The sequence below is a fragment of the Chiloscyllium punctatum genome, chromosome 33 (assembly GCF_047496795.1).
Source record: "Chiloscyllium punctatum isolate Juve2018m chromosome 33, sChiPun1.3, whole genome shotgun sequence".
NCBI lineage: Eukaryota > Metazoa > Chordata > Chondrichthyes > Orectolobiformes > Hemiscylliidae > Chiloscyllium > Chiloscyllium punctatum.
The window spans coordinates 52,469,687-52,541,775 of NC_092771.1; positions in this window are offsets into that span (position 1 = coordinate 52,469,687).

Genomic DNA, 72,089 nt, shown 5'->3' on the forward strand with positions numbered 1-72,089 from the left:
TCTACGCCACAGTGTGTCACACAATAATAGTGAAGACCTTTTGAAATCATCCTCTGAGGTACATGTTACACGCCAGACGAAAAACTGAAGACTGTGTGAAACTGCTATGGTCAGCGCTAACAGAGTGGCCCTACGGGAGCGTATTGGGCTCATAACCATGAAATGAATGGATTCAAAACTTCCTCTACTCGTTGACAATTCCATGTTTCAGTGTGTGTACTGCCTCCTCAGTGTTTCTCTATAATAGATCTTCATTCTACGCATTGCGTGTTGTTTCACTTTCCACTTCCATTCATTCAATGTATCTGAAATGAATATTTCATACTGATACAAACGGGAAATTTACACAAATGAGGAAACACACTTGTCAAGTTCTGGAAGCGCTTTTCCTGTTCTCTGTCGGTGTGCTCTGATCTGATTCGCAAAAACTCTTGCCAGAGCTCAGAATAAACTGGTGAATGTGAGACACGTCAGTTGTAGAGTGCTCTGTGCGCATGACGCCCTGCAGTTATTCCACACGCCTTTTCACACAGCAGTTTTCTTCCTGTGAAATTAAAATCTGTGAATTACGATTGGATCAATTGGTTGGAGACAGAATTGCGATACAGGCACAGCTCCGCATTATTAGGACATACATCATCAACTATGAATAACCACAGGGATATCCAGCGTCAGAGAGTCGCTATGGACTTGATGGGTTGAACAGCTTCTGTCGGCGCGCGAGTGACGCTACGCATTAATGATGTCCGTCTTCCTGTCTCTGGGACAGAGTGGCTGATTGTGAAACGACGTCTCATTGTTAACCCTATCTTCTACGGTAAACTGTCTGCAGCCCCGCAGCTCAGGGACGTGGGGATGGCTCTCAGTGAGTGAGACTTTCACTCGGATTGTTTTTATTTGGGAAAGTTGGGGCTCAGATGATAACTGCTGCCCAATTGCAGCAAAGAAGCCGATGTTACTGTTACAAAAACCTTTCTGCAGGATTGCTGTATGAAGATGGATTTTGAACAGCAAACAGGCTGCACAAAAATGCCCTCACAGGACTTTTCCTGAGGGTAGAGAGTCCGGAGTACATTTGTTTCTTACCCACCAGCTCAACATCTTTATCGTTGGCTCAGATAAATGATATTTGCAGGAAGGTCCCAATCAAACTTGCTGATTCCCAGCACTTGATGGAACTGGCCGTGCCAATGAGAGCGAGCTTTAGAGTGTAACCACACTTGCCTCTCCTCACAATGCTTGTCGGTGGAGGGAAATAGCTGAATACTCTGCCGATGGAGACAACTTAGTCTAAGCAGAAGGGATAAACAGAACTGTTCTGTGAATAAGGAGACAAAATGACAAGGCGATATTCTTAAAACATTTTGATGCTTAGAAATCTGAGAACAAATTGAGATGTGGTTGGACCTGACCGAATCTCGGCTGGTTTGGTGTTGGCAATGTAAGAGTGTCTAGGGCATGTGTTAATTCAGGCATGGGAGAATGTCTTAGTTCAAGTCGCCATCGAGCCTTGGTTGTTTGATTTCAATTTTGCTCGGTCGTCCTATCAACTGTTTGATAAAAAGATGCAAATCATTAAGTTCACCCTTTGAAATACCTTTGAGTTTTGGGGTCAGAAGCATTATTGTTGTGGGCATGGCACAGTACTACATGTGATGAAAGTCCACCAAGTGTTAGAGGATGTTCACCACAGAATTCCCTCTGAGTAAATCCAACATTTCTGGGTGTGAAACTTTAGGAAGTGGGGACGTGAAATGATTGAAAACAGCGCTGAACAGGTTGATGAGAATGGTGCTGTGTACGAGGAATGTCAACAATAAAGGTCATTTGGAAAGTTAGGACAGGTCTCCTTGGAGAGCAGAAGGCCAAAAGCTGGCCTTGTTAAACCTTTCCAAGACATGAGTGGGTTAGACAGAAGGAATAAGGAAGGGGGAATGCTCCCTACGCCTGAAAGGGTCGAGAACGATTCAGCAGAGTTTTAAAGACATTAGTAAAAGAAGAAAAATGTACATGAGGAGAAATGTTTTCACATAGGGAGTGGTTAGGGTCTGACATTGACAAAGACGCAGTTTCAATCGAGTTGTTGACAAACTAATTCAATGTTCATGTTGAAAGTAAAAGTGTGCAGAATTACAGGGACAAGGCAAGAGAATGATACAAAAAGAGATGTACATTTATCTCTGTCGAGAGCCAGCACAGCTAAGGTGTTTTGTTGCACATTTGTGATTCTGACTGGAATCACAACAGGATGTCGCGAGTTAGACAACGGTGATATTGGCAAAGCCGGGACACATGACACAACAGAATGTTATCCAGCACGTACATGTCACATGGAGGAAGTCGCTGTATGAAAAACCTGCAGGGCCTGCTGCGGATCCGACACAGGAACTTTCAGTATTCGAATCGAATCAGCGCTTTGTTGGTAGTCAAGGAGCCGGAGGCTCCTGCTTCAGGACTTAATTACTAAAGAAGCTAAGGCTCGAGTCCCCCACTGCAAGTTTTTGTGGCTGCAGTGTGTTCAAATAAAAAGCAGTCCTGGGAGTTTGCTTTATGGAAACGGGGATCAGTGTCCATCTTGTCATGATCATGTTCGCCTCCGACACGGTAAATCGCGGGCTCAAGCTGCTTTACGTTCCTGGAAAGTTGAGTTTTTAACAAATTTGGTACGATTCCTGGAGAGTTAGCTGTGGTGTGGGAGAGTGCAGATTTTCTCAAAATATCTGTGCGGTCATGGCAGTGCTCGCCACCCGCACGGAAAGCCGCAAGCAGCTCTACTGCAGCTTTATGTTCCAGGCAAGTTGTGCTTTTACTGGAACCAAATGGAGACTCTTCTTTCATCGCTGTTGGGAGACAAAGTCCTGCGGTGACGCGACTCGTCGTTAATTGGTTTTCTGGCCAATGGGAAAATCGTTCCAATGAATTTCGATGTCATATGTTATTGAATTTCTCCCATTTCCTTCATTTCCGTCGTGGAGACATCGGAAGGGAAAGGTAATCTAATCGAGACTGTGATTGGTGAAATTCACTTTTTATGGCCCATTCCTATAACTCATGCCCTCGGACTGTCTCACATTTAGCATTCATGCATCTCTGTGTCTGAAAATGCATTCGGCATGCCAGTTTTGTTTGTGTTCCTTGTTAAATCTTAGTATTTTGCGATTTGCTCAGTACATTACGAGTTAACAGGGTTTCTGAGGTAACTTGCAGCAGCAAAAATCCTCAACTGAGGGTCTGGGAAAATTTCCCGCAGTATGGTCAGTCGGAGCAAAAGTCAGGAAGTCGTTCGTTTCTGCAGTGTTTCACAATACTACCTTTCCCGTGGGCAGTCGAACAGACTAAACGATTGTGCCACAGACTGCGGCGGCAAGCTTCGCTAAAAAGGAATCCTTTAAAACCGGTGTAAGCAACACGACGGTATTGGGGTACACTGTGTGGAATCAGATACTTTGGTGTATCTCGTCCATGCTCACCACGTAGCCGAAGTTAAACAAGTCCCGTTCCCCAGCATTTGGCCCTAATCCCTCTAAACCCATCCAATCCAGAAACTCATGCGATTCCTTTGCAATTTTCTGAGTGTAATAGCCTCCTCCACTTACTCTGGTTGCTCATTCCAAACACGCACAACCTTCTGTGTGGGAAATGTGCCTCAGGCCCTTTGTCAATTTCAGCCCACTCACCTTAAACCTATGCTCTCGAGATTTCAACACACCCCAACTTGGGTAAAACACGTAAATACTCAGTTTACAACCCTTCCATAAGATCATGCCCCAGCCGTTACGCTGCAGGAAAAGTCGTCCCAGCTTATTCCACCTCGCCCGACGGTCCAAACATTGACGACATCCTTGTCTATATCTTGTCATCAATTTCACGTGTTTTTTTTGTTTTCAAGATGTAAATTACGCTGGACAACAACGAGCTATTGGAAACAGAAAGGTGAAACGTAGAATGGCTTCAACTTTCAGTGCTGGATACCACTGAGCGGCAGTAGGGGCGGGTGAGGCATGTTTCTGTAGTGTAGTGGTCATCACGTTTGCCTCACATGCGAAATGTCCCCAGATCGAAACTAGGCAGAAACTGCTTTGTTCTTCAACTGCAGCCTTTTACATGGACAAGAACGGAGCTTTCTTGTTTGCATTCGCATCTGCAAACCTGCCTTTGAATTTGCTTGAACAAATCTGCTCTCGTAGTGAAATGAAATGCAATTGCATTTAATTATTGTGCAAAGCATTGTAAAGTTTTTCTCCAACCTGGTTCTGATCATATGCCATTCTGTTTGAGAGTGTAGTTACCGCGTTCTGAACCTTCCACGAAAAGCGGTACCGTATTTGCATTCCTTGCGCAGGCGGCTCGGTTCAAAGGCAGGGAAGAGGCTGATGCGCTGGTGTCACAGCGCACCACGAATTCTTGAACTTGTCTGTCTGTCAAATGTATCACAACGTCGTCTCAGAAAGGCCTCGTTTGGAAGCTGTTTGTCGTTATTCAACGCGCGAGAGTTGGCACCAGAGGTCCTGAATCATGTTTTGGAGCAGTTCGCACGTTAGTGGCTCATTCAATCAGCAACAGCAATGAAAGAATTTACACTCTCAGAGGAACCTTTGGACATCCACCAGAGCTGCAACTGCCTCCCTTCCCCAATCGTCCTCCCCGTTTACATTTTCCTGCTCATCAGCGATTTGAAGAAAACCAAATGGATTCCATGTCATTCTGTAGACTCTCTGAGGATTCCTCCGTTTCAGTTCCAATATGGCTTAGATCTCGGTGTGCACCGTAATACTAGCGACACCACGAAAGCACCCTTCTTACCTCAGTGTGATAACAGAACAATTGTTTAAAAAAATGACCCTCTAAAGAGTAACCCCACCCGATCATATTTCTTCACATTTATTGCTGACTAATACACATATCCCTGAACACAATGTGCAATTTAGCATGGCCAGCTCACCTAACCTGCACATCTTTGGATTGTGGGAGGACACCACAGCCATGTCACATAGACTGGGGAGAATGTGCAAAGTCCCCACAGTCACCCGAGGAGGGAATCAAACCAATGTCCCTGGCGCTGTGAGGCAGCATTGCTAAGCACTGAGGTACCATGTAATCTTATGCAATAAGTAAAATCAGTGAAAGATGCGAAAAAAAGCAAGTTTCAAATGAACACTCTCCGATATTGTCAAAGCATGTCAATCTTACATTCATTACGAATAGTTGTATTGAAAACAAAAAAATAACATAATCATGAATGAACAATAATTTAAAATTAAATTTATTCAAAGATCATAACAATATTTAGATTAATTGCAATTTTTAATAACAAATATATGTAATTAGCTGACTAATGAATAATTGAAAGTGGCATATATTTACTTAACGCCGAAGAAAGCGACTTGTTTTTCCCCTTGTTACACAGCAGAATGTGTGTGTGTGTGTGTGTTAGAAATGTTTGAATCAAGCTCTTTCGAACCAAATAACTGATGACTTACGATCACTTCGCCTTGTCCCCTTTAAGACTACAACATTCTCAAATATTTTCCAGGAATTTACAACCAGAAGAACTAGTTAATTTCTTTTCATCGGAACCCAAAGAGAATAAGTTACGGAAACTGTGAATTAGTGAGTCAACGCAATCATTCAACTGAAGACAACATTCAATCTTTCCAAAAATATTCAAAATTTTTAAAAAATGAAAATTTATTGCCATTGTGGAATGAAAGAATAAAGAGATGCTCATTCTTTTTCATTTGTTTTTGTTGCATGAAACATCCGCAAGTCGTATTCTGATTACAAACACAATAAACGTGAGCATTGAAGTCAAAAATAATTAATTGAATTCAACTATGTTTCAACAGGTAATATAAAAATTGATATTTACAATGATTGAGAGATTGTGCACTGAAATATGCTTACAGTGGTTCATGTACTGTGCCGTAAATCGACATTTGCCCAACGTACTAGATTGAATAATAATAATTTTTTTATTAAATAAATCAGCAACACTTGAATTATCAAAGTCTGACAATGCATTAAAGGATAATGCAAAATCTCTTTTTGCAAGTGATTGAGCAATGTCTGGAAATGAACTGGAATTAATTCAGTGAAAAGTAATTACATTTTCCTGAATTTTAAGGTTGAGATTACCGTGATCATTCGAATGAGCAAACATCAGATATTTGCAATGACGTTGAATGGGAAGTCATTGGTTCCTTTCTGGGGGAGGTGACCTGAAAAATAAAGACATTTTCAGACTGTACTATTAGTACTCAGAAATAATGGATTAAATCTAAATGTGAATCTCACTATACATGTTCAAAAGACTTTTTTTTATAAATAATTGTGCCATTATTCTAATGGCAATGACTTGATAATGAATGCTGTCTTTTGAAGAATTAAAATGATTGAATATTTTTAAAGCACTTTTCTGTGATGTTGATTGGATATTTATTAAGATCAGTAAACTGAGGCATATAAAATAGTACCTTGCTTCATGGATTGAAGACAAGTGAGCCACTCAGTGATTATTGAGCAAAATTCTTCCTTTTTTAAGTCATTAATGTACGTAATACCAGAATTGTGAATTTCCATCCACCAGATTCCTTGTAGAGATATGTTACATCAACGTATATGATTAATATTATGATCAATGTTGAAAGATTTGTGTCAGAACTCGGAAGAGAATTAGGAAGTCATGAAAGTGAGCTTGAAACTGACCAAACAATGTAGTCTATGACATGTGGCATATAAGGGATTTTAATAATATTGTCATTTTTGTACAATGATGAATATTGTTGGAATAAAAATGACAAAAAAACAACATGGTCAAAGCAGTTCTTTTCCTACAATGAAATGAAAACAATAATCATTTTGTAACATGCATTATTTGAAATAGCAGTTTTTTAATGTGACATATACGGTGAAGACTAACCGTTTTGTAAAAATGTAGGACCTTTACAAATTTAAAATGCAGTATTTGTTCAATTTGTAAAAAAGATAATTATAATTTGAATTGTCTCTTGTTCACACACAACAGAAAAGGAGCTCAAAGATTGTTAGATTGACAAAAATTTGCTTCCCAACGTTAATGTAGTACAGTCAATATCCGTGATAAAGTCGAATTATTTGTTCATTCAATATAAATCAACATTAACGACTGAACTGAAACATAACACATCAATTGCATTAACTGCATAGAATAGTAAATAAATGCTTACTGTTGTCATTTGTCCCAGGAATAATAAGATACTTACTCAGGTTATTCCACTGAATAGTAATGAGCTGATGATGAATATCTTTGTGTCGCTTTATGTGGACTATTTTGTGTGAACATTGATTTCAATAAATTTAGATATTTACATGAATTCAGAACAGACTGATAACTGGGTGTAAAATACCTTATTTAAGATTAGACAATTTTTTGTATTCACTAAGTTTGCTGAACAAAACACAGTTAAGTCATCATGCAATAAATGAGATTCGAGAGAAATATGCAAATTAAATTTTCAAATGAATGCACTCGGATATTTTCAGAACATTTCAATCTCATATGCAATATCAATAGATGAGTGGAAATCTAAAAACAAATTTCAGACAACTCATAAACAGATCAATAACTAAAAATTGATATATAGTAGGAAGTGACATTTGTTTATTTAACTGAAGAATAACTTGATCTTTTCCTCATATTTATACCTTTAAAGCATCAAGTTCTACGTGCAGTCTGAACTCAACTCTTCAGAACAAAAGAAAATAAAGGAATATCTATACTTTGCAGATTTCATCTTTGTGAGTGCAACATTATCAGATATTTTGTAAAGAATATTGATTGTGTGGAATTAGATACATTCTGTTATTAGCGGACTGAAGAAAATATATACCAGATATTGTGATAATTGGAATGAATAACAAATGAAAACATATCTCATGTTGAATTGAAAGGCAATTCATTCGATTCTTAAATATTTTCTTATCAAAATTCAGAGCTGCTCTGACACAGCTCTGTGCAACGTGGGAATTGAAATTGTACCCTCTGGTCTGGTAACAGAGACAAGACCAGAGTTGCACAAGATTCCTTCATAACATTCCCAACCAGGCTGGGAAGGGCTGAAAACTAATCAGATATTTATTGTGATAATTGGATTAGAATGAAATGGTTGGATACGGTGTGTAATCTACTGAAAATTCAGTAGTAATTTACAATAATAATGGGAGTTAACAAATGTCTTAATTAAACATGATTTTTATGATCACTTGTGGAACGACAACTTGACAGAATTGTGTGATTACAGTGCATTATAAATAAAAATGAATATAATTATTCTTTATGTTCATAAGTTTCGCATTTTCTGAAATGCAAATTAGAATGTTTTTGATCTCCACATAAATTGGAACAAAATGATGAATTGGTCAATCAATGCGCCTATTCAGCTGAAGACAACTTTCATTCTTTCTGAAATGTACGATTTCTAAGAAGTCACCATTTCCTGTGATTGTTTAATGAAATAAGATAGATGCCAACCCTTTTTTGTATGCTTCAAAAATTCATGGGGGTTTAAATGGTTTTGCACATAAAATATATTCAAATATTATTGTGATTAAAAACACAATAAAAGTTAACATTGAAGTGACTTCCAATCAAATCAATTCAAAAGTGTTTCCAAGTTTAAAATGAAAAGCAATATTCAAAATGATTGAGTGATTGTACATTGCAATGTCCTTGCTTTAGTTATTATATGAAAACATAGTTCCACATGTACACCACTTACCGAATTGACCAATTATTAGGTATTGGCAACAAATCGATTTGAAAAATTTATTAATGAATTTAAGAATAATGGGGTATCTCCTCTTCCTATTCCACTGAGTAATGTACAGAAATGAATAGATATATTGCAGTGCAAAGTAACTTGTGTTCTCAGAATTTAAATGGAGGAGAAGACTGTGATCTTTCAAATGAGCAAAAGTCAGATATTTACAAATGATATTGCAATGGCAATTATTGGTCTTTTGTGGGTGTATTGGCCTTATCAAACAGCTTTTAATATTGTAGCATTCACACTAAGAAATGTCGAAGATATTAAAGGCACATTGTGCTTGTTATAAAGCCTAAAATAAAGTATTGCGTAATTATTGTAATTGATAGTTGTTTCTAAAATCCTGATAGATAAATTGACTTCATATTTTGAATGCACTTTGCTCTGATGTCGATTGTATATTCATTAAGATTAATAAATTGAAAATTAAAATATAAAACGTGGCTTTAATAATTAAAAAATCTCAGCAGCAATTGAACATAGTTCAGCTTTTTTTTGGTCAGTTCATGTCTATTTTATTAATGTAACTTTAATCATGATAAATGTTTAGATAAATGTCAGAACTAGGAAGAAAATAATTAGGCCGGGAAAATGAGTATTATTATGAACAAAACATCGAATTAATGACATTTGGTACAGGAAGTCATTTTGTAGCAAATGACTAATAATTGTGTGAGTATTGTTCATTGCCAACTAATGTTGGAAGAAAATAAAACTATTTCAAAATGAAATTGAAATAAATATCATTTTGGAGGTCACATGATTTGAAAAACGGAAATTGCCACTTAATCTGACATTTGAGCTGAAGAATCGTCCTTCCCCCTCCCCCACGTGTAGTCATTTCAATAATTTAAAATTTAGTATAAGTTGAACTAAATAACAAGTGGATGCACCTACATTGTTTTCTTGCACACAAAAAAAGTTTAAAAAAACATGAAAATGATAACGCTCTGCAAGTAATAATTTCACAGATAATAAGTGTTTGTATTGAATTTAAATGTCACCATAGCTGTCGGAGTGATTTCCCCTGACAGGGAATGAAGACTGAGGAGACAGGGAGAACTCAGGGAAGTGGAAGATGTTTACTCATGCTGCAATCAGTTAATGCAGTGATCATCACCCGAGGCCAATCTTGGAACGGAGGTCCATGACACACTGTAACGTGTACAGTACAAAGCAGTATTTTTACACACTTTCTGTATTACAAAATCCACATGCAATGTGGTTACAGTCCTTCCCTCCTTATACAGACACCCGATCCTGAAGAACACCTAATCTCAGATGGACATCGCTATGGATAGCCCCAGCTTTCGATTGTTTCATTGTGTTTTACAGGTGCTATAATCTCCAGGCCTTGGGATTTCTCTGTGCGTTTGATTTCCTCAGATTACAAAATTAATTACCGCAGTCCTTTGGGTCTCTCCCTCTGCCTTATTTACGATTCTCAAGAATATATAATTAGAAACTTTTTAAATGTTCTGAGCAACTTTAAAATAGTTACTATTTCTGACAATCAAACCCTGTCTGTTTCCCTGTTAGCAGCTTTGGAAGTTAGCTGGGCTCGATCCTGCAGTTGGTGTTTATTCATTCACTGGGACAATTATTCTTTCATTAATGAGAGTCAGGGTTGGTCATTTTTCTGTATGCTGGTATTCTCTTATCACTATCTGGAATATGACTGTCTGGAATGGCATACTTACGGACTTGGAGTACGATTGTACAAAATCAAAGTCCAAAGATGTGCAGGTCAGGTGAATTGGCCATGCTAAATTGCCCGTAGTGTTAGGTAAGGGGTAGATGTAGGGGTATGGGTGGGTTACGCTTCGGCGGGGCGGTGTGGACTTGTTGGGCCGAAGGGCCTGTTTCCACACTGTAAGTAATCTAATCTAATCTAATCTAATCTAATCTAATCTAATCTAATCTAATCTAAAAAATGTTCTTTTTTTACATAAGACTGAAACAGTCTGTTAGTCTTATTTATCTCCCCTCCACCATTTTGTGTTTGAAATGCAAGGCAGGCTGGTCTGGGCATCCCTACAGCAACAAATTAATAAGGATTTCAGCACTTAAATAAAAATCTGCATTCGCTCCGATTAGGAAACAGTACCATGCAATATGCTTATGTCACTGAGACTTAATTCCACACTTAAAGCCGACGATACTGATTTGATCAATGATTAAATATTAGATATAAGTAACAGTTATGTTAAACCTAGTCACTGTAAACTTAAATGATTAGAAATGTCGGATTACTATCCGTAACATGTAGAATTGAGCATTAATTATTGGAGTCTAAAACAATCAGATGAATCTTCATTTGTAAGACCGAATATTAATCCAATGTTTTCTGTGAACATTCAAATGGGAAGATATTAGATATTTCCTGTTAGTGTTGGATGAGGAATCATTGCTTGGTTTGTGGTTGTGTTGACTTGGAATAAAAGATCCATTTTTCTTTGTAAAATTGGCACTACGAAATAATGATTTAAATTGAAATGTGAATCTCACGATATTTGTTACAAAACCTAAACTGAATTACTCTGTGATTGTTGGACTAACAATGAATTGGTAATCTATTTTAGAACACTGACACATTAAGTGATTCAATATTTCTGAACTGGTTTGCTGTGATTTTGATTACATAATAATTAGTATCAGTGAACTGAGAATTAGAATGCTGCAATGATGTTTTGGAAAATACATTCGATATGCAGTCACTATTGATCATTCAACATTCTCAGATACTCCTGCAATCTGTATTTGCTGTCTCAGCTTTTCTTCTGTAGAAATAAAATATATAATCCATTCAACTTTTCATGTCATCAATATTCAGACATTTCTGTCAGCATTACAAAGAAAATAAATCGACAAGGAACATGGGTATCATAGCAAAAATCAGTCAACAGGATTTTTTGAGGAATTTCTTGAACATTGTCTCTGAGTGAATACATGAAAAAGTTTAATGGGGATTTGTTACAATGTACTGAGCCACAATTACATTTTTACCATGATGACTGGGGGGGAACCTATCAGAAAACTCGCCTACATTTAAAAACATGTTACTATCAGCATCCTTAGTCGTAAATAATGAAGTCTGATTAATGGTGTGGGAAAGATGTGTGTAAATTATAAGAAGGTATCTCTTGCATATATTTGGAATGGTGTGAAAGTGTAATGTTTGCTGTGGTCTTTCATCTTGAGAACAATACAATACTGGCAAAACGTTTTGCACTGAATAGAAATTAGGTGGCCTTGAATACCATCGTGTGGCTTTATGTGCAGCGATTAATTTATTTCAAGAGCTTTGAGATGTTTTCCATGATTTGCAAAATGATAAATAATTTTGTGACAAACATCCACATGTTGTCATGAGCTGGATTTAAAGAATCCAATGTGTTGGTGTGAAAACCCTTCATTATTGACATTTCCGAGAGAGGTGTATAATGCTCAGGCACTGGTTGGAAGTCAAGGTGCAAGAATATCTGATTCATCCTGGAGCTGATTGATTCTCGTTGCTGTTTGAGTGAGTTTGATTGATTTGTATCTGTCCCGATTTCTCTGCCTGTAGGTGAATTGAGAACATCCAATTTCTGTCCAAGGGTCACTTCACATCACTGGAGAGTTAAAATATAATTCATATATTGTGATAACAATGACTTTTCAATTAAAGTTTGTGTTTTAACAAAAAAAACGATTTGATGTTTTCCAGGAATTTACACTGACATTGATTAGATATTTATTAAGATAGTTAAACTGAGAATTATAATCTAGTTGCAGGGTTGTTGAATTTTTAAATCACAGACGTAAGAGTTTTGTTTTTGGAATGATTTGGAGGCGCCAGTGTTGGACTGGGCTGTACAAAGTTATAAATCAAACACCAGCAGGTTATTAACCAATATGTTTATTTTGAAGAACTAGCTTTCAGAGCGCTGCACGTTCATCAGGTGGTTGAAGGAGCAGCGCTCCGAAAGCCAGTGCTTGCAAATAAACATGTTGGACTATACCCTGGTGTTGTGTGATTTTTAACTTTGTTTTTTGGAAGGAATGTTTTCTTTATTCAAATATACAGGCTGTTCAAGAATTCTATCTCGCCTTTTGTGATTTCTTTTCGAGATCACTGATGTATAATTCATACAATTTTCACTGTAATCAGTATTTCAAATTTCCATCAGACCTAAGATGAAAATGAGGACCAATTAATGAGTACTTCCATGAATGGAAAGCACAATAAATTCACTTTAGAGGGGCAAGATTCAAATTTGATCTGAATAAGCAAATAAACATTTTGGATGGAAAATATCTGAAAATGTTTACATTTAAATTTGAATGAAGCCAAATTACTTCTTTTTGAAATACATGGTCTGAAAACCTGTTTGAAAACATGAACAAATCAGGACTATCAATATGACTTGCTGTCATTGTCCTCGGCCAATTGTCATAAAGAATAAATACCACTTTCAGCAACAAGTATCATGTGTAATTACTGAATTGAAAAGTAAGAGGATAGCTCTTGCAATTATTGGCAAGAATGATAACTAGATGTTGACTGTGGTTATTGCACTCAGTAACAAAAAGATCAAGACCAATGGCTGTTAGAATCATTGGCCACTCGTAATGAAGAATAAACACTGCTTTGAGCAACAAGTATCATGGATAATTACTGAACAGAAATTTCAGAGGATACCCATTGTATTTATTGGCGGGAATGATGACCAGATGCTTACTGTGGTGATTAATCTCAGGAACAATAAGACAATTACTCAGATTATTTCCTGAACAGTAATTAGATGGTCATGAAGACCATTGTGTGGCTTTATGTATCGTGCTTTGTGTGAGCATTGATTTCAATAACATTGTGATAGTATACAAGTGTGCAGCTGCATTGAGTTGACCGTGCTAAATTGCCCATAATGTTCCTGGATTTTCAGGTTAGGTGCATTATATTTTGTTAGAGTGGGGCTGGAAAAGCACAGCAGTTCAGGTAGAATCCGAGGAGCAGTAAAATTGACGTTTCGGGCAAATGTCCTTCATTAGGAATACAGTCTATATTCCTGTATTCCTCGCCTGCGCGCTTTTATAAGAAAAAAAAACCTTCCCAGGTAAGCTAGCGCGACACCAGCTTCCGGGTCCGCTAGGCGCTTAAAAAAAAACTTTACATTTTAGCCGTTAAAAAAACAATAACTGGACTATACCGCGACTTTAAAAAAACACCAGACAGCCAGGAAGACATTTGTGTCGCTGTAAGTGCCCTATAGTGAGGGCATTGATTTCATTGACATTGAGATATTTTGCTTATGCAGGAAGGGATTAATAATCGCGTTAAAGTTCTTAATTAAAGTCATATCTTCTTTTTAAAAATTACGAGAATTCCTTTGTAAAACATTGATTTAGAGATGCCGGAGTTGGACTGGGGTGAGCAAAGTTAAAAATGACATGACACTAGGTTATAGTCCAACAGGTTTATTGGGAAGCACTAACTTTCAAGGTGCTGCCTCTTCATCAGGCGACCTTCATCTCTTCAACTGCTCGGCCAAGAGAATAAGGATTGGTGTATGCGAGGTGTGGAAATGCACAATAATGACGTGTTAATTTTTTAATTGAAATTCTTCTGCAGAATTAAGTTCACAGAATAAACAATATTTGAACATTCTTGAGCTGACTGGAAGTAAAATCCTGTTGCCCACCATATGGATAACACTTGGATGTACAATGATTAAATAAAATGATTTTCATTATTTAGATACTTTAAAATGTTAAAAATTGCAATGTCCTCAAATCGAAAATTTAGATATAATGTAATGTGAAACATTCTTTTATTAATGACCTAAAGATAATTAATTGCAGATTGGGAGATTATTGGAATGAACAACAGACAGAAGCAGATCCAAAACTGGATTGAAAATCAATTCAAACTCTGCCTAGATATTTTCTAATCACCATTCTAAACTGCTCTGGCGTATCTCTGTTGGAGATGAGAACTGAACCCACACCTCCCAGTCTCATCGGAGTGACACGACTAGAGATCCACAAGTGTCTTTCATTATGTTCCTAACAAGGAAGAGTGAGATTAAAATCAATTGTGATTACGCAAATGAAAACTAATCAGTACTCATTTCGAATATTGGGCTGGGAATTAATTAGACTGTTTCTGTGTGTAATGGACTGAGAATGAAATGGCAATTCATAATAATGATGGTACTAAGCAAATATGCTCTTACTTAGAAATTAAAATCATGGCATTTGAAAGAAAGATAAATACACATATCAGGCACTTATTGTAAATTCATGAAAAATACATCTGCGGAATATGTTAATGCAGTTTTTCTTATAATGAAAAGATAACTAGAATGACTAGCAGCAGGATGTAATCGCAAAAAAAAATCATTCAATCTGACTATTCAGCTGTAGGCAGCTCCCCTTCCTTACACACATGTATACCTTCCAACAATTCAAAATTTACTCTGATAAACAAAAGAACGTGCACATGTAAATTCCTTTTTCTTGTTGACAAAAAAGTCACGAATTTGATTTTTTTTGCTTTAAAATGTTTAACTATTACTATGATCAGAAATACAATAAATCTTCACGTTGAAGAAAAATATAATCAAATCAAATCAAATCAAAATACACATCGATATTCACAATAATTGGGAGAGTGATCACAACAATATCTTTCCATCAGTTAATATACTGAGTCATAATTTTACTGTTATATCCCTTACTGGATTGACCAATTATTAGATATTAACAAAAAGTAATTATTAATATGCCGTCATTGAACTGAATATTAATGAGAAATCTAATTAATGTTTGAACGAGCAATGTGTCGACATAAACAGTAATTATTAGTGAAATGTCTTAGATATCTCTTAATCGATGAGACTGTGATTACTTTGATTTTTGAAAAGAGTAGCATTCAGATATTTATAATGAGCTTTGCCTGAAAAATCAATGCTTTTTGGTGTAGACCTGAAAGATTTTGTTATTGTAGCATCGGCAGTAAGAAATAATGGATTAAATTATTATGTGCATCTCACCTTACTGAATATTTTCAAGTTTTCTAACAGGTTTCTCGTCCAATCTTCAGTTTAACAAGGGTAATTTTGCGTCAGAATATCAGTTACTGCAAACATTTTCAACACATCTCCATCAAAGTTACTAATCTGATAATTCTGAACAAATATAAAAAAAATTACTTCTGTAATTTTAATTGACTATATTTTTAGATTATAGTCAAGTTCGTACTCTACTTATTTCCTTCCTATTTCTGACACCAGTGGCTAAATATTGATTAGATGAAATGTCATATGAGTTAGACATTAGTTTTCTCTCAAAGACCTGTGCAGCACAGGAATGGGCCATTTGGCCCATAACGTTGTGCTGGACATAATGCGAAAGAAACTCATCTCTTCTGCCTACCCTTGGTCCATATCCTTCCAAATTATGGAAATGAACATTAAAGAGCCTTAATGTATCTGCTTCCACCACCAAACCTGGAAGTTCATTCCAGACACCTTCCATTCCCTGTGTACAAAACAAATTGCCCCTTACATGTCCCTTGAACTTTCCCCCCTTACCTTAAACGCATGTCACATAGTTTTTGACGCTTCACATCTGGGAAAAACCTTCTGACCGTCAACACTAACAACGTATCTAATGATTGTACAGTCTTCCATCAAGTCTTGCCCAGTATCCACCACTGCACAAAAAAGCAATCTGAGTTTTTCTCGTCTCTCCAAATCCAGGCAGCATCCTGGTAAACGCCCTCTGTACCCTTTCCAAAGCATCCATACCCTTCCTAGAACATGGCGAACAAAAGTGAATACAATACTTTAAGTATGCCTTAACCAAAGTCTTATAAAGTTACAACATGACTTCCTGACTCCTGCAACCAGTTCCCTGATCAATAAAGGCAAGCATACAATTTGCCTTCCTAACCACCTAATTACTTGCATGGTCACATTCAGGGAGCCATGGTCTTGAACGCCAAGATCCCTTTGAATAATAAAGCTATTATGATCCTGCCATTAACTATCAACTTTTCCTTAATATTTGAGCTTCCAAAGTGAAATACCTCACACTTGTAGGGATTCAACTTCACCTTTAATTGCTCTGCCCATATCTGCAATTAATCTTTTTTCCTGCTGATTTATTTGACAACCTTCTACATTGTCCCCAACGTATATCATCTGCACGTTATATCATCTGCAAACTTATTAACTCACCCAATTAGATTTTAATCCATGTAATTTCTATATAATTGTATCGCAAACAGAAGGGTTCCAGTACAGGTCCCTGTGGAAACAAGACAGAAAATGAGGGAAATGCAGAATTCTTGAAGAAATGAGGTTTTTTTCAATGACAGAACAATTCTGATGAATAATCTAGAAAGTGTGATTTTTAAAAAAAATTAACCCAATATTTTAATTCTGAGTTTACTGATCTTAATGAATATCCAGTACAAACTGCTTTGAAAATATTGAATCATTTTAAGTATTGCGTTCTCACATTAAATATTATTTAATTGTCATTTCAATTATTACACCATCATGAGATTTACATTTTAGTTCAATTCATTATTTATTAGAGCTTGTATCATAATGAAATATTAACATTCTTTTCAGGTCGACACCTGCAATCAACCAAAGTTCTCTCACCCAACAATCATTCTAACTCTCTTTCATTCGAAGTCTCGTATTTTTGGAAGGATCATTAATCAGTCTTATCAATTAAGAGATGGCTAACTACTTTTCACATCAATATTTCAGTTTTTTCCAACATATTGCAAAATTACATTGCAATAAGGGTTTTCGCATTGTACTTAAATTTGTTATCAGCCATTTTAAAACTAATTATTAACAAAATCTAACCGGTAATCATTGTTGAAATCCAATATCTCCAGATGTAGATGTGGAACTATGTCTCAGTGCATCAACTGATACAAATAATATTGCACTCTACAATCTCTTAATCTTAACTAAAATAATTTTAAGTGTGGTATCTTAGCTGGATTGAATTGGTTGTGAGAAAAAGTGCAGTCTGAAGAAAGGTCACTGGGCCCAAGTCTTTACACTGATTTCGCTCCACAGAGGCTGCCAGACCTGCTGAGTTATTTTCCAGCAATTTCTAAATTTGTTTGTGATTTCCAACATCCACAGTTTTGTTCACATTCTTGTATTGATTGTATTTCACTTCAATTCTAAAATTTCTACATTTCTGATTATTATAATAAGAGCTAAGTATTTTTCATGTTCGCATTATTTAAATTTCACGTGTTCCTTGTGTAAATAAACCAGAATTTACAAATGTTTGTTCTATGCTTTTACAATAGACCTTGAATTCTTAGAAGTCACAATCTTTTGAAAATGAGGGAAGTTGTCTTTCGCTGAGTAGTCACATTGAATGACTAATGCTTTATTTCAAATTTATGTGCATTAAAAACAGATTAATTTTAATTTATGCAGATGAATAACTGCTTCAAACAAATTGACTTACTCGATTATCATGACATTTATGTTTATTTAAGACCATTGTTGCTTCGTTCCATCATTATTAGAAATTAGTAATTCTTTTTATTGGTCCATTACACACTGGAGCTGTCTAATACAATCCGAGTCCAATTATAACAATAAATATCTGATCAATTTTCTCTTTGAATAAACACAGTAAGTATGTGATTATAGTACTGCCCTTACTGCATGGGAATATTATGGAGGGATCTAGTAATGTTGGTACTAGTAGACCAGGAGCCATGGGTTCAATTCCCACCTTCAAAAGAGATGTGTCAAAACACCTCAGAGTTGAGTAGAAAATATCTAAGTGTCTGTTGAATTGCTTTTCAACCAACATTGTCCCAACTTGTAACTTGTTCATTATAATGATCACAACATCTTGAATTTATTAGCTTCACATCACTGATTAAAGTATGAATGTTATTACGCTGCTTCTAAATACCTCTCAACTTTTAATAACTTTGCAGGGTTAAAGATTCTACAGGATATATAATTTTTAAGGTGTGGGGGAAAGATTTAAAAGGGGTCTGAGGGGCAACTTTTCCACACATTGTGTTTCACATATTGGGATGAGCTGTGAGAGGAGGGGCAGTGGCTGGTACAGTTACAACATATAAACGAGTTTTGGACAGTTTATTGGATAGAAAACGTCAAAAGGGATTTGGGACAAACACAGGGAAATTGGACTAGTTTAGTTAAGGAAACCTGGCTGGAATGCCAAGTGAGCTGAATTCCCTGTTTCCGTGCTGTGTCATTCTAGCATTCTACAATTCAAACTTCACTGAGATTGTTAAAGGAAAGAACAAACGGGTGTTAATTCTATTTTGTGTCCGTAAAAAAGTGACATGAATTTTAAATACAATGAATGTGAGCATTGAACTGAAATATAATTAAATCAATTCAAATGTGTTTCCATGGTTAAAATAAAAATTGATATTCACAATCATTCTGAGTTTGGACATTGCAATATCTTCACATTACTTCATGTACTGAGCCATTATTACACATTTATACCCCCGACTGAACTGAACAATAATTAGATATTAGCAACACGTAGATTTTCAAAAATCTATCCGTACACTTAGAAGAAGGAGAAATTTCATTTTGCTACATGACTGTGCAATGCGCAGAAATGAACAGGAATTATTGCAGTGAAAAGTAGTTATCGTTATCTGAATTCATAAGACTGAGATTACTGTGATTATTCAAATGAGCAAAAGTCAGTTTGCAAAGCGTGTTGGATGCAAAATGATTGGTTCCATTGTGGGATAGTTGACCTGAAAACAATAGCATTGTTGCAATGGATTAAATTAAAATATGGATTAAAATAATATATGGATCTGACGATACAAGTTAGAAAGACAAATTACTCTGCAATTATTATAAGGATAATGAATTCCTAATAAATGTTGTATTCTGAACAAATAAATTGACTCAATATTTTAAAAACACTTTGCTCTGATGTTGATTAGACGTACATTAAGATCGGTAAACTGAAGACTGAAATATAATACCTAGACTGATGGATTAAGGACAATAAATGAGCCATCCAATAGTTATTGAAATTTTTTTTCTGTCAAAATGCAGACAATAGAGAAGTAATGCATTTCATTCAATTAGTTTACATGTAGAAAAATGTGTTTTTAGATTATGTAATTTTATTCTGATCGATGTTCAAAAATCTGTGTCTGAATTATGAAGAAAATAAAAAGATAGTGAAAGTGAATATGAGAGTGATCACAAGATACAGTTAATGACATTTGGTAGAAAAAGGAATTTGCATAATCTTATGACTATTTAATGTTAATAAATCATGAACTCCTCAGGTACTGAAGCAGTCCAAGTCCAAGTACAACAAGATCTGGAGAATATCCAGGCTTGGGCTTACAGGAGGCAAGTAACATACATGCCACAAAAATGCAGGCTATGACCATCACGTGTAAGAAATAACCTAACCACCATCCCTTGAAATTCGATAGTATTGCCATGACTGAACACCCACTATCTACATTATCCTGTGGATAATCATTGATCAGGAACTGAATTGGTCTCACCACATAAACACAGTGGCTACAGGAGTAATTAAACTCCTGGCCCCAGAAATCCTGTCCAAACCCTACCAGGCACAAGTCAGGAGTCTAATGGAATACTCCCCACTTGCCTGGATGAGTGCAGCCCTAACAACACTCAAGAACCTTGATACCATCCGGAATAAAGCAGCCCGCTTGATTGGCACTGCTGCTACTGAACATCAGTGGTGGTGAGGGTGGATGCTCGTGGATGTCCTAGCTGCAATCTCTATCTCTTCTTATTAACAAAGATAAAAGAATCTTACATTGCTCAAATTTCTCATCAAAACCGAGTACAGTATTCACCCCAGCCCTCTGTTATACCAACCAGCATCATTTCCACCACCAATAGCAGCTCCTCTTAAAATATTTTGTCAGTAACTTGTAATCAACTGGTTACTACAATTACAACTGAAAATGTGTTGCGAGAAAAGCGCAGCAGGTCAGGCAGCATCAAAGGAACAGGAGAATCGACGTTTTGGGCATGAGCCCTTCTTCAGAAAGGTCCTGAAGAAGCAGTGAACCAAAGTTTTAAATGATTTTCTGAACATAATTTTGATCAGGTTAAAACTGAAGTAGGTGTCTTACACAACTTGCTGCAAGGACACAGACAGTAGAGTCTGAGGTGATCATTAATATGTGGAGGTGAATGTGGGTGACAAGCTGGGACTGTATTGGATTAGTCATGGTGAGAGGGAACAAATCCTGGATGCAGGGTTTCAGCTGATGATGGACTCACGCTCAGGTGAACCATCGGAAACTGAGCAAGTGACCACCATCTAATAGGACAGAGAAACTTATCCATCAGCCTGAAACTGACTGACCACATGGCTGTCAGTGACTCCAACACAAGTGAATGTAAACATTGCTCAGAGCCTATTCCTGTAATATTCAACACAACCAGGAAATGGAAAGTGAATAATTAGCTGAAAACAAAGTACCTGCACTGTTAGAGTTGAAACATTTCAATGTTCAGTTATTGAACATTATTGACTCTCAGAATATTCTAACCTGCAGAATCACAGTAAAAGGGGAAAGTAAACAACATTCTTGGCAAAGACATAATGAACCAACTGCTTGTATAAAAACAGCTCACCACAAAGAGGCTGAATCCTCCACAAACTGACAAACACAGATACCATCAGATTTATAGATAGCGATAGGAATTCTTTAGAAAAACACTTCCCTGCTTATGGTGTGTAGGAGAAATCATTCTCAGTGAGAACTGCCACTTATTTCCTTTGAAAAGAGTCTCTGTTTCCCCTCAGAAAAGCAGGTGTGTCGCGCACTTACAGACTGACTTACAGACAAAGGAAACCTGATCTGAGAATCGAAGGTTAATTAAGCTATTAGTAACAGTCCATTGCACACAACAAGAGCTTTGACCACAATAGATTCTAGTGAAACCAACAATGCAATGAAAAAGATAAATTAGTTTTTATAATCATGCAGCCTCTCTCAATCAAATAATTCTAGTCAATTTCCAAACATTTTTAAACTGTTAATAACAATGTATGCATATTTATTTACTTTCCTAATTTTCCTCCAAAAATATATATCTGAGTATTCTCTTCAAAATATATTTTAAATGGTCAATTCATTATCACAATTCATTTCGAATTATTCTTACAGCAAAATAACTTGCAAACTAAACTAGTTTTCACGTCAATAATGACACTGGAAAATTTGTTATGTAGTTCAACCATATTTCCAAATATTATTTTGGTTCATTATTGCAGTGAAGCTAAAATTAAAGTCTTTTTATTTTCTCTGATATCCTTTCATTACTTTATTCCCTAATAACAATGTCCATGATGTAATGGTTGACAAGCATTAAAATAAAATTGAATTTTCAATGCAAGAACTGGAACAAATAATCACATATTATTCAGTTCATTCACTGTCATTGATTTTCAGGATTATTTTCACGTATGATCACGTTAACTTCACTTACATAACCACAGTACAATTCTCACTTCTATAGATATGTCAAGTGAATGTCAAATTATTCTTTTGTCAAGTAAAACCAAATTAACATTTTGCTCTGTTTTATTCCAGGAATGATGGAATATGTTACATTATTATGGCAAACAGGAACAAGTGAACGTGGTGGATCTCAGACGTGAGGCCTTAAAGCCATAGGGCCAGGTGGTAGTTACAGTGGGGGAGGTACCCAGTGCCCCGCTCTCCTCAGAAGGCAGTGAGGATGGTGACACTGACTGGAAGGGGTTAGATGGTGAAGCGCCCACGTATGGACAGAGGGATGGCAATGGGTGGGTTGACCCACGGCCCTGTCAGGACCAGAAGGCCGTGTCTGGGTATCAAATCTCAACTTGGACAGACAGTAGGGAGCAACAAATGGAACTGACAGAAACTAAACTTGAACCGTTCACCCGCTGAACAACAGATGTTGGTGAATTAACACCCAGCCTTATAGAGAATAATGGGCCTTATTGGTAGAAAATGGATGAATTAGTTGAGGGTCAGTCTCACCGATAACGAAGTCAGGTCAAGATCTTTCAGGCCAAGGTGCCCTTAAGTGTACAGCAGAACCTGTCCCTGCAATTAGAGGGTGAAGGTGCGAGGTGGTTCCCCCCAGTGCACAGCCGATCAGTGGCTCCAGGCATTTACAGATGTTACAGGGACACAGTGGGAAGGGGACAGGTGGAATGAGCTGAAATAACCTTGGTGACTCAAGGACCCAAGGGTAATATAGAGGATCATATAGAAAGGAAGACTGAGGTGTGTAAGGACCACGGGGGATTACCAAACCCAAACCTGTGATGATGAAATCGTTTTGATGTATTTAAAAGATGACATGGGACCCTATTTAACTGTAATTATAAACTTGGGACTCCCAGCGGGACATAATTCTAACTACATTCTGAATTGGGCCATGAGAACTGAGGCAAAAGCAGAAACACAGGGGAATAGCTGCACTACAGGGAGGGTAACCAGACCGGCAATGTTACAAGTGAAGCAGGAAAGGGCACATAGCCAAGGAACGTAGGCAGATAGAGGGAGATAGATGTTCACAATGTGTGTGGCCTGTGTTCACGTAGGCACATGCATAGCCCATGCATATTCATTGATGCTGTGTTTGCTGTGTTATAAATATTAACAAAGGAGCATCTATATTCGTTACCGATATGGATTTGCTCCCACCCTCTCAATTACTAAAATAAGAGTAGTTGGAGAGGGAATCAAGGAAACTGGATGAAATAAACCTGTTGCGATGCAGATCACCGATATGGCAAAATATATTCAGATATGGGAGTGTGAAACTGAGGAAGGGACCATTCTGGGAGTTGACAGTTTAGAACAGTTAGGAGCAACTATTGATGTAGAGACACGAACTGTAACATGGGAACAACCTGGCCAGGTCCGGAACAGGAAGCAAACGAGAGGTGACATCTCCAGAGTAGTTACCTTGCAGGGAGACTGGAACAGTCAGGGAATCTGGGAAGTTATAGCTAGGACCCACTCAGCGGTGTGAGTATCTCAAACAGGAATTTGGGTTATTATCTATAGATCCTGTAAAGATCGAGGGGCCTCTCGCTTCCCACACAAACAGAATCCCATCAAAGCTGGGGCTGAGGCGGCAGTAATTGTGACAGTAACAGATTGACAGAAGCAGGGAATACTCAGACTGACAGTATCCCAGGCTCTTTCACAGAAGCCAGACGGCTCATCCCACCTCACTATTGATTATAACTCTCTAAGTAAATCCGCTACTAAAGAGTATCCTGAAGTAGCGAACCACACCACTGTATTTAATTGATTGATATCGCAACAGGATATAGTCTCATCCCTTGATATTGTGAATGGGGTCTGGTCCATGCCTATGGATCTAGAATGGCAGAATAAGTTGGTGTTTAAACAGTACATCTGGATCCAGTTACCTCAGGGATCCCATAATATTCCAGTATATCACACGGATGTATGGCTGATGGAGTTAGTCACATTGATCTTACCAACACCTCATCACCTCAGTCGGTGAGAAAGAAAATTTCCAGATATTAAACAGAGGTCAGGCAGGCTGGTCTTAAAATTAAAATTAACCCACAGAGAGTGAGAAGGTAGGGACGGACGTACCAGGGACATCATATCAGGGAGATTAAATCAGGAAGTGAGAGGGGACAATCCCAGTGGAACGAAAGATAATGATTTTAAAACTATCCACCCGCACACAGTGAAGGGGGTAAGGCAAACTTTATGTTTGTTTAATTATTGGAGGACTTTTGTGGAGAATTATCCAGAATTGGCAGAACCATCATAAACCCTGACAGAAGCACTGACATTAGCCAGGGGTCAGGGAGTCAGCATATACACAGACAGTCAGCATGCCTTTGGTAGTGTTCATGATCATGTGTTGGTCTGTGCTTGGTGAGGGTACATCACCCTGTCTGGGGGCCACATAGAGCATGAAGAACATGTCTGAGAGTTAGTGAAAGCAGCTAACTTTCCCAGTGACATAGCAAGAATGAAGATTAGAGCTTACAGGAAAGTAGAAACCCCACAACAACGGGGTAGTGAGTATGTGTGTAAAGCAGGTAAAATACTGACTGAAACAGTGCAGACATTTGGGGAAGTGGCAGTGGCAGTAGCTGCAGAAGAGAGAAAGGAAAGTTTGAAGACATTCCCAGAAATAGTCCCACAACAGGAGAAACAGGACCGGGAAAAGGGTGGGGGCAGTAATAGGACAAGACAGAGTCTGGATGATCCAGCAGTGCCAGTACACTGTATAAGACAAACATTATTAAAAACATATCATGGGCTGGCCCATATTGGGCAGGATACAGTACAATATCAGATGATCCACTACAGGGGTGGCCTCGAACAGGGAGAGACACAACAAGGTTTTGTCGAAGGGTTGTAGTCTGCACACAGTGTGAGCCAGGGAAAAAATCTGGATAAAATAGAGGCAGCGGCAGCGACACAGGTGTTCATGGGAACAAATACTGATCGATTTTACTAACACCCCCATCCCAATCCCAGGGAAGGAAATCCTGCTGGTCTTAATAAACAGGCTTACTCAGTGGGTGGAAGCATTCCCCTGCAGATTCTCACCAAGTGAACGTAGTTAAACAGCTATTTTGTTTGTGCCGTTTAATACTGAACAGAAACCCCATCCCCCATACCACCCCCAGAGGTCAGGTAGAGTAGAAGGAATGAAGCAGACTCTGAAAACTAGTCTGGCTAATGCCCTGACAGAGACAGGTAGGGTTGGGTTATGATTTGGCGATGCCGGTGTTGGACCGGGGTGGACAAAGTTAAAAATCACACAACACCAGGTTATAGTCCAACAGGTTTAATTGGAAGCACACTAGCTTTCGGAGCGACACTCCTTCATCAGGTGATAGTGGAGGGCTCGATCGTAACACAGAATTTATAGCAAAAATTTACAGAGTGATGTACCTGAAATTATACATTGAAAAATTGATTGTCTGTTAAGCCTTTCATCTGTTCGAATACAGTGATTGTTTCACTTCTTTCATGTGTAAATCACAAAACCCTTTAGTGATTTACACATGAAATGGTGGGTTAATGTACTCCCCACCATCCTAATTAAACATTGTTTCAGTATAAATATATTTATAAATGTATAAATATGTTTGCAAATATTTTTATAAATCTATAAATACCTAATGCATTTTTGAATTCTGATTTCAAAGTGTTGTGCTTTTGACCTATGTTCAGGTTTTGATGTATTTGTAAAACAATGGTCCCAATTCAGGAAGGATTTTAAGCTTAGAAAGAACACAAACCCTGTTTTTTTAATTCATTCTTGACATCCTTTGTTGCCCACTCTAGCATTTATTGCCGATCCTTAAAGGCCTGGACAAGGTGACAGTGAGGTGCCTTCTTGAACTACTGTCATCCTTGGGGTATAGACAAACCTATATTGCTGAGAAGCAATTCCAGTATTTTCATGCAGTGATATCCAAGTCAGGAAATTGTGAAACTTGGAAGGGAACTCAGAGGATGATTCACATGTCGCGCAGTGCATAAGGAAGCCATTTGACCATTGTGTCTGCATCACCTGTCACCCAGTGCAATATCCTACCTCCTCTCTCTTAATCCGTACATTGTTCAGTGTAAAGAAACAGTCTAATTCCCTGAGTGAATTACTTGATTCACGTACCCAGATTATAGGGTCTGCTTTGTGTGGGATGGAGTTGAGTTTCTTTATTTTTTTGGAGCTGCACTCATTTAGGAAATATTCCATCACATTCCAGACTCATGTCTTGCGAATAGTGCAAAGGCACTGAGGAAAACTGTTATGTTGTAATTGAACATGTATATTTGAAATCATAAACTTCCTTTGGCTGTGTGCTTCCATTCACATTACCTGACAGAGGAACAACACTATGAAAACTTGTGATTTAAAATAAATTTGTTTGATTATTATCTGCTATCTTCTGTCTTTTAACATTGTCCATCCTTGACCAACACTGGAATCTCCACAATCAGGCTTTGTGGAGTCACTGCAGATTTCCGAGCCTCTGACCCCTTGTAATGACAGAGTTCTTGTTCAGGTTACGGATAATGAAAACATCAAGGTGTTGACAGTGCATGATGCAATGATGACAATGCCCTTGAATGTCAATGCGAGATGATTAGAGTCTCTCTTGTTGTAGATGAACATTGCCTGGCAATTAAGCACAATCAGTAGTAAGTTGAATCTTTTGATATTCTTGCTACACATTGATATAGACATTTCGGTGACTGAGGAGAAGTAAATTATTCTTGGCATTGTACAATTATCATAAAATGTCCCAATCCGCAACCTTCTGACGTTGACAAATTCATTGATGAAGCAGCTGAAGATGTTTGGCTCTAAGGCACCTTCCTGAGGGATGTTGCAAGGCTCAGATAATTGGACTCCAGTAACCACTTTGATCAAGCTTCGTGTTAAGGATGGCTCCAACTATTGACACTGATTGCAATTTTGCTCCTTGATGCAATACTCCATCCAGTGCTGCCTTGATATCACAGGCAGTTACTTCCCAGCTCTCTCCCAGTGTGAGAAAACTGCTGTGCAGTGAGTTGAGATCAGTTTGAACCCAGTCCGAAAATGTGCATCTTTTCCAGCAGTCAGAGGAAGGCGAAGTCGCTCTTGGCTGTGACAAATCAGTGAATATCCAGTTCAGATAAGAAGACAAGTCTCTCCCATATTTCTCTCGTTTCCAGGATTTCCCACCTTTGTCAGTGCATTTTGGTTCTGAAACACTGAATCATTGTCCACGTAACAAGCCTCTGCCCAATGGGAACAATGATTTTCCCCTGTTTGTTCAAAATTCAGCTTCCTAAATACCGGCTGACTGTCAGATTCTGATCTGCTGTTTGGTTTGCAGTTGGGAAACACAAACCAAATCATTGATCCCCTATGTTCAGAAGGAGGTCACTCCGCCCGGAAGGTGTCCACCAAGCCATTGAACAACATCCCAAACAGATCCACAGCCCCCTACCTTCTTCCCATAACCCTGCATTTCCCCCTGGCTAATCCACCTAACCTGTCCCTCTTTGGACTGCGGGAGGAAACCCACACAGACACGGGGAGAATGTGCAAACTCCACACAGACAATGGTGGGTGGAATCGAGCCGGGTTTCCTGGTGCTGTGAGGTAGCATTGCAAACTGCTGAAGCACCGTGCCACCCCTAAATCCTGCTAATATTTCATGTAGTTTGTGAATAAGAAATCAGAAAGACCATCAAAGGAGTGTGGGAGAACACACAAAAGCCCAAAGTCATGTTGTGAAATGAAGCTGAATGAAACTGGAAATGTGTTGGGCTGGTTGGAGCAGGAAGTGCTCATGAAAGCTCTTGTGTTGTCATAAAAACTCCGCCCACCCGTTCACTCCCATTTGCTGGAGGAGCAACCACACCCCTCATGCACTCCCAATGGCTGGAAGACCAGCTCCATTCTCATTCACTGCAATTGGATGGAGTATCTTCCATACACTTCGGTCCTCCCACGGCACCACACACTCACTCCCAAAGCCTGGAGGACTAGGCCCCAACAACTAAGTCCTCTAGGCCCACTCCTCATTCACTCTCATTGTCTAGAGGACCACATCCCATTAACATGGTCCCCTAACCACATCCACATTCACTCCCAGTGGCTAGAATTCCTAATTCGTGGAAATGATTTGGAGGTCATGGTGATGGGCGTGGACAAAATCACACAACAACAGGTTGCAGTTCAATAGGTTTATTGGGAAGCGCAACGTTCTGGAGCGCTGGTCCTTTGTCAGATAGATACCGAAAGCTAGTGCTTCCAAATTAACCTGTTGGAAGTTAACCTGGTATTGTGCGATTTTTAACATTAACTTAAGATTGTCAGGTACTTCAGTGAGCCATGGGATTTGGCGTGTTTGAACCACAAAGTGCAAAACTGACTTATGTGCTATTGTCATGGAGATAATCCTGATAGAGAGCCTCCAGTCAAAGCCATAAACCACAGAATATTTTTTCCAGTCACACTGACGTTTGAAATAATGATCCACAACGGAATGCACAACTTTCTTTCCACATGAAAAGCCAATGATATTCAGATCGGCACAGGCATTCAGATCATATGTGAGATTTTAAGACAGCGGGAGATGAGCAAGTGTGTCTGCTGGCTCTAATGGCTGGAAATATGCAGAACATGCGGCCTGTGTTGTAGTGCAATGATTGATAAAAACAATTATATCAGATCTGAGGGACATAAACTTGCAAAGTGTAGGGGACAATATGGGGAATGAGATTATGGGATTCTGCTGCAGAGAGCAAGCTTGGATTTGATGGGTATTTTTCTGTGGTCTAATGTATTTTATTTGGATCTACTTACCAAGATCTGGTCACTAGCCTTCAGGGGTTAAATTACCATTTACATAAATCTGCTCAGTGTTCCTACTCAGACCAACGCAGGCTGTCCTTCCACAGCAGGAGATAATGTTATCTGCTTTATGCTGGGTTGTTTGTGTGTGTGTGTGTGGGGGGGGGGGGGGGGGGGGGGTGAGGGCAGAGGGGTGGTGGCTGGGAGGGGGAGCAGTTAGGGTACACAGAACTGAAGACCTACTCCAGGGTGGTCTACCCAGGATTGTTAATATCTCACAAAATCTAGAGGCACACCAATATATCAAATGCATTCTGACAGACTGAAGAAATAAACTATGTTCCTTCCACATACATCAGGGCAATGATATCCCATGCGTGTAACAGTCTGGCAGCATTTATCTGAAATGGTAAAACACCAGTGCAGCCACACCAGGGAGAGACTGTGGAAATATGGGGAATGCCAGAAGGGAATTCTTTAGCTAAAACAATGACTGTAGGTGTTGGAAACCAGATTCTGGATTAGTAGTGAAGACGTTAGTTAGATTAGATTACTTCGTGTGGAAACAGGCCCTTTGGCCCAACAAGTCCACACCGACGCGCAACCCACCCAGACCCGTTCCTCCTACAATTACCCCTTCACCGAACACTGCGGGCAATTTAGCATAGCAAATTCACCTAACCTGCACATTTTTGGATTTTGGGAGGAAACCGGAGCACCCGCAGGAAACCCACGCAGACACTAGGAGAATATGCAAACAATCACACAGACAGTTGCCCGAGGCGAGAATTGAACCTGGAGTCTCTGGCGCTGTGAGGCAGCAGTGCTAACCACTGTGCCACCATGACGCCCAAGTGCTGGAAGAGCACAGCAGTTCAAGCAGCGTCCGAAGAGCAGTAACATCGACGTTTCGGGCAAAAGCCCTTCATCAGGAATAAAGGCAGAGAGCCTGAAGCGTGGAGAGATAAGCTAGAGGAGGGTGGGGGTGGGGAGAAAGTAGCATAGAGTGCAATGGGTGAGAGGGGGAGGGCATGAAGGTCATAGGTCGGGAGCGGGGGGATGGTGGAGTGGATAGGTAGAAAAGAAGATAGGCAGGTAGGATAAGTCAGGACAAGTCATGGGGACAGGGCTGAGCTGGAAGTTTGGAACTGTGGTGAGGTGGGGGTAGGGGAAATAAGGAAATTGTTGAAGTCCACATTGATGCCCTGGAGTTGAAGTATCCTGAGGCAGAAGATGAGGTGTTCTTCCTCCAGGCGTCTGGTGGTGAGGGAGCGGCGGTGAAGGAGGCCCAGGACCTCCATGTCCTCGGCAGAGTGAGAGGGAGAGTTGAAATATTGGACCACAGGGCGGTGTGGTTGATTGGTGCGGGTGTCCTGGAGATGTTCCCTAAAGCGTTCTGCTAGGATGCGTCCAGTCTCCCCAATGTCGAGGAGACCTCATTTGGAGCAACGGATACAAGAAATTATATTAGTGGATGTACAGGTAAAACTTTGATGGATGTGGAAGGCTCCTTTTGGGCCATGGATGGAGGTGAGGGAGGAGATATGGGCGTAGGTTTTGCAATTCCTGCGGTGGCAGGGGAAGGTGCCAGGATGGAAGGGTGAGTTGTAGGGGGGTGTAGACCTGACCAGGTAGTGACCGAGGGAACGGTCTTTGCGGAAGGTGGAAAGGGGTTGGGAGGGAAATATATCCCTGGTGGTGGGGTCTGTTTGGAGGTGGTGGAAATGTCGGCGGATGATTTGGTTTATGCGAAGGTTGGTAGGGTGGAAGGTGAGCACCAAGGGGCGTTCTAACCTTGTTATGGTTGGAGGGATGGGGTCTGAGGGCGGAGGTGCGGGATGTGGACGAGATGCGTTGGAGAGCATCGTAAACCATGTGGGAAGAGAAGTTGTGGTCTCTAAAGAAGGAGGCCATCTGGTGTGTTCTGTGGTGGAACTGGTTCTCCTGGGAGCACATACGCAGAGGCGGAGGAATTGGGAATACGGGATGGCAATTTTGCAAGAGATAGGGTGGGAAGAGGCTTAATCTAGGTAGCTGTGGGAGTCGGTGGGTTTGTAAAAAAATGTCAGTGTCAAGTCGGTCGTCATTAATGGAGATGGAGAGGTTCAGGAATTGCAGGGAGGTGTCTGAGATGGTCCAGAAAATTTAAGTTCAGGGTGGAATGTATTGGTGAAGTTGATCAATTGTTCAACCTCCTCGCAGGAGCACGAGGTGGCGACAATGCAGTCATCAATGTAGCGGAGGAAGAGGTGGGGAGTGGTTCTATTGAAAATTCGGAAGATCGACTGTTCTACGTAGCCAACAAAGTGACAGGCATAGCTGGGGCCCATACGGGTGCCCATGGCTACCCCTTTGGTCTGGAGGAAGTGGAAGGATTTGAAAGAGAAATTGTTAAGGGTGAGGGCCAGTTCCGCGAAACGAATGAGAGTGTCGGTGGAAGGGTACTGTTGAGGACGTCAGGAGAGGAAAACACGGAGGGCTTGGAGGCCCTGGTGATGGCAGATCGAGGTGTAGAGGGATTGGATAACCATGGTGAAGATGAGGCGATGGGGGCCGGGGAAACAAAAGTCTTAGAGGAGGTGGAGGGCGTGGGTGGTCTCTCGAGTGTATGCAGGGAGTTCCTGGACTGGGGGGTTGGACAGTGTCGAGGTATGTAGAGATGAGTTCAGTGGGGCAGGAGCATGCTGAGACAATGGGTCGGCCAGGGTGGTCAAGCTTGTGGATCTTGGGAAGGAGGTAGAACCGGGCAGTGCAGGGTTCCTGGACTATGAGATTGGAAGCTGTGGGTGATGAGGTTCTGTATGGTCCGGGAGATGATAGTTTGGTGATGGGGGTGTGTCATGGTCGAGAGGGCGCGAGGAAGAGGTATCCTCGAGTTGGCGTTTGGCTTCAGCGGTGTAGAGATCAGTGCGCCAGACTACCACTGCGCCACCTTTATCTGCTGGTTGATGGTGAGGTTGGGATTGGAGCAGAGGGATTGGAGGGCTGCGCATTTTGGTGGTGAGAGGTTGGAGTGGGGGAGGGAGGTAGAAAGTTTGAGGTGGTTAATGTCCCGGCGGCAGTTGGAAATGAAAATGTCGAGGGCAGGTAATAGGCCAGTGCGGGGTGTCCAATTGGCTGCAGTGTGTTGGAGTAGGGCGAAGGGGTCCATGGAAAGGTGAGCGGGAGTCCTGATGGTGAAAGTAAGTTCAGAGGCTGAGGCGGCGGAACAAGTGTTCGACGTCACAGCATGTATTAAATTTATTGATGAGTGGACCGAGGGGGATGAAGGTGAGAATTCTTTACCTATCCCACCTGGAAATTAGCCAAACCAGTCAGACTGGGGAGAAGCTGTTCACCTGCTCTGCGTGTGTGTGTGTGTGTGTGTGTGTGTGTTTGTGTGTGTGTGTGTGTGTGTGTGTGTGTGTGTGTGTGTATGGTGGGGGTGTGGGTGGGAATTCACTCAGGCATCCATCCTGCTGAGTACCAGTAAATTTACTGATTGAAGGATTTTCAACTTACAATTGAAGAATTTATTTTTCTCTTGTTCACACCAATGAAAGAACAATGTTTTTGGCAGTTTTAATGTTAATAAAGTTTTGTATATAGAGAACTTAGTTTTGTAAATGTTCACAACATCGTTGAACATGTACTGGGTAGGGACTTTTACTTTCCTTTATTCATTCACAGGATGAGGGTGTCGCTGACCCAGCAGCCTTTACTGCCCATCCTTAATTGCCCAGAAGGCAGGTAAGAGTCGACCACATTGCTGTGGGTCTTAAGTCACAATGTAGGCTAGACAAGGTAAGGATGGCAGCTTCCTTCCTGAAAGGGCATTACTGAACCAGATTTTTTGTTCTGACAATCGATTAATGTTCATCATTCGACCCTTAAATTCCAGAGTATTTTTAAAATTAAATACAAATTCCCCATCTGCTGCAGCAGGCTTTCAACCCAGGTCTCCAGAACGTTATCTGCGGCTTTGTATTAACTGTCTAGTGACAATACCACTCGGCCAATACTTCCCCACATCGCTATCTATCTGCACAGAATGAACAGCGATTTTCTGGTTCATCAGAACTGGGTAATCACACATACGTTTGCTCAATGATTGCAGGAGTTGGATGTTGATGGGCGATTGAAATCCATCTCTGAACCATATATTCTCGGGTTTGTTTCTGATGATGATTGGAAACACCATCAGTCTTGTTATCTTTTGGGGATAAAAACAGTTTTAGTTAGCTTTCAGTTAAATGAATGGCAATCAAGTCGATCCCATACCTCTCAGGCAGATTAGTTTCTTTAGAAGGACTCTCTATTTCCCCAACCTCCTCCATCCTCACCTCCAAGAGTACAATAATCTCACAGAGTCTCTTTATGACTATGAATGAGACAATCTGATCAGCTGCTTCTTTCCCTACTCCTATGTCGGGTTGGCTCTTAATCTCCCCTTGCTGCAGTTGCGATCCTGCATCATTGTACAGTGTTGCTCTTATTTCCTGTCTTGGCCTATCAGTGTTCATGATATTGCATTTAGCTTCTTGTAAAGGGTCTACAGTGTAAGAGTTTAGCTCTTTCCTTCCAAGAGCAATATTAGAGTTGTACTCCAAAAAAGCTGACAGAATCACGGCCCAGCATGCCCCCAATTTACCTCTTACCATCAAACCACAGGATCAGCCCTCGTTCAACTGAGAGAATTCAGGAGGGCATGCCAGTAACAGCAGCATGAATACGTAAAAATGAGGTGTTAACCCGATGAAGTTACCAAAGAAGGCTACTTGTGTGTCAAATAGCATAAGCAGTAAGTGATAGACAGAGTGAAGCAATCTGGGAAACAACAGAACAGATCTAAGATCTGCAGTCCAGCCACATCCAGTTGTGAATGAAGTCAGAGCACAGCTGGAGTTCTCAGGACAGTTCTCTTCAAGATATTAATCAAGAAGAATGTCAGGCACATAGTGGGGAATCCCAGTCTCATGGAGTGCACATCCTGTTCCATGTGGGAAAACCAGGACATTTCTTGTGTCAGCGACAACCACAAGAACACGGAGGTCAGCAACACTTGTGTGAACACGGCCAATATACTGCACTCAGTTCTGTTCCCCACATTCCAGGGTGATGTATTCTCACTAGAGAGGATTGATCAGAATGTTACTCCAATTGGAGAATTTCTGCTCTAAGGAAGGCTCGATAGGCTGTGGATGATTTCCAAGGAGGATGAGCTGAGATCTTGTTGAAGTGGCAAGATGCTGAGGAATCCAGATCAAGTGGATAGGAAGGAGCTGTCTATTAACAAACGGATCAGTAACTGAAGGTTTTAGGTTGTAACTAATTCTCAGAAAGAAGGGGAGGGGAGAATTTCAAAGTTTATGAGAAGATTTGTAGCTCAGGTACTCGTTGTTGTGGTTCTGTTCGCCAAGCTGGGAATTTGTGTTGCAGACGTTTTGTTCCCTATCTAGGTGACATCCTCAGTGCTTGGGAGCCTCCTGGGAAGCGCTTCTGTGATCTTTCCTCTGGCATTTGTCGTGGTTTGAATCTGCCGCTTCCGGTTTTCAGTTCCAGCTGTCCGTTGCAGTGGTCGGTATATTGGGTCCAGGTCGATGTGCTTATTGATTTAATCTGTGGATGAGTGCCATGCCTCTAGGAATTCCCTGGCTGTTCTCTGTTGTGCTTGTCCGAAAATAGTTGTGTTGTCCCAGTCGAATTCATTTTGCTTGTCATCTGTGTGTGTGACTACTGAGGATAGCTTGTCGTGTCGTTTCGTGGCTAGTTGGTGTTCATGGATGCGGATCTTTAGCTGTCTTCCTGTTTGTCCTATGTAGTTTTTTGTTCAGTCCTTGCATGGGATTTTATACACTACATTGGTTTTGCTCATGCTGGGTATTGGGTCCTTCGTTCTGGTGAGTTGTTGATTGAGAGTGGCTGTTGGTTTGTGTGCTGTTCTGAGTCCTAGTGGTCGCAGTAGTTTGGCTGTCAGTTCGGAACTGCTCTTGATGTATGGTAGTGTGGCTCGTCCTTTGGGTTGCGGCATGTCCTCGTTCCGTTGTCTTTCCCTTAGGCATCCGTTGATGAAATTACGGGGGTATCCGTTTTTGGCGAATACATTGTAGAGGTGTTCCTCTTCCTCTTTTTGCAGTTCTGGTGTGCTGTAGTGTGTTGTGGCCCTTTTGAATAGTGTCTTGATGCAACGTCTTGGCTCCCCCATGGGCTCACACATCTCTGGACACATAGCAGAAGCGGTAATGTAAGGATTAGAACAAACAGTCTTACCGCACATTCAACCAAACTCTGGGTTAGATATGTCGATGACACCTTTGTAATCATTAAAAACACAGAAATAGAGAACACTCACAGGATCATCAACGCCACACTCACAGGAATCCGATTCACTAGAGAGGAAGAAAAGGACAACCAACTCCCATTCCTAGACGTGATGGTACAGAGAACACCGAACGGAGAATTCACTACAAAGGTATACAGGAAGGCCACAAACACAGACCAAGTCTTGAACTACGAAAGCAACCACCCCAACACACACAAATGAAGTTGCTTCAAGACACTGTTCAAAAGAGTCACAGCACAGTGCAGAACATCAGAATTGCAAAAAGAGGAAGAAGAACACCTATACAATGTATTTGCCAAAAACGGATACCCGCGCAATTTCATCAACAGATGCCTAAGGGAGAGACAACGGAACGAGGACTTGCCACAACCCAAAGGACTGGTAACACTAGCATGCATCAGCAGCATTTCCGAACTGACAGCCAGACGACTGCGACCACTAGGACTCATAACAGCACACAAACCAACAGCCACTCTCAGACAACAACTCACCAGAACGAAGGACCCGATACCCAGCATGAGCAAAACCAACGGAGTGTACAAAATCCCATGCAAGGACTGCATAAAACACTATATAGGACAAACAGGAAGACAGCTAACGATCCGCATCCATGACCACCAACTAGCCACTAAACGACATGACCAGCTATCCTTAGTAGCCACACACACCAATGACAAGCATCATGAGTTCGACTGGGACAACACAACTATTTTCGGACAAGCAAAACAGAGAACAGCCAGGGAATTCCTAGAGACATGGCACTCATCCACAGATTTAATCAATAAGCATATCGACCTGGACCCAATATATCGACCACTGCAGCAGACAGCTGGAACTGACAACAGGAAGTGGCAGATACAAATCACTATAAATGCCGGAGGGAACATCACAGAAGCGCTTCCCAGGAGGCTCCCAAGCACTGAGGATGTCACCTAGACAGGGGACAAAACATCTGCAACACAAATTCCCAGCTCGGTGAACAGAACCACAACAGGGGAGAATTTATTTCACTCAGAGATGGTGGGGAGAAGAAACTCACTGATTGGGTGTTAGAGGCAGTAACCAGCATCAGATTAGAATAAAAGGACATGGATATAATTGAAATGCTGGAACATGCAGGGCCACGGACGAAGGTCTACAGAATGGGATCATTATGATTTATTTGACATTTCTCTAGAATATTAAACTCCAGTTCAATTTGAGAATTTGCGAACATCATCAGACCTGAGCTCCAAATATCAGAATAAATTTATCAGAAAGATACAGCCCAGATTGAGGCCACTTGGCCCATCCTGCATGTGTTGGCTGTGATGGAACTACCCAGGCTTTACTGCGTTCTGTACTCACCAATGAGAGCAACAATTTTAGACTGTGAACTCTGCCCTCTCTGTTGTTTTAACCTGTTTTTATAATGTATTTCTTTGACAGCTGTACACCTTGTTTCCTTGTTTCTTTCCCAGCCCTAACTCCATTCCCTGTGACTTTGAGGGACTACCATTTCTGCTGTTTAATTTCTCCTGCCTTCCCCCCTGTGACGGACTGACGTTTTGTCCTTGTCCCACCCCACCTTCCTCACAACCAGTTACATTTCTGATGGTTCCCAGACCTCTGTAACTTTCACTGTGTCCCCTGGGTCAACAGCTCGAGTTAGGTATTTGCTTCCTCCCGAGATAATTGGAAACCCTTCTGGTTGCAGTTTCCCCAGATTTTATTTTCTAAAACGGAGCACTTGCGTTCGAGAAAAGTATTTGTGAGCCTTCATCGGCAATTCCGAGTATTTGGATGTAATCTGTGACCCTCCCACAGATGTGCAGCGTTACTGGATTGGCCATGCTATCATGGGCTGTGGTGTGCAAGTTAGTTGGTTTGGGTTAACCATGGCTAACGTGGGGTTATGTGGGTAGGATAGGAGAGCAGGTCATTGAAGACTCGATGGGCCGAATTGCCTCGTTCTGCACCCACTGGATTCTGTGACTCTAACTAGCGTGGATTGTCGTCACGTTTTCGTCATGCCAGGTTCATTCAGCGGAGGTCCACACGCTGCCTTGGTGTTTCTGTGGGTGCTCACTCACTCCTTTCCTTCAGTTTTACAGCAATTTCACACTGTACGTGAGGGTGAGAATGAATTTGTAAATACAAACACTCCAACTGAAACCCCTCACTGGTCAGGACCTGTTTCTGCTGCTGGCATCACTCACAAGGGACAGGAAAATAAAGGTTCAGTGACAAATCTTATAGGAACACAGAGGTCATAATCACCAGGAACGGCTAAACAGCTTAAAACTCTTTTCTCAAGAAAAGAGGAGGCTGAGAGAAAACCTGGTACAATTAGGAAGCTTTGTGTCTGCGTTTTCAGAGAATTGAGGTTGAAATCATTGGGATGGAAGCATGTTTCATTGTCCCAGGTCATCAAAGGTGCTGTTTAAATGTACATCTTTCTTTCTGTCTCTCTGTCTGAGTTAACAATCAGATGGGTAGGTCATTGTCTGGGTGTTTTCCCAAATCCTTGATTGAATCGGCCTCCCCGACAATCTCAGGTGTCTCAGCGCTCACTAGGTCACGGAGAAACTCTGCCGTTACAATGAGAACTGTCTTTGCTGTCACCTCTCCTAGTGCTTCCGCCTAATTCCTACTTCCCTTCATTAAATCCCAGTTGCCTCGAGTCCACCCACATGGGCATGTTGAAGTGCATGACAGGATAATTGATTGAAACCGAGAGTTCAATTTCAGAATGAAAGAGGAAGGAGGAAATAAACGGTGTTTATGGATCCCAGGGGATGCAGACTCCAGGCTGAGTCCTTTGTGGGCATTCCCACAGTAATACGAGACAGCATTCCATGATGAGAGTTAAACCCAGGTGGCAGGAGAGGGACCCACTGAACATTAGCAGCTTTAGTTCAAACACAGGAGGTTTGTGCAGTCAGTAACAGTGTGTTAGATATGGATGTGAAGTGAACACTGAGGGGAAATGTTGCCAAAAGTTGCAGATGGGCAACTTCCATTGGAACAGGAGGAGACCATTCAGCTCCACAAACCTGCTCTGCCATTCAATAGATCATGGCTGATTTGTGGCCTAACTTCGATTTTCAAAACCCTCTAAATTCATCAATAAACTCCTCTGCAGCAGACAAGATGAATATCGAAAAACTAACCATCTCCGAATGCTGGGGAATTAGAAACAAAAACAGACATTGCTGGAAAAATTTAACAGAACTGGCAGCATCTGTAGAGAGTGAACCTTTGGATCAAGTGACCGGTCAGGTGACCAGCTGTAGCTGACCATTCCGCCTGTTCTGGAACACTCTCTGGAACAGGTTCTGGTGCGAGGGGAATGAGATTTTCAATAATAACTGAGAAAACAGGAGGACGTGCTCAATCAGAATAAAACCCATTTTGGTCTTTCTCTTATAATTCAACTACAAAAAATATTATTATTTCCGAAATAGGATAATTGACCAGAAATCAACTCTTCATGTCATTGGGCCTGGGAAACTGTTAATTCTGACCTGATCCAGCTTACATGTGAATCCAGACCCTGAATAACGTGGTTGACTCTGAACCATCACCTGGGCAGTCAGAATGGATGACAAATGCTGCCCCAGCAAGTGATGCCATGATGCCATGTACAAACAAAACAAATCCAATCGCTGTGGTTACTTGTGAACTCGCTGGTATTTCATCAAGCTGGATATCTGAGTGAATTTCTTCCCACACTCAGAGCAAGTGAACGGTCTCTACCCAGTGTGTATTTACTGGAATACAGTGAGGCTGGATGGCCTCCTGAACCCAGTCCTACAGTGAGAGCACCTGAATGGTCTCGCACTGGTCTCCTGTGACCGGGGGAGATGATATTAACAATCCCGGGGGATGGTGGGTACAGATACCTCCAAGAGGGATCCAGTGAGAGTTGATTGGGAGAAACTGTTCACATGCATGAAAGAATAAATAATGAGGAGGCACCGATGTAAAGGGATTGACAAAAGAAACACATGTGACATGAGACAAAGCGTTTTCATTCAGGGAAAGTTTATGGCCAGGAATGCACTGTCACAGAGTGTGGTGGAGCCAGGTACAATGAAGAGAATAGAATTGAACAGTTATTGGAAGAGGACGAAGATTTATGGGGTAAAGGTAGAAGAATGGGATTCAGTGAGGTGATCCTTTGGAGAGCTGATGAACCAAACAGCCTCCTTTTGCGCCGTAACAATTCTGTGATCATTTCATTCAGAGCCCTCTAAGGAAATATCAGGGCAGGGTTTATAAAGAGGTCAGATTGAATGACGGTCTCGGTAAACAACAGTGTGACACAGACACAGAGTGGTTTTAGGATCGATTGAATCAAATGTTATAAATTTGCACGGCCCCCAACATACAGCAGTTACAAACGGGAGTGATCAAGAGAGGGGAATTAGAGCAGCAAATACATCTTAAACATTGATGCAGCTAAAGGGGATGCTGGGTAAAGATACCACAGTTAGTGCTTATTTCATTCCAGACACACCAGCCAGGGAGCACATCCTTCCTGTATCTGTCCTATCGAGCTCTTGAAGAATTTTGTTGATTTCAAGTGTTTCATTTTAGATACTCCAGAGAAGACAGTTTCATGCACTTCAATCTCTCCTGCCAGAGCAATGCTGTCGTTAGAATTCAATTCACTGATGCATGTTACTGGCTGCTTCATTTACTGGAACTGGCAATTGAGACTGGAAGCTGACTGTAGAAAATATCTTCAATTGTATTGCCAGATTGCCGGACACATGAGGGGCTTTAAGAAAAAAACACCACTTACTGACATGGTGTCAGAACACTTCCTGTTGCGGGGATATCCTGTTCAGATACAATCTATTGATAATTGTTAGAATTGACTTACACTGGCTCCGTAGAAGTGGTCAGAGCATTATAACGGTCATTGGAGCAGAGAAAGGCACATTACTGAGGTCATTGCATTAGTCCAAATTTAGAAATTCAAGAGAACTGACGGGAGAGCTGATGTTGGGAGTTGTAATAATGACCGGGAAAAAAAAAACTTGTTTTACAGAGAGAGAGAGTCCCCAGATGGGAAACTCAGCTTTAACACCACATCAACTGCAGAGTCATCTAATTCCGCAGGTCCTGATCCGTATCGGTAATATGGAAGGGGAAAGCAGCATTCCCAGCCCAGAGAAATCATTGCCATGTTATGCACGTGGTCGAATATTTAACTGGGCATAGGATCTGGGAAGACACCATTATGGCGGGACCAGGGCGAGGGTATGCAAAAGTGGAGATTGTGGGACGGAATTTACCTACCCTCCCAGTGGGACACACACCGACACAGTCACACTGCACAGAGTCCGCTCACCTGCCCCATGTATGGGAAGAGATTTACTTGATCTTACATTCTGCTGAGGCACCAGAGATGGCACAAAGGAATTAGACCCTTCACCCACTCCATGTGTGAGAAAGGATTCATTCAAATCTCTCTCCTGCAGAGACATCAGTGCATTCCCATCGGGGAGGGGTCATTCACCTGCCCAGTGTGTGTGAAAGGATTCACTCAGTGACCTGCTGAAACACCAGCGAGGTCATACTGGGGAAAGGCCATTCACTTGCTCCCTGTGTGAGGAGAGATTCACTCAAATGCAGCACCTACTGAGACACCAGTGAGCGCACAAAGGGGAGAGGCCATTCAAATGCTCAGTGTGTGAGAAGGGATTCAGTGATTCATCCCACCCCCTGAGACCCCAGTGATCCCACACAGGGGAGAGGCCATTCAGATACTCAGTGTGGGAGAAGAGATTCAGTGATTCATCTTGCCCCACCCCACCCCCGCCCCCAGTGAGCCCACACGGGGTGACGCCATTCAGATGCTCAGTGTGTGAGATGGAATTTAATGATTCATCCACCCTTCTGAGACCCCGGTGAGCCCACACAGGGGTAAGGCCATTGAGAGGCTCAGTGTGGGAGACGGGATTCAGAGATTCATCATGCCCCCTGAGACACCAGTGAGCCCACACAGGGAAGAGGCTATTCAGATGCTCAATGTGGGAGAAGGGAATCAGTGATTCATCACTTCCACGAGACCCTAGCGAGTTCACACTGGATAGGAGCTGTTCACCCCTCTGCGTGACAAGGGATTTGCTGCATCTTCAACACGATTGTGAGACCAGTGAGTGCTCACAGGGAAGTGGTCATCCCCCTGCTCCGTGTGGGCTGCAGGACTCTGATTCTGATGTTACTGTCCATCAGAGTCAGGAGTGGACCTTGTACATGATGACACTGTTGGAGTATTGATGTTGTTGTTAACCATATTAACTGGGCTGGAGTTGACTGAAATTACATTGCCACTTTCTGAAGCTCAGGATGTCTCTCTGGGCAGTAAGTCTCCACAAACAGCAATGTGACAATGAGCAGGGATCCTCTGTTTTGATTTAAATTGTGACTGTAGCACTGCTGCTTCACAGCACCAGGTACAAGGTTGGAGTCCAGCCTTGGTCAACGGCCTGTGTGGAGGTCCCACATTCTCCCCAGGATAGTGTCGGTCCCCACCAGGTGCTCTGGTTTCCTCCCACAGCCCAAAGATGTGCAGGTTAGGTGGATCAGTCTTGCTAAATTGTCCACAGTATTCAGGATTGTGCAGGGGTGTAGGCAGGGGTAATGTGATGGTGCTCTTCCTGGAGTATACACTCAGCGTCTCTCATCATCATGCAGTAACACCAACTGGGTTTCAGAACCTAGAGATAGAAACCCTTTCGAGGATATAGGCATCACTGGCTCAGCCAGCATTTATTCCCCATCTCAAGTTACCTTGAGATGTTGGTAGTGAGCTGCTGTCTTGGAACATTCACAGTCCATTTGGCGCAGATAGACCAACAATGCTGGGAGGGAGAGGGTTGCAGGATTTTGGCCCAGTGATTCTCTATCTTTGGTTCTTCAAATGCTGGTTAACATAATCACAATCTGCAGATGATTTTGAGATTTCAGTCTAACAAATCTTCACCATCTAGCCCCCTGTATTAAGGAATATGTACAGGTTAGAAATTCAGAATAGACAATTCTAGTTTCTCTGGAATATCTTTGTCCCGTTTCTTCCCCCGAAGCTGTAACCCTCGAGCCCATTTACTCTCTCCCACCATTCTGTCTCTGCTACCCCCTAATGTACACCCTCCACAGTCTCATGGAGTTCCTGATAAACAGATTCATGCCAACACTTCCCGTGCCTTGTTAGACTCTGCACCCTTTCTGGGTTCACTTCCTTTCCCTTCAGTTGCTGCAAGTCAATAACGTAACAGCAGAATGAAACAAAAGGAAACAGAAAAGGAGGTGGCAGATTCTGGACAGAAGAGGAACCTTCAGTCTGGGAGAATGGCTCAGATCCTTGTTTGTTCCCCATTAGTTGATTCCCAGCATTACAATGAATTGTGGAAGATTGGTCCTACATGGGTGTGGTGACACTTTGACCCCCTACCTGATCAATACTATAAGCAGATACATTCCTCCTCTAGCCAATGACAGTGTGAAATACTTTCCACAAAGTCTACTGACCCAAAGCACATGCTCCAAAATCCGCTCACATTCTGTACACGTACAGTACCGGGTTTCCACACACACGTATGGTCCCTGCCTCAGGGATTGTGGGAGTTGTCGTCCCCATGACGCCACTGGAGCCCTGTCTCTGGAAAGTGAATGAAAAGTGTGGTCTGGACGGTGTTGTGTATCGGATCCCCATTCAGACACGAAGAACATATGGACTCTCACTGGGTTTTACTGGGACACCTGCTTCCACCACCTGATTTCTGACGTAAGGAATATAGATTCATGCAACTGGGGCGTGGGGTGGTTAATAGGAGGAGCAGATTTTAAGCAGAGATGGCTCAATGGTTAGCACTGCTGACTCACAGCATCAGAGACCTGGATTTGATTCCATCCTTAGGCGACTATGTGGAGTTTACATGTTCTCCCCGTGTCTGTTCGGGTTTCCGCTGGGTTCTCCAATTTCATCTCACAGTCCGAAGATGTGCAGGTTAGGTGGATTGGCTATGCTAAATTGCAAACAGTGTCCATGCATGTGCAGTTTAAGCCATTAACCATGGGAAATATAGGGAATGGGTGAGTCTGAATGGGATGCTCATTATAGGGTTTGTGTGGACTCCATGGACGAATACCATGTTTCTGCAGTGTAGGGATTCTATTCTATTCTCATGAAGAAGAATGTACTTATCTCAATGTGCTGTGAATCTGTGGAAGTCCCTATTCAAATGTGGTGGATGCCAGGACAATGATCAAATTTACTGAAGTGATACAGATGTTGAATTTGTAACGAATTGAAATGTGTGTGTGAGAGAGAGAGAGAGAGAGCAGGTGGGAAAATCCAGCTGAGACCGAGGTGAGCTCAATCATCACCGTATTAAATGGTGGAGCTGGTTAGAAAGGGCTGCATTGCCTCTCCTGAGCCCAGTGCTTATCTTCTTACGGTAATAACTGGAAAGCTGAATCCAAAACTCACCACTTTCACAAAAGGAGATTTTTGGAAATAGCAGGATAGTCAGGTGGATTAGCGTTCCAAACTTAGATAGTGAGGTAGTATGTGGAAGATCATGATTTTGCAATTTTAAACTGAGGGGAGTTAAAAAGTCACACAACAACAGGTTATAGTCCAACAGGTTTAATTGGATCATGATGAAGGAGCAACGGTCCGAAATCTAGTGTGCTTCCAATTAAACCTGAAGGACTGTAACCTGGTGTTGTGTGATTTTTTAATTTGTACACCCCAGTCCAACACTGGCATTTCCAAATCATGTAAATTGAGGGGAGACAGTGATTTATGGTTTTAGACTGTGTAGAACATTCACACCGTCCAGAACACTCTGTTGTGAATATCTATCCTGTGCTTTATTACAAAGCCAAGGTCTCTGACAATGAAAACCAAAACACCCAGGTAACATCACCTCACCTCGTAATCTGATTAAAGACTTGTGATAAGTATGGTTGAATATAGAATAAAGTTGGAAAGCGGGAAGATGAAATCCAATCCAAATTCTGTGCTTAAACAAAGAAGACTATAATAGGATGAGGCAGGAGTTGGCTAATGTAGACTGGAAGCAAAGACTTTAGGGTGGGACAGTTGACAGACAGTGGAGGAACATCAAAGGATTTTTCAAACTGCTCAGCAAACGTATAGATCAGTGAAAAGGAAGGACTGTAGGAAAAGGAATAATCTGCCATGGGTGGCTAAGGAAATAAGAGAGTTTATCAAACTGAAATAGAAGGCATACAAATTGGCAAAGCCCAAGGAGAAATTAGGAGATTAGAAAAACTTTAAAGATCAACAGAAAATAGACGGATTTGGGGAGAAAAGTGATGAGTAGCTATACCCAGGGATAGAATAGCATTTTACACATATGTTCCCCCATTGTGTGGGGAACATATGGCCTCTGTAATTGATGAAGCACGTAACTGTAACCATAGAGATAATCCTGATCAAGTTAAAAATCACAGCACACTCCAAAAGCTTGTACTTCCAAATAAACCTGTTGGACTATAACCTGCTGATGTGTGGTTTTTAACTTTTCCCACCCCGCTCCAACACCAGCTCGTCCACATCAGAATCCTGACAGACAGCCCCAATGAAACTGAACCGCCTGTCAGATACCTGACTGAGTCACAGGTGCGTGAGGGAGGGGTATGTTGTTTAACCACAAAGTGCTGAGCTGAACTCGACTTTTTAACTGCCATTGCCATGGAGATAATATTGAGAGACAACATCCATTCAAAACCACAAACCACAAAGGTATAAGAATGAGAGTGGCACATCGGACAGGCAAGGAGTTACCTGATGCTGCCTGGAGGTCTTTTGCATGCACACTGTCAAGGTAACTGCCATGTTTCATCAATAAAGACTCAAAGAAGACCTCTCAGAGTTCTGTGCCCAGTTATTCCTATTCAGCAGTGTTCAGGAATATGAGTACACAGCAGTCAGTCTTCACAGTGGAAGATACGAAGAACATGCCAGTAATTGATAAGTAGACTATGGAAGGTGAGGACCAAGAAGCAATCATTATCACGAAAGCGTTAGAGCTGGGCAAGCTAAAGGAAATAAAGGTAGACAAGTCCATTCGCCCAGATGGAATACATCCCAGGGTGCTACCAGAGATAGCGGGAGAAATAGTAAATGTACTTGGAGTCAGAGTCCTACAGCAGAGGCAGACCCTTTGATTCAAATTGGCCCATGCCAGCCAAAATGTCGATCCATGCTAACCCCATTTCCTTGCACTTGCCTCATCTGCTTCTGGCCCGTTGCGATCCATGTATTTGTCCAAATGTCTTTTAAATGTTGTTAATGTACCCACCTCATCCACTTCCACTTGCAGTTCACTCCATATACATACCACCCTCTGTGTAAAACAGGTGCCCCTCAGGTTCCCTTTCATTCTTTATCCTCTAAGCTTTAAACTGATGCCCTCCACTCCTTGATTTCCTGGTAAAAAGACTAGGTAAATTCACCTTACCCAAGCCTCTCATGGTCTTATACACTTCCAGAAAAGATACTCCCTCTGTTTCCTCTGCTCTAAACAAAAAAAAAAAATCTCGCTTGTCCAACCTCTCCCGATAACTCACACGCCTGAACCCTGGCAAATATCCTTGTAAAATTATTCTGCACTTTTTAAAGTTTAATAACTGAAACCTACATTACATTCATCACATTTCCAGTGTTTCCCAACGGCGCTGGAAGCGACGTGACAACGCCAATGGATTACAATGGGTGTAGGTTTACTCGCTGAGCTGTAAGTTTGATATCCAGACGTTTCGTTACCTGGCTAGGTAACATCATCAGTGGCGACCTCCAAATGAAGCGAAACTGTTGTCTCTTTATTTCTATTTATATCTTTCTCCTGGATGGAATTCCTGGGGTTTGTGGTGATGTCATTTCTTGTTCGTTTTCTAAGGGGTTGATCGATGGCAGAGAGATCCATGTGTTTGTTTATGGCATTGTGGTTGGAGTGCCAGGCCTCGAGGAATTCTCTGGCATGCCTTTGCTTCGTGTGTCCCAGGATAGATGTGTTGTCCCAGTTGAAATGATGGCTTTTTTCATCCGTGTGTAGGGCAAGAGGGAGAGAGGGTTGTGTCTTTTTGTGGCTAGGTGGTGTTCGGGTATCCTGGTGGCTAACTTTCTTCCTGTTTGTCCTATGTAGTGTTTGTGGCAGTCCTTGCATGGAGTTTTGAAGATGACGTTGGTTTTGTCCATGGGATGTACTGGGTCTTTTAAGTTTGTTATGTTTTGTTTGAGAGTTTTGTTGGGTTTGTGTGCTACTAGGATTCCAAGGGGTCTCAGTAGTTTGGCTGTCATTTCTGAAACTTCTTTGATGTATGGTAAGGTGGTTAGGGTTTCTGGCTGTGTTTGGTATGCTTGTCGTGGTTTGTTCTTGAGGAATCTGCGCACTGTATTTTTTTATTTGTCCGTTCTTCTTGAATACATTGTACAGGTGGTTCTCCTCTGTTTTCCGAAGTTCGTCTGTGCTGCAGTGGTGGCTCCTTGGAATAATGATCTGATACAGCTTCGTTTGTGTGTGTTCGGATGGTTGCTGGTGTCGTTAAGTATTTGGTCAGTGTTTGTCAGTTTTCTGTATACGCAGGTTTGTTCTACTCCATTGATCTTTCTTTCGACTGTGACGTCCAGGAATGCGAGTTTGTTGTTGGTTTCTTCCTTCTTGGTGAAATTTTTGCCTGTGAGGGTGTTGTTGAGGATGTTAAATGTCTTTTCTATCTTGTTTCGTTTTGTGATGACAAAGGTGTCATCTATGTAGCGAACCCAAATTTTTGGTTTGATGGTTCGTAGGGCTGTTTGTTCTAGCCTTTGCATTACTGCTTCTGCTTCGAATCCTGATAGTGGAGATCCCATGGGTGTGCCGTTGGTTTGTTTGTAGATTATGTTTTTGAAAGTGAAGTGAGTGGTGAGACACAAGTCCACTCGCTTCGTGATGTTTTCGTTGATAATGTGATTGATGGTGTTTGGGGTGTGTGTGATGGTCTCTTCTAAAAGTGTGGTAAGTGTTTCCTTTGCTAGATCGATGTTGGTGGAGGTGAACAGTGCTGTTACGTCGAATGAGATCATTGCTTCGTCTTCCTCTATTTTGGTGTTATTGATGATTTTTAAGAATTCCTGGGTGGAGTGAATGGAGTGCTGTGACTCTTCTACGAGGTATTTCAGTCTTGCGTATAGTTCTTTGGCCAGTCTCTAAGTTGGTGTTATGGGTAGTGAGACTATAGGTCTGAGCGGGGGCTCCTGGTTTATGGATTTTTGGTAGTCTGTAGAATCGTGGGGTGTTGGTCCCGTCGGGTTTCATTTTCTGGAATACTGTCTTGTCTAATTGTCCAGAATTATGTGATTTTCTTAGGATTTATGTAATTTTTTTGTTGCGTTGTGTGGTCGGGTCTAGCGCCACCTGTTGGTGTCTGCGAATAGTTCATTGGCTTTCTCGATGGAGTCCCTTCTGTTCAGGATGACTGTGAGCCGAATTTTGTCTGCAGGTAATATAAAGATGTCTTTGTAAGCTAGCCACAAAAAGCCACGACCCCCTCTCCCTCGTAGCCCTTCACACGGATGAAAAAAGCCATCATTTCGACTGGGACAGCACATCTATCCTGGGACAGGCTAAGCAAAAACATGCCAGAGAATTCCGAGAGGTGTGGCACTCCAACCACAACGCCATAAACAATCACAGGTATCTAGATGACATCTATCAACTCCTCAAAAAACGAACAGGAAATGACTTCACCACAAACTCCAGGAACCCCGTCCAGGAGAATGATATAACTAGAAAGCAGGAGACAACAGCTTCGCTTCACTTGGGGGTCACCACTGATTATGTTCCCTAGCCAGGTAACGAAACGTCTGGATATCAAAACTACAGCTCAGCGAGCAATCCTACACCCTAAATCTCAACCTGAGCTTCAAATATTCACAAACCTTGCAATGGATTACAAGCCACGATCGATAATTAACTCCTTTACAACAATCCCGTTTTCATAGTTTTTTCCATGGTGCAGGTATCCTTGTCTCTTTCTGGTTGCATGATTAATTAAAAACTTGTCCTCATACAACACAAATCTGTAGCTTAATTGTTCCTGGGAAATGTGCCATGTTTTTTCAGACTTTTAAAAACAAATGAAATCTCTCTCCACAGTCACAGCACTAACATGGACCTGGCTTTTTCTCAGTAATTTTTCCATTCACACTGGCACTTGAAATATTAGCCCACGGACAGAATACGTACCTTTCTTTCCATATGTTAGGGCCAATGATATTCAGATCGGCACGGATAAGGTTCCAATCAAAACGGAACATAAAATTCAATTTGAATGTCTCATTCACAAATCTGCCCTTTCAGTACTCTACAGCAGAGAAAACAAGTCACCACTGTTATTACAGGATGGAACTTTATAAGATAAAGATAGTATTAAATTTTAGTTTCTTTGTTCCCCCAAAGCTTTAAATCTCAGTCTCATAATTTCTCTCTTCTGTGAACTGAAGTCCAAACCAATCCCCTCACTCCTTTCCTCCACACCCCGTTCAAACACTGTCTCCTCTCTTTGAATTCGGCTTCCTAGCTCCTGCCTGCAGACTAAGAACCAAAAAAGGGGGCGGTACGATGGCACCGGAGTTAGCACTGGTGTCTCACAGCACTAGGATACTAGATTTGAACATTCTTCCCGTGTCTGCGTGGATTTCCTCCGGGTGATCCGGTTTCCTCCTACAATCCAGAGATGCACATTTCAGATGAATTGGCCATGCTAAATTGCCCATAGTGTTCGGTGCATTAGTCAGAGGGAAATGTGTTTGGGTGGGTTACTCTTCCGATGGTCGGTGTGCACTGGTTGGGCCGAAGGACCTATTTCCACACTGTAGGAAATCTAGTCTAATCAAATCAATAAATCTGACTCGGAGCCTCCTGGGTGTTGGTGAATCCTCCTCCCGCCTCCCATGGTTTCCATCCTGGTCAGAAAATTTTCTTTTTTTTCCCCAATCTGGAACATTTTATTATTTCCCCCACACTGACCCTCTGATGAGAACCACCCTGCACACTATTGCCAAATCATATCTGGCTGAACTAAAATGAACCAAATTAGAACTCTAATTTCAGGCCCATCCTTGTTCCTTTCCATAACATTCCTGAATCTTCACACGAGTTCTGATAACTTTCTGCAAAATGCTCCCCCACTGATATGCTTACCACTGGTCAGGATACCAGGGCAGGAACGATTCCCCTAGGTTTGTTCTCAGAGGGAGGAAGGGAGGGAGCTGCCAATGACATATTAATCCCACACATCCACAGCCTCTCTCCCTGGCACTGACCCGACCTGCACATACTCGAACAATTGGCCAGCACTGCGCCTGTGCACTGGTCTCCCCTCCTATAGAGCATGCTCCAGATGACACAGGAGCTCGGGTGATTGACAGCAACTGCTGCCCAATAGGGTGGAGGGGGCGGGGCTGGAGGACCAGGACAATGGGATTGTACACAATGAATGAATGTGGAGGATACTGGGGGATGTACAGGTCAGTGAGGGACAAGATCAGTGCAGCAGCAGGAGAGGATCCTGGACAAACTGAGCAATGGGAGAGTCTGACAGGAGAGAAACTACAGGAAGGTTGTGTTTAGAGGCTCAGGCAGGGTCAGCTGGGTGACAGCTGAAAATGTCTTGCTGGAAAAGCGCAGCAGGTCAGACAGCATCCAAGGAGCAGGAGAATCGACGTTTCGTGCATGAGCCTAAAGAAGGGTTTATGTCTGAAACGTCGGTTCTCCTGCTCCTTGGACATTGCCTGACCTGCTGCGCTTTTTCAGCAACACATTTTCAGCTCTGATCTCCAGCATCTGCAGTCCTCACTTTCTCACAGCTGGGAGACATTATGGCCTGGTGGCTTGGGCACGTTTTCCAGTCAGCCTCTTCAAAGATGCTGTTACTGAACTCTGAACCCGATCCTCCTGGTCCAGAGGTAAGGACACTACCACCATTTCCTCGTGGGCTAGTGGAAAGAATGGAAGATTTTCTCAATCTCACTTACATGGAACCTCCATGAGCTCCTCTTACTGTCTCCGGTGGGGATGGAGGAGACAGAGCATATAGGAGGGGGGGGGCGGTTTAGGGATATAGGGACCGCCTTTCAAAAGGAACTAACCGGCATTGGTGTTATTAACAAGACACAATACACAGTCACTAAAACAAAGCTGGCGTGCGTGAACGTCATCCACAATATTGAGTCAAGTTGTTTGAAGAAGCAACAAAGAGGATTGATGTCGGTGAAGTGGTGGAAATTATCTACATGGACTTCAGTAAGGCGTTCAACAAGGTTCCCCATGGGAGACTGATTAGCAAGGTTAGATCTCATGGAATACAGGGAGAACTAGCCATTTGGATACAGAACTGGCTCAAAGGGAGAAGACTGAGGGTGGCGATGGAAAGTTGCTTTGCAGATTGGAGACATGTGGCCAGTGGAGTGTCACAAAGTATCAGTTCCGGATCCAGTAATTTTCAACATTTATATAAATGATTTGGATGTGAACATAGGAAGCATTGTTATTAAGGTGACACCAAAATATGCTTTCCTTTATTGGTCAGAGCATTGAGTCGAGATGTTTGGAGGACATATTGCGGCTGTATAGGACATTGGTTAGGTCACTCTTGGAATATTGCGTGCAATTCTGGTCTCCTTCCTATCAAAACAATACTGTGAAACTTGAAAAGGGTCAGAAAATAATTACAAGGACGTTGCCAGGGTTGGAGGATTTGAGCTACAGGGAGAGGCTGAATACACTGTTTTCCCTGGAGCGTCAGAGGCTGATGGGCGACCTTCTCGAGGTTTATAAAATCAGTAGGGGCATGGATAGGGTAAATACACAAGGTCTTTTCCCTTCGGTTGAGGGGGAGACCGAGACTGGAGGGAGACAGTTATTTCATAGATCTGCAACACAACCCTGTTCCTGTTATCTCCCTATACCCTTCAATCCTTCTGAAGGGCTCAGAATAAGTGCACAGACCCTGGAAAGTAGAGTTTCAGGGTGATCAAGTGCTAAAGGTGGCATTTGGGACACTGACCTTTATTTTTCTGTGCACTTATCAATAAACGGACCTGGGTTCAATTCCACTGTCCAGGATTCATGTCTGTGGCCACAGAAACGCCTGTCTCTGACCCTGACTATTGGATCCCCTGTCACTATAGCTCTGTCATTCTCCTTCCTCCCGTTCTGTACAGCGGAGCTATCTGTGGTGTCATGACCGTTGCTGTGGCTGATTTCCCCTGAGAGTCTAACCCACCCTTTCCCCACCTTATAGAATCCCAAGCAGTGCACAATATCTGTTTGAGAAGGGGAACGATGACTGGGGAGTCCTGCACTTCCTTCCTGAGCCTTTTACTTGATCTGCTGGTCATCTTTCTGCCCGTGTATCCCTCAACTGCAGTGTGACTAACTCACTAAACGCGTTGTCCATAACATTCTCAGTACCGCAGATGCTCCACAATGAGTCCACTCACAGCTCCAGCTCTGAAAAGCAGTTTCCCAGTAACTGCAGATGGGAACCCTTCCTGCACATATAGCCGTCAGGGAGACTGGAAGCATCCATTACTTCCCACATTGTGCAAGAGGAGCACACCAGGGGTCTGAGGGCTCTTGTCACAACATCTCTCTACATTCATCTAGTTACTCCCATGAATAGTTTTTAACTGAGTGAGCAACTTTCCTTCACTTCAAATATGTCTATTATAATATAAAAATGCATCTTTACATAAGCTGATATGTCATACGTTAAAAACTTAAATACTCCACAGGTATCTCTGACAAATTGACTATTCCCTTTGGGACTGTGAATTCCTCAATGGCCTGAAGTGAAACGGAGTTTCAGCTTCACCTTCTCCCTGTCTCATCTCACTCTGTTTACACACAACTCCAAAACACTCTCATTGAGCCAAGCAGCCCTCACAGTGCAGCCCTGTCATTTTCATTGTCTGCTCACACCTACACTCCCCTCAGCCTCTGCACAGTTTCAATGCATCTCAATCTGAGCTCAGGAACAGCATCTAATCTTTCAATTCAGCCCTTTGTAACCCCAGAGTCAAAATGAACTTCAGCAGTTTCTGAATGGACAGATAGTTGTCAGAATCTGGAATGTTCCACCTGAAATGGTGCTGGAATTTGAGTCCACAAGGAATTTTAAAGAGAAATTTGCAAGGAATTGGAAATAGGGAGTTTACAGGTTAACATGATAAAGTGGATGATTGTGACTAAATCTGACAGTTCCTGCAAAGAGACGAAGTGTAATTTGGATAAATTTGTGCTCTCTCTCAGGCCAATACCTCCTTCCACAGCTGCAGGGCCCAGAATTGAGCACATACCCTACGGGTGATCCAACCATGGACTTGAACATCTTTCTGCTTTTTGTTTGACTAAAATATTGGAGATATTTTCCCACAGACAAACCTTTCCCCTTCCACAGTTAAATTCCAATGATATTCAGATCCTGATGACTCTGCTGACTGTAGAAACTTGCTTTTGAGATCCCAGTCTCAATTATTATCCTATAAAAAAATTCACACAAGAAAACTCACAGTCACTGCAGGATGAATAGTAAAGACAAATATTTCTCTTGGTATGTATTTGATGTGTAAGTACTTCTCTTCAAATCGCCCCGCCCCCCCCAACCAGGAAGAGGACAAGTGCATGTGCCTCACTGTACCCTGCCCCTAATAAAGATAGCGTCCATCACTCAGGTCCTATCACCGCCTGAGGCCCACAGCTGTTTTCCGATTTGCTGCAAACGTGGGGCCAAGAGTTTCTGAATCAGGACTCATGTCCTGAACGGTGATTCAATAAAGCCTCCCAGTCTAAACTGAGGCATTTCACTCGGTTTCCACGGCCACTCCCCCCTTCCCCGTTTCCATCTCCTGCGCACACCAAGGATCATACCGGGTCCAGTGACCATTCCTCAGATCCGACTGATTTCTAATTTATCCAGCTACCGTGTTGGAGATTCACGCCAACTCTCCTATTGGTCTGAAGCTGCTATCAATCACCCAAATCCCATTGTGACAAGAGCATCGGATGCTGAGGGGTGACCTCATAGAGGTTTATAAAATAATGAGGGGCATAGATGGGATAAATAGTCAAAGTCTTTTCCCTGGGGTGGAAGAGTGCAAAACTAGAGGGCATAGTTTTAATGTGAGATGGAAAGATTTAAAAGGGACCGGAGGGGCAACTTTGTTCACACTGAGGTTGGTGCGTGTATGGAATCTTCTGTAAGGGGAAGTGGTGGAGGCTGGTACAATTACACCATTTGGCATCTGGATGGGTATGTGAATAGGAAGGGTGTAGAGGGATATGTGCCAAGTGTTGGCAAATTGGCCTAGATTAGGTTGGGATATATGGTCAGCATGGACCAGTTCGACCAAAGGGTCTAATTCCATGCTGTATGTCTCTATGACGCTGTCCTGGGATGACCTTCATCATTCACAGTGAATGGAAAAGTAACACAGAGGACAGGGGTTGGGGGCTATTCAGCCCATTGGGGCTGTACACTCTCCCTCTGAAGATGGTGCCACTCTATCCCAACTCACCTCCCATTTGTGTGTAGTCCTCCAAATCCTTCCTTAAAAAAGTTAAATTCCAAATTTGTTTTGACAATAACTACTGAATCTGCATCGAGCTTTCGGTCAAACTGTTCCAAATGCTCAGAACTTAGTGAGTAAAATAATCTTTACATTTTTTGCATTTTCTTGCCAGCTGCCTGAAAGTACTTACTAAAAATTGTGACATTAATAATTTCTCCCTCTGTCTCTCTGTAAATTAATTATCCTGGAAACAAATCTGCTCCTGGTCGAAATCACTGCCGAACCTTCTGTGCTCCAAGGAGAATTATCTGACCTTCTGCTAACTCTCCATAAAAGAGAAACCGATCTTAACTTTAATTTATTAGTCCCATAGATATGTACAGCATGCAAACAGACCCTTCGGTCCAACTTCTCCATGCCGACCAGATATCCTAAAATAATCTCGTCCCATAATTAAGCACTTGACCTATACCCTTCTAAAACTTTGCAAATCACATACAACATTTCAAAAGCATAATTGGTAATTGCATCAGCCTCCACACTTCCTCTGGCAGCTCATTCCACACATGCACAATGGTCAGCTTGAAATCATTGCCATTACATCCCCTTTAAATCTTTTCCCTCACACCTGAAGCCTGTGCCCCCAAGTTTTGGACTCACCTAATCTGTGAATAAGACCCTGGTTGTTCACCCTATCCATGCCTCTCACGATTGTATCAACCACTAAGGTCACCTCCCAGCATCTGATGCTCCAGGGAAAACAGCCCAAATCTATTCAGCCTCTCCCTATATAGCTCAGACCCTCAACCCTAGTAACATCTTTGCGCATCTTTTCTGAACCCTTTCAAGTTTCACAATATCATTCCGATACCGGGGAGACCAGGACTGGAAGCAGATTTCCAGAAGTGGCTGGATCAATGTGCTGTGCAGCCGCAAAATGATGTCCCAACTCCACTACTCAATGCACTGACCATTAAAGGCAAGTACACCAAACACCTTCTTCACTCCCTGCCGATGATTCCACTTTCAAAGAACTATGAACCTACACTCCAAGGTCTCTTTGTTCAGCAATACTCCCCAGGACCTTCCCATTAAGTGTATAATTCCTGCCCTCATTTGCTTTTTCAAAATGGAGCACCTCATATTTATCTGAAATAAACTTGATCTGACAATTCTCAGCCCATTTGATTGAAGTCCCATTGTACTCTGAGATAACCTTCTTCGCTGTCCAGTGCGCCTCCAATTTTGATGTCGACCTTAAACCTACTAACTATACCTCATATATTCACATAGACATCATTGACATAAAGGATGACAAGCAGTGGACCCAGCAGCGATCCTTACACCATATTGCTCATCACATGCCTCCAGTCCAAAAAGCAACCCTCCACACTATCTTCCGTCTCCAACCTTCCAGCCAACTCGGTATCCAAATAGCTAGTTCTCTCTGTATTCCAGGGAGTCTAACTTGCTAACCAGTCTGTTACGTGGAACCTTGTTTCATGTCTTTCTGAAGTCCAAGTTAGTGATTTATGTACAAAGTTATGGTGACTATCTGTAATAATTCCTTGCCTTTCCAATTACATATAAATCCTGTCCTTTAGGACGCTTTCCAACACCTCGCCTGCTGCTAACTTCAGTCTCACCGGTGTATTGTTCCCTGGCCTTTCCTGACCACCTTTCCCAAATAATGGTGCCTGTTTTGCAGCACCTCACCTGTGGCTATCGATGATACAAATATCTCAGCGAGGGGCCCAGTAATCACTTAACTTCCCACAAAGATCTGGGATACATCTGATCAGGTCCCACAGATTTACTCAGCTTTATGTATAAGACATCCAGTAAAACCTCCACTGTAATATGGACAGTTGTCAAGTTATCACTATTTATTTCTCCAAACTCTCCAGCTTCCATATCCTCTTTCAGTAAAAGCTGACATGAAATCCTCGGATAGTATCTCTCCCACATTCAGTGGTTCCACAGACAGCCTTGTTGATTTTTGAGGGTCCCTATTCTCTGCCTGGTTATTCTTTTGTCCTTAGTGTTTTGCAGAATCTCTTTGGATTCTCCTTAAACCTATTCCCCTCCCAAAGCGATCTCATGTTACCTTTTTGCCCTCCTGGTTTCCCTCGAGTGTACTTCTACTACCCCTTTCCTACGAGGGATTCACTCAAACCCAACTGTCTGTACCTGCCAGATCCCACCTTCATCTTTTTGATCAGACCCTCAATTTCTCTGGACACACAGCATTGGCCCTGGCCCTGGCCCTGGCCTTAACTATGTACTCGTGTTGTCTCACTGTCACAGGCCTATGGAGGCAATGGCAGATGCTGCTATGGAAACAGTCATTCTCGGTAAAGAGGTAGTGCTGGGAAAGATTGCAGCCTAAAGGTAGACGGGTCTTCTGGCCGTCATGGAATGCATCCAGGGGACCAAAAGCGATGGTGAATGGAGTACCGTCCTTCATTGCTCGAGGGATTGTTATGCTGCAGCTGTACAGGGTACTGGTGAGGCCACCCCTGGAGTACTGTGTACAGGTTTGGTCTCCTACTTCAGGAAGGATGTACTGGCACTGAAGGGAGTGCAGAGGAGATTCATAAGTTTGATTCTGGAGTTGAGAGGGTTGGCATATGAGGAGAGTTTGAATAGACAGGGACTATAATCTTTGGAATTTAGATGGATGGGAGGTTGTATTGGAAAAAAATAAAATTATGAAGGGAATAGATAAAGTAGAAGCAGGGAGGTTAAATTCCATTGGAGACGGGTCAACCGAGAGAGCATAGCATCAAAATAAGGGGTATCAGGTTTAGGGCTGAGTTCAGGAGAAACTTCTTCAGCTAAAGGGTTATGAATCTGTGGAATTCTCTACTGACTGTAGCAGTTGACGTTATCAAACTTGAATGTCTTTAAGGCAAAACGTAGATTTGCAAACAGGAAAGGAATTAATGGTTATGGTGAGAGAGCAGGAAAGTGGAGCTGAGGCCATGGAAAGATCAGCCCTGACCTTATTGACTGGCAGAGAAGGCTTAAGGGGCCAGATGGCCTACTCCTGCTGCTATTCCTTCTGTTCTTATGGTCCCACTTTCCAGCCGTCCCTTTACCTGAGAATACCAAATAAATATTGAAAATTCTCACCTTGTACCGTCAAAATTCACCTTTGTCCAACTTAGAATACCAACTTTTAGATCTGATCTATTATTTTCTGCAACTATTTTAAAACTAGTAGAATTATCGTCAGAGAATACCAAGTGTGGAAGCAAGCCATTCGGTCCATGACATTCACACTGACCCTCAGAGCCTCCTACCTTACCACTGCAACGCTGCATTTCTCATGGCTAATCCACCTAGCCTGCATGTCCCTGAACACTATGGGATAAACAGCCTGGATAATCCACCCAACATGCACATCTTTGGATGATGAAAGGCATCCAGAGCACCCGGACGAATACCACACAGACAGCTTCAATAAGGTGACCACCCTTTTTTATTTCCCAGTTCCACCCAAATAACTTCACCGGGTGAACTCCCATGAATATCCTCCCTAAGCACAACCATAATGCTGTCCCTAATCAGAACCACCATTTCACATCCTATCTTATCCCCCTTTCTATCCTTCCTCTTACATCTATTCCATGGAGCATTAAGCTGCCTGTTCTGTCCAACCCTACGCCACGTTTCAGTACTACCCACAATATCCCAGTCCCACGTTCAAAACCATATCTTAAGCTCATCTGCTTTCCCTGTCAAGCCTCTTGCATTGAAATAAATGCAGTGCAGTGCTATTAAAAGTACAGACTGATGGGCAGAGGGGGTGGAATGGCCCTGTTGCTGAGAGATGACGTTCAATCCCTTGCGAATGGGTCACAGAATAAAAAGATGTAGAGTCAGTATGGGGAGAGCTGAGAAATTTTAAGGGAAGAAAGAGCCTAAAGGGAGTTATCTACAGGCCGCCAAACAGTCATCTAGATGTAGATAAAATTTGAATAAGGAGTTGAATTTGGTCTGTCGCAAACGTATTACTACAGTTGTTATGGGGGATTTCAACATGTAGGCAGAGTGAGAGAATCAGGATGGTACTGGACCCCAAGAAAGGGAATTGTGGAGTGTCTCCGAGATGGATTCTTAGAACAGCTTGGACTGGAGCCGACCAGGGAGAAGGCAATTCTGGATCTGATGTTGTACAACGAGCCGGATTTGATCAAGTAAAGGAGCCATTAGCAGGTGGTGACCATAATATGGTAAGTTTCAATCTGCAGTTTTTGGGGGAGAAGGGCGAATCACAAGTGTCAATCTTGCAGTTGAACAAACGGAACTATGGAGCTCGCCAAAGTTCCATGGTTCGATCCCTCAGCAGGGATGGCAGGGGACAACAATGGCAGGTATTTCTGGATATTATGCAGAAAGTGCAGGATCAGATCACTCCAAAGTGGAAGGAAGATCCTAATGGGAGGCAGGAAGTTAAGGTCTGTATGCAGATAAAAGAGAAGTAAAACATATCAAAAATGAGCGGGAAGCTAGAGGACTGCGAAACTTTTAAAGAGTAACAGAGGATAACTGAAAAGGCAATACGTGGAGAAACCTGAGGTACAAAGGCAAAATGGCCGAAAAAATAAAGGAGAATAGTCAAAGCTTGTTTAGGTATAAGAGAAGAAAAAGAATGGTTAAGACTAAAATTGAGCCCTTGAAGATAGAAACGGGTGAATTTATTATGGGGAACAAGGAAATAGCAGAAGAGTCGAATAGGTACTTTGAATCTGTCTTCACTGGGGAAAATACAAGCAATCTCCCAGATGTAATAGTGGATGAAGGACCGAGGGTAATGGATGAACTGAAGGGAGTTTATATCAGGCAGAAAATGGTGTTGGATAGACTATTAGGTCTGAAGGCTGAAAAGTCCCTGGGACCTGATGGTCGACATCGCAGGCTACTTAGGGCATGGCTCTACAAATCATGGACCCATTGGTCATCATTTTCCGTTGTTCTGTATATTCAGGATCACTTCCTGTGGATTGGAGTTTTGCTAATGTTGTCCCACTTTTCAAGAAAGGAGGGAGAGAGAAAACAGTGATTTATAGACCAGCTAGCCTGATGTTAGTGGTGATAACTATGCTGGAGTCAATTATAAAATATGAAATTTAGACACATTTGGATAGCACTAATAGGATTAATCAGAGCCAGCATAGATTTACGAAGGGGAACATACTGACTTGGATTGAAAATTGGCTGGCTGACAGGAAAGAAAGTGTAGTGATAAACGGGTACCTTTTGGAATGGCAGGCAGTGCCCAGTGGGGTACCACAAGTTCTGTGCTGAGACCACAGCTGATTACAATACACATTAATGAATGTATTAGAAATAATATTAGCAAATTTACTGATGGCACAAAGCTGCGTGGCAGGGTGAATTGTGAGGAAGATGTTATGAGAATACAGGTTGACTTGGACAGACCAGGTGAGTGGACGGATGCATGACAGATGAAGATTAATGTGGATAAATGTGTGGTTATCCACTTTGGTGGCAAGAACAGGAAGGCAGATTATTATCTAAAAGGATTCAAGTTTGGTAAAGGGGAACTACAACGAGATCGAGGTATTATTGTACATCAGTCAATGAAAGCAAGCATGCAGGTACAGCAGGCAGTGAAGAAAGCTAATGGCGTGCTGGCCTTCATAATAAGAGGAATTGAGTATAGGAGCAAAGAGGTCCTTCTGCAGCTGTACAGGGCTCTGGTAAGACCGCACCTGGAGTATTGCGTGCAGTTTTGGTTTCCACATTTGAGGAAGAGCACTGTGGCTATTGAGGGATTGTAGAGTAGGTTCACGAGGTCAATTCCCAGAATGGTGGGATGATCATATGTTGCAACATTGGAGTGCCTGGGCTTGTATACGGTTGGTTTCGAAAGATGGGAAGGGATCTGATTGAGACATATAAGATTATTAAAGGGCTGGACACTCTAGAGGCAGGAAGCGCGTTTCCGCTGATGGGTAAGTCCAGTAGCAGAGGACACAGTTTAAAAATAAGGGAGAGGCCATTTAGAACAGAGTTGAGAAGAAACTTCTTCACCCAGAATGTGGAGGGTGCATGGAATCCTCTGCCCCAAGTCTCTGGATACTTTCAAGAAAGAGTTGGAAAGAGCTCTTAATGATAGTGGAATCAAGGGTTATGGGGATAAGGCAGGAACAGAATCCTGATTGAGGACGATCAGCCTTGATCATATCAAATGATGGTGCTATCTCAAAGGGCAGAATGGCCTATTACTGCACCTATTGTCTATTGGAAGTTGTCAGTACTACCTCATTCTGTGCCTTGCCCCTGCCTGTCTTGACTGTCTAACTTCTCAACTGTACCAGCCTCAGACATAACTCTTTTCTCATTATCTCTTTGGGTTTACCCCCACTTCCTCACTGGTTTAATGCCTCCCAAGTAGCACAAGCAAATCTCCCACCTGGACATGAGACACCTTCCAACTCAGCTACAATCCATCCTTCTTAAGCAGGTCAATTCTACCCCAGCAGAGATTCCAATGATCGAAAAATGTGAATCCTTCTCCCCTGTACCAGATCCTAAGCCACACATTCATCTGCACTACCCTGCTATTCCTACTCTTACTCGCATGTGGCGCCGAGAGTAATCCAGATATTATTACCACAAGGACCTGCTTATTACCTTCCAGGCTAATTTGCTATATTGTGCCATATGGACTTCATCCTTTTTTCTTCCTATGTCATTGGTACCAACGTACAATGATCTGTTACTGACCATTCTCCCCTTTCAGAATTTTCTGCTGCCTCTGTTAGAAATCCTTGACCTTGGCACCAGGGAGGTACCACCCCATTCTGATAGCTCACTGTCAGCTGCAGAAACAGCAGGCTGTGCCCGACTAGAGAGTCCCCTATCCCCCATCTAGCACCTGGAACCTGATACATCACCCGTTACATTGGAGCCAATTTCAGAACCAGTAACTTGGCTGTCCGTGTTACATTGCTCAGAGAGTCTGTGACCCCTGATGCTTTCTGAAATAGTATACTTGTTTGAGATGTAAATAACCACAGGAGACTCCTGCACTACTTGCCCTCCGCTGCTTATTTCCAAAAGTAAGCCATCTACCTGACTGGATCGGCAGTATTCCCACCTTTCTGAAACTGCCAGCTATCACACCCCTCAGTTCTTGTAAACACTTCATTACCTTTTACCATCACTCCATCCGTTCCATGAAATCCTACAGGATTTGCATCCTGCAGACAATCAGCAGGAGCACTGAAAATCTCCCTGATCTAATACATCCAACAGGAAAAGCACATTACTGTACGAATAGGCATCTCTGCACCTTAACATTCCACAGACCTAAAAAAAGGCACAGTCTTACTGCTTTACAAAACATTACTCTAGAATAAATTAGTAACAATATTTCATATATTTTAAAAATTTAAGCAAAATATCATAAGACATATAATTAAAGAAATAAACCCTCGCCCGAAAGAATGCGTAGCTTTAAAAAAAGATTAAGATTTATCTTTGAAGAGATTGAAATCCACTGAGCTGTGAGTCACAGTGATGAACAGCAGGAAACAGACCCTTCGGTCAAATTTGTCCATGTTGACCAGATATCCGAAACTAGTCTAGTCCCTTTAGCCAGCACCTGGGTGAGATCCCTCTCAGACCTTCCCATTCATATATGTATCCAAATGCCTTTAAAATGCAGTAATTCAACCTCCACCATTTCCTCTGGCAGCTTATTCCGCCCAAGGGCCAACCTCTGCCTGAAAACGTTACTCCTCAGTTGCCTTTTATATCTTTCCCATCTCAACCTAAACCTAGGCACTCTATTTCTGGACTCCCCCACCCGAGGGAAAAGACATTGTCTGTTTATCCTATCCATGCCCGTCATGATTTTATAAACCTCTATGGAGGTCACCCCTCAGTCTCTGATGCTCCAGGGTAACAAAGTCCCAGCCTAGTTGGTCTTTTCCTACAGCTCAAACCCTCCAAGAATGGCAACATCCTTGCAAATCCTTTCAGAACACTTTCAAGTTTCACAACATCCTTCGATAAGATGTAAACAGAATTGCACCCAATATTCCAAAAGTGGCCTAACCGATGTCCTGTACAAATGCAACATGACCTCCCAACTACTATACTTACATTCCTGAAGAAGGGCTTATGCCCGAAACGTCGATTATCCTGTTCCTTGGATGCTGCCTGACCTGCTGCGGTTTTCCAGCAACACATTTTCAGCAACTATACTCAATACTCTGTCCAATAAAGGAAAGTATACCAAACACTTTCTTCAATGTCCTATATACCTGTAACTCTACTTTCAAAGAAATATGAACCTGCACTCCAAGATCTTATTTTCAGCAACACTACATGGGAGTTTACCATTAAGCGTATCAGTCCTGCTAAGATTTGCTTTTCCAAAATGCAGCACGTCACATTTATCTAAATTAAACTCCATCTGCCACTGCTCAGTGCATCTGATCAAGATGCTTTTGCAATCTGAGGTAACCTTCTTCGCTGTCCACCGCACCTCCAATTTTTTATTAACTTTTGCACAGAGTGGTTCATGCGTGGATTTAACTTCCAGAGGAAGTGATAGCTGTGAATGCAGTTATAACTTCAGTATGGCACGGAAGATCAGTGGTTAACACTGCTACCTCGCTGCACGAGGGACCTGGGTTTGATTCCAGCCTGGGGATAATGGCTCTGTGGGGTTTGTTTGTTCTCCCAGTGTCTGCGTGAGTTTCTACCAGGTGCTCCAGTTTCCTCCCACAGTCCAAACACGTGCAGGTTACGTGAATTGGCCATGTGAATGTTACAGTGTTCCGGGATGTGTACGTTGGGTGAATTAGTCAGGGGTGGATGTAGAATAGCGGCATCGAATTCGATGAGAAACATATTTGGGCAGCTACCTTGTTTGAGTGTGTGTGGACGAAGTTGATGTTGGTGAGATTAATTCAGTTTGGAATGATGGTCGACATGGATTAGTGGACCACAGCGTTTTCTGTTTTGTGTATCTTTCTGACTAACCCTCGCTATCTGTTTAATTCCTCTGCCCTCACAACTCTTTCACTGTCCCCTCATCCAGCCTTTCAGCTCCTCCTTATCTCTAATTCCTTTCAAGCCTCAAAACCCAAGCTATCTCTGCCACCACATACATCTCTGTCTGTGTAACATACTCCAACCTCTCAATCCTCTCGAACTCTTCCAGCTGCATTATCCTCCCTATCTCTAATTTTGAGTGTCTCCAAGGTCTGCTATATGTGCCTTTCTTTAATTCCAGCCTTGAGCATACTCCATTTTTATTTCGCACGTGATGATGGCACAATCAGATTCCTATGCACCGAGTTCCAGAATTAACCCCTGAATCTCTCCGTCCCGCTTTCCTCCGAACGTCATCAACCAATTACGTGTCACCTAAGCTAACATCTTCTTCTCTGGCCTGATTTCAGATGTGGCTTGTCAAATTCCTATATTATGTATCTCAGCGGTCTACAACACAAAAAAGATTCTGTGATCCATCGGGTCTGTGACAGAAAGAAAACTAACACCTAATCTAGTTCCAGTACTTGGTCCAAAATTTATCTGTGGTGGCATCACATTTGTACACCCAAATACGTCTTAAGTGTTTTCGCGATTTCTGTGTCTCCTACCCTTACTGACAGTGAGGTTTAGTGCAACTGTTGCTCGATGATGACCTCACCCACAGGAACACAGAACAGCTGAGTCTGTGCAAACCAGAGATCGCCCACACATTGGAAAAGATGGTAGGGTCGCTGAGAGGGGGCAAAGGAGATGCTTCAAGGAATGTGGGATTTTAGTTGCAGTGACATGGGTGTTGATGATACAAATCAAGAATATCCATCTATAATCAATGGACTCTCCTTGTCAGCCTCTTCCCCTTGCCTGGGCTGTGCTAACCTACAGGTTAAACCACCACCAGGCATCTTTCCCGAATGAGACAGCAGCCCTATGGTCTGGTAGGACAATGCTGAATTTACCTTTTACACAGTGATGCCAATGTGTCTCTGAGCTGGAGAGAGGGAATGCTGAAGGTGGTGAATGGGACACCACTCAGGCACAGTGCTTTGTCCTGGAGGATGTTCACTTTCTTTAATATTGTTGGGGGCTGCACTGATGCAGGCAAGTGGAGAATGTTCCGACATAATCCTGATGTATATCTTATAGACAGCAAACAGGCGATGGAGAATCAGGGGTTTGGGGAAACTGAGATTGTTCTTCTTGCAACAGAAAATTGAGTGGAGCTGTGAGAGTGGGGTACAAAGCACATACATCAAGATGATAAACGTAACAATACTCAGCGATCATAAATTATAAACGGATTATAGGACATCTGAATGCCTACCTGTAATATCCTTTAATACAAGTTGATAAAATCCGTCACTATCAGTTCAGGTTAGAAACTCACACCATCCCCTCCGCTGTCCCAGAATGACAATACACATTACCCCTTGTGGAGAGCAGCAGTCAATTCAGGGGGAAATCTATGTGGGTTTCTATGAGTTTCCACCATGGGACTTCATGTGACTGAACAGAGCAGATCTTTGACACATGGGACACAATGTTCCAAGATTTAGTGAGATGTGGAGAGCAGAATTTGCTTCCTTTTCTTTCCTTCCGTGCTGCCGCTGTGCTTCATCAATAGGACATGGGGTGTGACAGGTTCATGTAGCTTGATGGGTACGTTGTCTCCATTCTCGGGCGACAGAAATGGTGGCGATGTGGAGACCGAGATGAGACGGGGAAGAGACACAGATGTGAGGGAAGGGAATACCGAAATGGGGAGCGAAGGGGTGACAGAGATGGGGGGTGGGGGTGGGAGGGGAGGGTGGTGACAGAAATGGGGGGGTGGCAGGGGAGGGGCGTGACAGAGATGGGAAGGCGGGAGGGGAGGGGCGACACAGGCGGGGAAGGGGCGACATAGATGGGGGTGGGAGGGAAGGGCATCAGAGATAGGGATGGAAGAGGAGGGGGGCGACAGAGATTGTGGGTGGGAGGGGAGGGGGTGAAAAAGATGGGGGGTGGGAGGGAAGGGGGTGACAGAGATGGGGTGGCGGGTGGTAAGGGGCGACACAGACGTGGGGGAAGGGGCGACACAGACGGGGGTTAAGGGGCGACACAGACGGGGAAGGGGCGACACAGACGGGAAAGGGGCGACACGGACGGGGGGTGGAAGTGGCGACACAGACGGGATGGAAGGGGCGACACAGGCGGGGGGAATGGGCGACACAGGCGGGGGCATTTGGCGATATAGACGGGGGCAAGGGTGACACAGACGGGGAAAGAGTGACACAGATAGGTGAAAGATGCAACACAGATGGGGCGAAGGGGCGACACAAAGCGGGTGGAAGGGACGACACAGATGGGAAAGGGGTGGCACAGACAGGGGAACGGGCGATACAGACCAGGGTGAAGGGGCGACACAGACGGGGTGAAGCGACGACACAGATGGTGTGGAAGGACCGACACAGACGGGGGGGTAAGGGGCGACACAGACGCGGGGTAAGGGGCAACTCAGACGTGGGGAGGGAGCGACACAGACGGGCAATGGGGCGACACAGACGGGGCGAAGGGCTAACATAGATGGGGTGGGAGAGGGAAGGGGCAACTGAGATGGGGGATGGGACGGGAGGGGACGATAGAGATTTAGGGGTTGTGAGGGGAGCTGCACGACGGAGATGGCGAGGTGGGAAGGAAGGGGCAACACAGACGGGGTAAAGGGGCGAAACAGACGGGGTAGGGGCGTCACAGACAGGTAATGGGGCGACACAGACGGGGTAAGTGGCAACACAGAAGGGGGCAAGGGGAGACACAGACGGGCGAATGGGCGACACGGTCTGGTGGGAAGGGGTGACACAGACGAGTGGGAAGGGGCGACTCAGACTGGAGGGAAGGGGTGACACAGATGGGGGAAAGGGGCGAAAGAGACAGGGGAAGGGGTGACACAGACGGGGAAGGGGCAACGCAGACGGGGGTAAGGGGCGACACAGACGGGGGAAGGGGCGACACAGACGGGGGAGGGGAGACACAGACGGTGGCGAAGGGGTGACACAGGCGGGGGCGAAGAAGTGACACAGGTGGGGGCGAAGGGGTGACACAGGCGGGGAAGTGGCGACACAGATGGGGGGAAGTGGCGATATAGGTGGGCAATGTGGCGACACAGACAGGGATTGGCCGACACTGACGGGGTAAAGGGGCGACACAGACGGGGAGAAGGGGTGACATAGATGGGGGTGTGGGAGGGAAGGGGGTCACAGAAATGGGGGGTGGGAGGGGAAGGGGCAACAGAGATGGGGGGAGTGGGAGGGGAGGGGCATGACAGAGATGGGGAGGCGTGAGCGAAGGGGGCGACACAGACGCGAGGGAAGGGGCGACACAGACGGGGTAATGGGGCGAAACAGATGGGGGGATGGGGCAACACAGACGGGGGTTAAGGGGGTGACACAGATGGGGAAGAGGCGAGATAGACGGGGGTAGGGGCGACACAGATGGGGATCGTGACACAGACGGGCTTAAGGGGTGACACTGGCGGGGTTTATTGGCGACACAGACGGGGAAGAGGCGACACATGCGGGGGATGTGGTGATAAAGACTGGGGAAGGGACGACACAGATGGGGGATGTTGCGACTTAGTCGTGGGGAAGCGATGACACAGATGGGGACGAAGGGGTGACACAGATGGGGACAAACGTGTGCCACAAACGGGGGGATTTGGCGACATAGATGGGTGGAAGGGGTGACATAGATGGTGGTGTGGGAGGGAAGGGGTGACAGAGATGGGGGGTGGAATTGGAGGTTGGCAACAGAGATTGGGGATTGGGAGGGGAGGGGCACGACAGAGATGGGGAGCCGTGAGGGAAAGGGAGACACAGACGGGGGAATGGGGTGACACAGATGGGGCTGGGTCAACACAGACAGGGGTAAGGGGCTGACACAGATGTGGAAAGAGGCGACACAGACGGGGGGTAGGAGCAACACAGATGGGGGGAAGGGGCGACACCAACGGGGGCGAAGGGCTGACACAGATGGGGACGAAGATGTGACACAAAGGGCGGGGGTGAAGAATTGACACAGATGGGGAAGGCGCGGCACAGATGGGGCGAATGGCTGACATAGATGGGGAGTGAGAAGGAAGGGGCGACGGAGATGCGGGGTGGGAGGGAAGGGACAACACAGGCAAGGGTGAGGGGGCTACACAGGTGGGGCAAGTGGCAACAGAGACTGGGGCAAGGTGCGACAGAGACGGGGAAGAGGTGACACAGACGGAGGTGAAGGGGCAACAGAAACCGGGATGGTGCGGCACAGGCGGGGGAAGGAACGAAACAGACAGGGGAAGGGGTGACACAGACAGGGGAAGGGGCAGCACAGACGGAGGAAGAGGCGACACAGACGGGGAAGTATCAACACAGACGGGGGTGAAGGGCTGATACAGGCGGGGGGAAGTCGCGACACAGACGGGGAAGTGGCGACAGAGGCGGGGGATGGGGCGACACAGATGGGGATGGGGCAACACAGTCGGGGGATGAGGCATTACAGAGGGGGAATGGGCGACACAGATGGGGCGAAGCGGTGACATAGATGGGGGTGTGGGAGGGAAGCGGTGACAGAGATGGGGTGGGAGGGGAGGGGGCAACAGAGATTGGGGAGTGGGAGGGGAGGGGCGAAACAGAGATGGGGAGGGGTGACACAGACGCGTGGGAAGGGTCAACACAGACGGGGATGGGGCGACACAGACGGGGGTTTAGGGGGGGGTCCAGACGTGGGTTTAGGGGCGACGCAGACAGGGCGAAGAGGCGACACAGACGGGGAAAGTGCGACACAGACGGGGGAGGTGGCAACACAGACGGGGGCGAAGGGTTGACACAGGCGGGGGAATTGACGACACAGATAGGGAAGTGGCGACGCAAGTGGGGAATGGGGTAACACAGACGGGGAAAGGGCGACACAGACGCTGAATGGGACGACACAGACGGGGGCGAAGCATTGACACAGGCCGGGGTTATTGACAACACAGACAGGGAAGTGGCGTCGCAAGCGGAGGATGGGGCGACACAGACGCGGGATGGGATGACACAGACGGGGGCGAAGGCGTGACACAGACGGGGCGAAGGGGGTGACCGAGACGGGGTGAAGAGGTAACACAAACGGCGGTAGGGGGGACACATACGGGGGAAGAAGGACACAGGCGGGGAAGGGGCGACACAGACGGGGCGCAGGGGCAACACAGGCGGGGAAGGGGCGACACAGGCGGAGGAGAAGAGGTGATACAGACAGGGGGAAGGAACGACACAGACTGGGGAAAGGGGCGAAACAGACAGGATGAAGGGGCAACACAGACGGGGAAGGGACGACACGGACGGAGGTGTTTGGGCGACACAGACTGGTGAAAGGGGTGACACAGACAGGGGAAGGGACGACACAGACGGGGGAAGAGGCGACACAGACGGGGTGCAAGGGTTGACACAGATGGGGCGACACAGACGGTGGCAAGGAGCGACACAGATGGGGGCAAGGGGCGACACAGATGGCGGAGGTGAGACAGAGATGATGAGATGGAACAGAATGGGTACCCGAGATGCGACGGGCGGGATGTGCGACCGAGATGGGAGCGAAGGGTGACAGAGCCGGGACGGGACTGATTGGCGATAGAGATGGAATGGGTGACAGCGACGGGATGGGCAACAGAGACGGGATGGGATACGGGGCGGGCGACAAAGATGGGCCGGGACACGTGGCAGCCAACAGAGATGGGACGGGAGGTGGGGCGGGCAACAGAGATTGGACGGGACACAGAGTGGGCGACAGAATCGGGACATGGGGCTAGCGACATAGACGGGATGCGGGTTGGGCGACAGACGGGATGGGCGACAGAGGCGGGATAGGATGCGGGGCAGGCGACAGAGATCGGATGGGAGGCGGGGCTGGCAACAGAGATGGGATGGGATGCAGGTGACAGAGATGGGACGGGACGCGGGTGACCGAGCCAGGACGGGACGCAGTCGAAAGAGCCAGGATGGGATGTGGGGTGGGCGACAGAGCCAGGATGGGAAGAGGGGCGGGTGACAGATCCGGGATGGGATGGGACGTGGGCGACAAAGCTGGGAAGGGACACGGGCTCATGAGATGGGAGGAGGCAGGCCACAGAACCGGGACGCAGGGAGACGCGACTGAGATGGGACGGGTGTGTGGTTGCAACAGAGCTGGGAGTGAAGTTGGGACAGTGATTGGAAGGGAAGGGATGACAGTGATGGGACGGGGGGACGACGGGAGTTATTCATGTGACATGGAGTTGTTAAGACACATCAGGAATATCCATCCATACTCAATAGACTCTCCTTCCTAACCTCTCCCCTTGCCTGGGCTGTGGTAACCTTTAGGTTAAACCACCACCTGCAATCTCTCCCTAATTGGAGAGCAGTCTTATGGTCTGGTAGGACAATCCTGACTTCACCTTTTACACAATGATGCCACTGTACCTCGGGGGTGGAGAGAGGGAATTCTGAAGGTGGTGGATGGCACACCACTCAGTACGGTGCTTTGCCCTGGAGGATGTTCACTTTCCACTTTTCTTAATATTGTTGGGGGTTGCACTGATGCAGGCAAGTGGAGAATGTCCCAACACGATCCTGATGTGTGCCTTATAGACAGCAAACAGACATTGGGGAATCAGGTGTTTGGGGAAACTGAGATTGTTCTCCTTGTAGCAGAGGAAATTGCGGGGAGCTGTGACAGAGGGTTTACAAAAGATATACATTAGGATGTTAAGCCTGACGCTCATCATAAAAGGAGTACAGGACATATATTGACGATTTGTGGGAGATCTATTGAGAGAATGGAGTGATTCAAAGGAGAACGTTTTTATGAAGCAAACGGGAATGAGCTGGAACACAATAGTCACACACAATGCGAATATCCAGGTCCTGATGAATTGAGTACTTCTGTCGGAGATTAGCATTACGATTACTGAGATTACCATCTGAATGCCCACCTGTGATATCCTGTTATGCAATTTTATAATATCCGTCACTGTCAGTTCAGGTCAGAAACTCGCACCATCCCCTCCTCCTGGCTCAGGATGACTGTACACATTACCCCTTGTGGAGGTCAGCAGTTAGTTCAGGGGGAAATCTATGTAGGTTTCAATGGGTTTCCACCTTGGGACTTCATGTGACTGAACAGGGCAGATAATTGACACATGAGACAGAATGTTCCAAGTGTTAGTGAGATGTGGATAACAGGACTTGCTTCCTTTTCTTTCCTTCTGTGCTGGCACTGTGCCTCATTATTAAGACATGGGGGTTAAAAGACTCATGCGGCTTGATGGGCAAGTCATCTCCATTCTGACCAATGGGCAGCTTGCTCCTCCCAGTTATCCCATAGAGTATCACTAAAAACAGAGCAACTTTGCACGCATCGCACTCCCAGTGCTCCCAGTAAATGTTTAGAAGAATGGCGGGGAGGGGTACGGTTGGGGGAGGGGAATCTCCTAGAAAAGGCATAACAGTAAAGTTCTCAGAGGATTATGAAGAGAGAGAGATGCACAGGAGATTGGGGCAACAACTTGCCAGATGGAGTATAATTTGGAAAATGGGAAGTTGGTCGTTTTGGATGAGATAATAAAAGAAGAGTGCTATTTAAATGGTGGAAACTGTAGACAGCTGCACCACAAAGGGACCAGGAGGTAATTGTGCAGGAAACACAGAAAGCTCGCACACAGTTACAACAGGGCATCAGGAAGGGAAATGGAAAATTTGGTTTTGAAGGTTTTCAGTATGAGAGTTCGTTCTATACGCCTGAGAGTAATTTTATAAACTGCTTGTGTTGCTACTACATCTGGAGTAATGTGAGCAGTTTTGGTCCCTTTAGATAAGGAAATGTGTCACTTTATTGGAGGCATTTCAGGTAAGATTCACTGGGATGATCCCTGGTTTGTAGGAATTATCTTATAAGCAAAGGCTGAACAGGTTTGGACTCTACTCACTGGATATTGCAGAATGAGGGGTAATCTTATTGAAACATATGGGATTCCTAAGGAGTTTGACAGGCTAAATACTATGAGATTGTGTCTGAGGGTAAATACTGGGAGGCGACTCTTGATTTTGGTCAGTCACGGAATCAAAGGTTCCGTTCCAAATTTGCCAAGTTTAAGGCAACACAGACACGGGTAATGGGTTTCAGTAGCAATGGAGCTGGGGTAGGGGGGTGACAAGTAACATTTTACAGATTGGAATTCCTGGTGTTTGTGATTGTGTATATGTCTGATCAGAAGGTCACCTTGGGGTCAGAGATGTCAGCAATATTGTGAAGAGTGTTGTTTTGCCTCAGACAGTTCCCAGTGAGAGGGAGGGGCTCAGCAGTAAGGGAAAGGCATTTGTAAGGCAATGGGTTTACCCATCACAATGTTTCATTGGAGGAAATTGCTGCTAATCGAGTAGTGGAAGTGTGGTAAGCAGTTTGATAACTGAGTAATAGTGGAGTAATGGAGAGGGATAATGGGGAGGGAGAGCTGGGCATTGTCAGTGTACATGTGAAACCTAACACGGTGCTTTTGGGCGATGTTACCTCTTGGCAGTATGTAGGTGAGATACAGGACCGACCAAGGATAGATCCTTGAGGGACACCAAATACAAGGAATTCAGAAAGGAAATGGAGAGTGGAGATGGAGCAGAACTTGGCACGAAGGTGTGGTTGAATTTTAGTTTTTCACAGAATGGGAGAGAAGGACATAACCAGAAAAGATAGACAGAACAAGGAGAAATTTTTGTGAATTGGTGAGGTGGAGTGATGAGGATGAGGTGGAAACAGAGTTGGAGTGGCTGTAGTTTAGTGAGACTAGGGTAAAGGATCAAGGTGAACTCTAATAAGTCTTTACAAGAGACTGGAGAAAGGTGTAAGTTTGCGACAAAAACCAGGAAGACCACGTGAGGCAGTTTTGCTCAGTGGGCGAGTGGGAGGGAGGG